We start from the raw sequence: 72,089 nt of genomic DNA, 5'->3' as shown, positions 1-72,089 counted from the left end.
CCAACATTTTTTATTTGAATTAGAAACAGGATTGTTTTAAATGGCAATCCCAGTTCCCTTCTCCCACCTGTCCTCCCCTACCTACCCCCAACTAAAACCTTATCTGTCACATATCTTTTCTGCTCCCCCTGGATGGTGAGGCCTTCCATAGGGTGTCATCAGAGTCTATCATATCCTTTGGAATAGGGCTTAGGCCCACCTCTGTGTGTCTTGGCTCAGGGAGTATTCCTCTATATGGAATGGGCTCCCAAAGTCCACACCTATGCTAGGGATAAATACTGGGCTTCTACAGGAGGTCCCAGATTTCTACAGATTTCTGAGGTTTCCTCACAGAAATCCATGTTCCTGTGGTCTGAATCAGTCCCATGCTGGTATTCCAGCTATCAGACTGGGGAGCAAGAGTTCCCGGATGTTCAGGTCAGCTGTTTCTGTGTGTTTCACCAGCCTGGTCTGGACCTCTGTGCTCTTCACTGGTCTTCTCCGCATCTGGGTTCCAGTTCAGATTGGTGATTAGTTATGGGTGTCTGCCTCTACTTCCACCGGCTGCTGGATGAAGGCATATAATCAGTCATCAATCTCATAATCAGGGGAGGGCATTTAAGGTAGCCTCTCCTCCATTGCTGAGATAGTTAGCCGGTGTCATCTTTGTAGATCTCCTAGTGCCTGATTTCTCTGTAAAACAAAAATGTCTCCCTCTATTATGATATCTCCATTTTTGTTATCGTGTATTCTTCCCCTGACTCAAACTTTCTGCTCCCTCATGTCCTCAGCATCCCTCTTCTTCTCCCCTTTTCATTCTCCTAGCTCCCTCCCCCCTCTTCCCATGTTCCCAATTTGCTCAGCAGATCTTGAACCTCTCCCCTTCTCCAGGGGACCATGTATGTCTCTCTTAGGGACCTCGTTGTTTATTAGCTTCTTTGGCAGTGTGGATTGTAGGCTGGTAATCCTTACTCTATGTCTAAAATCGGCATATGAGTGAATACATACCATGTTTGTCTTTTTGCGATTGGGTTACCACACTCAGAATGGTTTCTTCTAGATCCATCCATTTTCCTGCAAATTTCAAGATTCCATTGTTTTTTTCTGCTGAGTAGTACTGCATTGTGTAAATGTACCACATTTTCTCTATCCTTTCTTCGGTTGAGGGGCATCTAGGCAGCTTCCAGTTTCTGGCTATTACAAATAGTGCTACTATGAACATCATTGAACATATGTCCTTGTTGTATGAATGTGCTTCTTTTGGGTATATGCCTAAGAGTGAAATTGCTGGATCTTGTGGTAGACTGATTCCCATTTTCTTGAGGAATCACCATACTGATTTCCAAAGTGACTGTACAAGTTGGCACTCCCACCAGCAGTGGAGAAGTGTTTCCCTTTCTCCACATCCTCTCCAACATGAACTGTCATTGGTGTTTTTGATTTTGGCCGTTCTGACAAGAGTAAGATGGTATCTCAGAGTTGTTTTGATTTGTATTTCCCTGATGGCTAAGGATGTTGAACACTTTCTTATGTGTCTTTCAGCCATTTTAGATTCCTCTATTGAGAATTGTCTATTTAGTTCTGTACCCCACTTTTTAATTAGGTTGTTTGTTGTTTGGGGGACTAGCTTCTTGAGTTCTTTGTATATTTTGGAGATCAGCCCTCTGTCAGATATGGGGTTGGTGAATATCTTTTCCCAGTCTGCCGGCTGCTGTTTTGTCTTGCTGACTGTCTCCTTTGCTTTACAGAAGCTTCTCAGTTTCAGGAGGTTCCATTTATCAATTGTTGACCTCAGTGTCTGTGCCACTGGTGTAATCTTCAGGAAGCGGTCTCCTGTACCAATTAATTCAAGGGTATTTCCCAGTTAGTCTTCTAATAGGTTCAGTGTTGAGATCTTTGATCCATTTTAACTTAAGTTTTGTGCAAGGCGATAGGCTTGGGTCTAACTGCAGTCTTCTACATGTCTACAGCCAGTTATGTCAGCACCATTTGTTGAATATGTTCTCTTTGTTTCATCGTATAAATTTGGATTGTTTGTCAAAAATCAGGTGTTCATAGGTGTGTGGGTTAATATCAGGGTTATCAATTATATTCAATTGGTCTACCAGTCTATTTTTTGCCAATACCAAGCTGTTTTCAGGACTATAGCTCTGTAATAGAGCCTAAAGTCAGGGATGGTGATGCCTCCAGAAGTTCCTCTATTGTACAGGGTTGTTTTGGCTATCCTGGGTCTTTTGTTTTTCCATATGAAGTTGAGAATTGTTCTTTTAAGGTCAGTGAAGAAATGTGTTGGGATTTTGATGGGGATTGCATTGAATCTGTAGATTGCTTTTGGCAAGCTTGCCATTTTTACTATGTTGATCCTACCTATCCAAGAGCATGGAAGATCTTTCCATTTTCTGATATCTTCTTTAATTTCTTTCTTTAGAGACTCAAAATTCTTATGGTACAGGTCTTTCACATTTTTGGTGTTACCCGAAGGTATTTTATGTTGTTTGTGCAATTGTAAAGGGTGATGTTTCTCTGATTTCTTTCTCCACCAATATGTCATCAGTATATAGTAGGGCTATAGATTTTTTTAGTTAATCTTGTATCCTGCCACTTTGCTGAAGGTGTTTATCAGCTATAGGAGTTCCCTGGTAGAATTTTTCTGGTTACTAATGTAAACTATCATATCATCTGCAAATAGTGAGAGTTTGACTTCTTCCTTTTTGATTTGTATTCCCTTGGTCTCCTTTCGTTGTCTTATTGCTCTAGCTAGGACTTCAAGGACAATATTGAAGAGGTATGGAGAGAGTGGACAGCCTTGTCTTGTCCCCGATTTTAGAGGAATTGGATTGAGTTTCTCTCCATTTAATTTGATGTTGGCTGTTGGCTTGCTGTATATTGCTTTTATTATGTTGAGGTATGTTCATGTTATCCCTGATTTCTCCAAGACCTTTATCATGAAGGGGTGTTGAATTTTGTCAAAGTCTTTTTCGGCATCTAGTGAGATGATCATGTGGGTTTTTTTTTTTCCTCAGTCTGTTTATATGGTAGACTACATTGATGGATTTTCGTATGTCGAACCATCCTTGCATCCCTGGGATGAAGCCTACTTGATCATGGTGGATGATGTCTCTGATATGATCTTGTATTCGATTTGCCAGGATTTTATTGAGAATTTTTGCATCAATGTTCATGAGGGATATTGGTCTGTAGTTCTCTTTCTTAGTTGTGTCTTTGTGTGGCTTGGGTATCAAGGTTATTGTAGCCTCATAAAAAGAGTTTGGCAATGTCCCTTCTGCTTCTATTTTGTGGAACAATTTGAGGAGTATTGGTATTAGCACTTCTTTATATTCCTGGTATAATTCTGCAGTGAATCCATCTGCCCTGGGCTTTTTTTGGTTGGGAGACTTTTGATGACTGCTTCTATTTCCTTAGAGGTTATAGGTCTGTTTAAGTTGCTTATCTGTTCTTGATTCAATTTTGGTAAGTGATAACTGTCCAGAAAATTGTTCATTTCCTTTAAATTTTCAAATTTTGTGGAGTACAGGTTTTCAAAGTATGACCTGAAGATTCTCTGGATTTTCTCTTTGTCCATTGTTATGTGACCCTTTTCATTTCTGATTTTGTTAATTTTCATGACCTCTTTCTGCCTTTTGGTGAGTTTGGATAATGTTTTTTCTATCTTGTTGATTTTCTTAAAGAACCAACTCTTTGTTATATTGATTCTTTGAATTGTTTTCTTTGTTTCAACTTTATTGATTTCTGCCCTCAGTTTGATTATTTCCTGGCTCCTCCAGGGTGAATTTGCTTCCATTTTTTTCTAGAGCTTTCAGCTGTGATGTCAAATCTCTGGTGTGGCTATTCTCTAGTTTCTTCATGTGAGCACTTAGAGCTATGAACTTTCCTTTTAGTACTGCTTTCAAAGTATCCCATAAGTTTGGGTATGTTGTGTCAACATTTTCATTGAATTCTACAAAGTCTTTAATTTCTTTCTTTATTTCTTCCTTGCCCCAGGAATGTTGCAATTTCGTGTTGTTCAATTTCCATGAGTTGGTAGGTTTTTTGCACTTTTATTTGTTTTTTGATTTCTAACTTTAAAGCATGGGAATCTGAAAAGACACAGGGGATTTTTTTGTACCTGTTGAGGTTTGCTATATTGCCGAGAATGTGGTTGATTTTTGAGAATGTTCCATGTGATGCTGAAAAGAAGGTATATTTTTTTGTGTTTGGATAGAAAGTTCTATAAATTTCTGTTAATCAAATTGGGTCATAACTTCTGTTAGTTCCTTTGTCTCTTCGTTAAGTTTCTGTCTGGTGGTCTTGTCCAGTGGTGAGAGTGGGGTGTTGAAGTCTCCCACTATAACTGTGTGAGGCCTTATTTGTGATTTGAGTTTTAATAATGTTTCTTTTACGAATGTTGGTGCCTTTTTATTTGTTGCATAGATGTTTAGAATTGAGACTTCTTCCTGATGGACTTTTCCTGTGATGAATATGAAATGACCTTCTTCATCTCTTTTGATTGATTTAGTTTGAAGTCTATCTTGTTAGATACTAGGATAGCTACCCCAGCTCGTTTCTTGGGTCCATTTGATTGGAGTATCTTATCCCAACCCTTTACTCTGAGGTAATGTCTGTCTTTGAATTCTTCGAGGTATGTTTCCTGTATGTAGCAGAAGGATGGATTCTGTCTTCCTATCCAATCTGTTAGCCTGTGTCTTTTTATAGGTGATCTTTTTAGATGTAAAAATAGAAAGGATTTCATACCAGTGGTCTTCCATTCTAAGAAATGTTTGAAGAAATACTTTCAGGGACTATGAGTTAGTCCTAAGGGAGCAATCTTCTTTGTTAGCTCCAGTTTGCACCTGAAATGTGTGGTTATCTTCAGCAATAGGGTGTTTCATTTAAGTTCTGAGAGATGACTAAAGGCCTGCATGGCTTGGGGAGTCTCTTGGCTCCTCCCCAAGGAATGCCTTGAAAACTTGGAAGAAATCATCTGTATGCCTCTTTGTCTGTCAAATGAGATCCTGACCAAATATTGAGTAGTGGTCTCTAATATGTTTACTGATGAATTTTGTCAATTGTTTGCAGTTAAGAAAAAATTACATATAGTATGGATATATCAGACAAAGTTAACAGACAAACATTAATGGCTTTCCTTAATTTATCAATAGACATGTGTAATTTGAGAAAGTATAATTTACATTTAGTACCACCTGAAAATGAAGCAGTCAGATATGTATCTAAGAAATCATGGGTATGCCTTAAAGTATGTAGCTACTCACCTTGTTCCATATACTAATTCATGTAATGTCAATGCTTATTACAATTTCTTTCCCCGAAATTGAGTTCCATTGCACCCAAAAATAAACTTTATATTGTTACATTGCCCAGTTTCCCATTTCAACTAGGCTCCTAGTTATCAGTAATCAGTATTATATATATATGGAGTTTTATATATTTGTTTCATATAAATAAAATAAACAAGAAATCAGAAAAAAGAAATCATGGGCATCATCTATTCTATTCTTTTTTAAAAAAAAATTCTTTTGGTTTTTCGAGACAGCATTTTTCTGTGTAACCATGCTGGCTGTCCTGGAACTCCTTCTGTACTCCAGGCTGGCTTTGAACTCACAGAGATCTGCCTGCCTCCGAAAGGCATTTGCTACCACTACCTGGCCATGTGCATGATCTTTATGAAGGGAATTAGAAAACTTGGATAAAGAAACAGGAGAAGAATTAAGTAAACTGAGGTTATATAGTCTATATTCTTGAATAGGAATATATTCAGTATTGTCAAGATGTAAATCCTTCTCACACTGTTCTGGAAACTCAATGAGATTCCAGTCAAAGTCCCTGAAAGTTAGTTTGTGGGTATCAACAAATTGCCTTACAACTTGGATGAAACAACAAAAGGTTCAAAATAATAAATATAATATGTTGGGGGATAATATTGACTTTAAAAATATTATAAAGTTACAGTAATCAATAGAATGGGGTGGTGTTGGAAAGAACATGCAAATACATCAATAGACTAGAAATTCCTGAGATTGATCATATAAATTCAGTAAACTGATAAAATGATCTTTGACAGAGAAGTAAAGGCAACACAAATCATTCTTTTTTTTTTTAACCAGGGGATGGTGGAATAATTGTGTATCAACTATTCAATGTGAGTCTGGATACAGACTTCACACTCCTGAAATTAATTTTAATGCTTTTTTCAGACCTAACTCTGAAATTTAAAACTATAAAACTTCTAAACCATAACATAGAAATGTTCAATAGATTTGGATTTGGTCATAACTTTAGGTATATCACTGGAAGCTGTCCCTCTTTTATACACCAGACTTAATTCAAATTAAACTTTTGTTTTGCTCTAGTCAAGATAGTGTCTACAGTGAAAATGAAATGACCAGTCACAGGCAATATTTGCAAAAGAGATCTCTGAGATGGGATTGGTGTTCCAAATATATAGAGAACTAACATTCAACAATAAAAAACTGGACTGCCCATTTAAAAGTGGGCCAAAGACCTGACTATATCCTTCCCTGAGACATGAACAGAACGCAAATAAGAAAAGATGCTCAATCTCAGATTCCATCAATGAAATACTAATGTAATTGTGAATGAGTCACTGCTACATGCCTAAAGTGCAGAATGCTGACAATATCAAACACCAGGGAGGACACAGAACAGCAATAACTCTTACTCACTGCTGGTGGGAGTGCAGAGTGGCACCACCACTTTGGAAGACAGTCGGACAATTTCTGACAAAACTAAACATAGTCTTACCATATGGTTCAGTGATGACAATTCTTGGTACTTACCCAAAGGAGTTGGAAGCTATGTTCACTCAAAAGTCTGCATGTGGGTGTTTACAGTAGCTCCATTCATTGTTGGCAGACAGTCCAACATCCTGGAAGCAATCCAGATGTCCTTTAGCAGATGAATGGATTAGTACACTGTAGTGCATCCAGACGTGTGATAATATTTAGTGCAGCAAAAATGACCTATTAAGCAATAGAGGTATGGAGGAAACCCCACTGCTGATCACTATGCAAAGGAGGCCAGTCCAAGAAGGCCACCATAGAGCATCTTGGGAAAGACAAAATTGTGAAGGCAATGAACGTCAGTGGTTGCCAGAATTAAGGGATGAGACAGACATACCCCTACAGAACACAGAGTTTTATGGCAGTGGATCTATTCTATATGGTATTATAGTGGTAGGTATATGTCATTACATATTTGTTAAAACTGTAGAATTTTCAGGACCAAGAATGTCAGTGAGCTTTCATGTAAAGTTTTTGGATAAGTATGTCTCCACATAGCAGAGTCCTCAGTTGTAACCAGTGTGTTACGTTTTGCTGATAGCCACTGAGGCCACGAGTGTCCTGGAATAGGGGTAAGATGGAAAAACTGTTTCTTTCTCACATTTTATTTTGGAAGTTAAAAGTTTTCTGAAATACTGAAAAATTGACTCCGAGGTCTTCCCTGCATTGATGTGAGAAGTCTTCATTGTTATTGAGCAAGAAAAACAGGCAAGCTCAGTGCAGGTGGGTTCAGCTTAATGAGTCTGCACAAAACTTGGGCAAGAGGAAAACAATATACATCCTAAACTCTGCAGTCTCTTCAGAAAAGGCAAACCTCTCCTTGGGGTGGTGTTACAGTGCAGTGGAATCCTCTGAAGTTTCTGATTTGATAAACATTCTTCCATCTGTATTCTTAATGATTTATGAATGTCTGTGAATAAACACATTTCCTCTGGTGACCAATAACAGGAAAGCACATTATTTAACATTTATTTAAAGTTTTGTTTGGCTGTGACGTATTTTGTGAAGTGGATTTTGACCCTTCCATGACAACATCATTATCCGGTATTTTGTGTCTAGCTGGTCCCTGCAGTGATGATGTGTGTTCTTAAGGATAGGGAAGCAGACTTATATAATAGTGTGGGACATTGAGAAACCAGGGATATCACTTGAGAAAGCTGCAGATATTGCCGGTAACTCATGATGAGATGCTGCCAGGTGCAGGGATTCTGGGAACTCTAATCAATCTTAATCAGGTTCATAACTTTGAGAATTTACATAAATATTCCCCTCTGGGTGTAAAGCAATGGGAATTAATGCCACACTTTCTGAGCTCATATTTACACAGACTTAAGGAATCTACTTTGTGGATGCTTGGTGGGCTTTATATTATGAAAATGAAATCAGATCACTTCCAGGGTCTACTAGAGCTGTGCCTATGTCCATGGCTGTGGCTGGTAAGCCCCTTTGCAAATACACTTCACCTGACAGTTAAAAGGGCCCCTAACTCTTGAGCAGGGCCTCCTGCTGGGCTGTATGGAAATGCCTCAGTGTTAAGACTTGCTCCCCATTTTGTGATGCTTGGCAGAAGTCATTGACACCTCTAAGAGGTGGAAGACAGAGACCTGAAACCTGACTATTTTTCCCCCATTTTTGCTTCTTGGATACCCAGTGAGCAGATTTTCTTTGCCCTACTCCCACCATGGCATGTGACCTCACCACAGGATCCCAAGCAATGTGCCAGTCACAGCCAGAAACCCCCCAAACTGTCCTCTAAGATGCCTGACTTTCTCTTTTTGAGTTGATTATCTCAGAAGTTTCTCATAATGACATCAAACTGACTAACACACGTGCTAAATTACTCTTGTGAAAAGACCCAGGAATCTATACTTTAAAATTGTTCCAGGTGACTTTGATGTGACAAGTCCTGAGTTTGAAATTTTGTGCTTTCGTTGACCTCCAGGGCCCCTGAGATGTTTCATCATCTCCAGCTCTCAGCGGTACTCTATCAACTGCCCAGTCTGTGTGCAGAGATGTGTGCAAACAGCCCTGTGCAAAAATGAAGATGACATTTGCTTCCGCATCACAATTAAAGACAGAAACTACTAGTTATGAAACTCCTTGTAGACATAATTAAAAACCGGACATTTGTTACAAGAGAGGAAAAGAATTCTAGTAGGCTAGAAGAGAAGTGAAGTTCATATCAGAAACCTTGTACAGAAAGACACAGAAAAAGGGTCAAGGGTACTATCCCACCTGATGTAACTTCGGGATACTGAAGAGGAAGTAATTCAGAAGCAAAAGGATGTACGTTAGGTTCTGGAGTATTCACTTAAGTTGGCTGGTCATCAGGAAAATGATTTTGATGGAGCTTTTTCTAATTGAGAAGCATTCAATGGGGCAGCAGTGGGCTTCTGCTGGTTTGTTACCCTAAAGTAAGCATCATTTAAGTAAAATTCGAGGGAAAACAAAAATAATAAGAAAAAACCCAAAAAGCATAAGCTCCCCAAATTAAAAAAAAATAAAACAAAAAACTGATACCCAACAAGAACAACAACAAAAAGTCACAATTAAAGATCAAGTCAAGGGAAAAATATTTATGAATTAGTCAATTACCCATCATCTTTGATCCCATTGTCATGATTGCTGAGCAAGCACTCAACAGGGCATTTCATTTTATTTGCAGAAGTCCAAATGACTCATCACCGGGCTACTTCTGGTGTTAAAGCTAAGGTTATTTTTCCAGGCTCAACATCTGTGGCTGTTCAGAGTATCTAATTGGGCAATAAAATGTTTCAGGCTTATGGAAATCGGTATTAAAAAGACAACTGATAAATACTAGTTGTGTAAATATAACAGCAGGGCCTGGTAACTGATCTCTCCCGGTTGTACCTTGAAGAGACTTCAAAATGCCGGAAGTGACAGGGCTGCGGCTAAGTGTCAGAGGAGCCCGGTTTTTGCCTTTGCGGAGCATGGGGCTGCTTTGATGTGGTTTAAGATGTGCTTGAGTATTTCAAAAGCCTGCAGAAGGGAAACCAGCGAGGCATCGAATTATTTACCCTTCCCAGAAAAATATTTTAAAAGCTCTGCGAGACCCTATTTCCTAAAGCCACCTGCCACCTAAAGCACCCCTAATCAGCCCCAGATGCGGATCCCAACCTGCTGGCTAACCTCGTGACTCCAAGAGAAAATATTTCACCCACTCCTCGGCACATCCTTAATTCATTCGAAGCTAAACTTTCAGGCCATAATTTCTACTTAAACTTAATAACTCAGCCCTGACATTCCTTCCCAGTGACCCTAAAGTTCCAATTGGCTGCCCTACACCTGCTCCCAAATGCATTAGAACCACTCAATTTCCCCCGCTAAGTATCAGTTTTGTTTTCTTTGCTCAGCCTTGAGGCCATCCTCTGCATGGGAGGAAGACAGGATGCTCACCTCTATCCCGCCTTGAATTTAGAGAGGCTTAAGTTTCTTTTCTCAAGATTTTTTCTTTTCATGTTGTTTTGGCCACAAAGACAGTTCCTAGGTTTAAAAAAAAAATGTTTTTTGGAACTCTTAATTGTAAATATTGATTTTAAAAGACAATGTGGGAAACAATGTCTAAATCCCTTAAAATGATCTATGTGTATATAAGATTTTATAAAAAAATTTACAGCTTATGGGATTTTCTAGGATGACAGGGAAGCACTGAACTTGGTCATTTAGCAGTGCCGGCAGGCACGTTGACTAAACTCCAGCATGAGCTATTCAAAATTTGTCTTAATAATTTCACAAATGTGTCAAGTTTGATGTGTTAAGAGTTGAGAGTTGAGGCTTTTATTTCTTTTACATTAAAAACTGAGAACATATGAAAATGCAAATCTACCCATTTTCAGTGGAGCACAGACAGAACTCTAGTCCAGCTTACTAGGGTTTGAGGAAGCAGTAGACATAATCCTGCTACTTGCATGAACCCACTCACCCAATATCTTTCCATTTTTAATACCACATGAATGAAATTACCCCCAAAACATACTCCTCAGGAAAATATGCTGATGCGTGCGTGCATGCGTGCGTATAATCCCTGGAAAGAAATGACTTTTTAGGGAAAAAGGAGAGAGTGTGAAAAAATGTTGGGCTCACAAATCCTAAGGTAACTTTGTAGAAATACACAACCCTGGATGAGAGCATGCTGCTGAACTATATTATCAGGCAGTGACATTTCTTTGTTATTGACACCCATCTGTGAAGAGATTTAGATAGTACTCTCCTCCCTGACAGCCATATGTTAGCAATCACAGATAGGGGGCATTTATTTATTTATTTTAGTGGAGTTGGGTCAACAGGTTAAAATAATAATCTCTTCATACAACCTGTTTGGGGCTGCTTTAGTCCATAAAACTGGGGCAGGCATGTGAAGAGGCCTAGACATTGGGCCACCCCCTATTATATTTCCTCTAACTCCAGATAACACCAAATAAACCAGTAACCACACAAGAAATCACTCAATTTTTACCGTCCCCCCTGCTCTTTGACCTGCTGCTAGCCCATTTCATTTCCCATGTTCTGGCCTCTTGGCCTCTGTCTTTATAAGCTGTATCACCTGGCTATCAGACATCCCCAGCTCCTGCAGCCTGTCTGGTGTCTAGTTACTTCCAGGTTACCCAGAGTTTACGGAGAGGACTTGCTGCTTGTAGACATGATGTTCCAGCAGGCCTGAAAGTCTTCCTTTAGTGCTCGACCTAGAGGTCTTCATTGCTTCAAGAAGAATTTTTTCTTTCCTACTGGAGATGTGAACTATTTCTCCTTCCCCACAACTTAGTGGGCTTAAAGTGATGCCTCATTTGGTATTTTTATTTGTGGTTTTCTATCAATAATCAGATCAATCATAAGGCAAGAACACCTACACGTAATTCTAGAACCAATCAAACATCAATTATGAAGTGAAATGAACATGCAATTTCTTACCTGAATATAAATATATCTGAGTCTTAAATTTTTCTCATTCTGACAATTTCAGCATGTCCAAAATTACCCCCTGACACGTGTATACACGCACATGTGCACACACACACACACACACACACACACACACACACACACACACACACACACGCCCTTTCCCAATCCATCAATTACACACCTGACCCCTTTCTTGCTATGCCTGTATTTCTGCTCATGGCACCAAGATTCTTTGGTCACTAGGTGCTAATCTTCAGTGAGACAGTGCCTTTCCCCCATCTCTTTCTTGTGGACAGCCATTCTATAAGGTTACTCACTTTGTTTTCAGAGCTCATGCTGGGGATCCAGCCTATAAGGTCAGAGTTGAAAGGTGGATGTCAGGTGCAGGTTAGCAAGAGAAAATGGCACAATAACTATACACAGCTAATGTTGCTTGTGAATATGATGGTATGGGTGCCCGAGGAAAATGAGCCACCTCAATATGGGGTAAAATGAGTCGCTGTGGTCCTGAAGCTGGAGAAGCTGGAGAAGTTGGAGGAGCTGAGGTAAGATGGAGGGGAAGGCAGAGGGGTTGCAGACACAGCTGACAATCAACAGGTGAGCAGCAATGCATGAGATATGACAGCAAAATGTTTCCTTATAGTATGCCCTCCGCAGCCACTGAAATGATGCCTTCTTATACATCCAATCAAGGAATGTGAGAGCTGGAAATATGAGAAGCATGAATCTGAATAGCTACCAAACCCACGGCAATGCCACCAAACCAAAGCTGGCCATCCACATTTCTCCTTCTTCATGTTCCTTCAGAGGAAAGACATAAATGCTTCACTCCTTTCCAACGGACACACATTTGTAATTCCAGCACTGGGGAGGATAAGACTGGAGGATCCCTGTAGCTTCCTAGGCAACCAGACTAATTTATCTGGTAAGTTCCTGGGCAGGGCAAGAGCCTATATCTCTCCCCAAGTACCTGAAGTATGACACCTCGGTTGTCCTCTGGCCTTCAGGGGCCTGTGCTTGCATGTCCACACACATGAATACACACACACACACACACACACACACACACACACACACACACACACACAAAATTTTAAAAATGGCAAATGAGTGGTAACCACAGTTTAATATGTTAAATCTCCATGCCTGTAGACTTTTGAGTCATCTCCTTCAACTTTACTTCCTTCTACAACCTGGCAGGTGTAGTTTCTTGGGGTGAGGACCAAGGTAAATAGTATTTGTCAAATACAATCATTGTGTCTGCTTTGCTGTGAGTGGGCTAATTATGATCAGAATATATCCCAAGGAACCTCTTGGATGGGTGAGGGATATGCAAGCAGATAGGTCCATGCCTCGGTTCAGCAGTAACCACAGCTACAGTAGCCTTGGAAAGTTTCTAGGTGGTTCCTAAAATGCATGGGAGACTGAATTGATGCCAACTAAGACCATATTGGAGATGTTCTAGGGTACATCATGGTGCCTTAACTGATGGGCTTGTAAGAGTCACAGAAATAAATTTGACTCAAATAGGATGAATTACCAGGCATTTGGTACCATGTCAAATTGCAGCTGCATTATTGAGGCTAAATTTCTAATTGCTTTTTGGTTAATAGGTTTATTTTCTCTAATAAACTACTACATGTTCAGTAGGTAGCACTGGTTGGTATTTGAAAACCATAGCATAACTTGGGATAATCATATATGCATGAACGTAGTTTAAGAGTAAGAAAAGACTTCAATGTCTCATGAGGACTTTGGGATTATTCTGTGAGGGAGAGAAGACATTGGTTGGGTGGATGCCAGGCTCACTGCAGCCTCTTTGCTCTTGGCTCTACACACATATATATGCTTGCTCAGAGCTTGATGTAGAGGGTAAGTGGTCCCCAAAGACAGGCCTCTGTTGTCAATGGAAGCAGCTAGCCAGGAAGGTTTGGTTTCAGATCTAATTTTACTACTGGCCTATGAGATTCTACAAAGAAATTTCTTAAATATCTTAGGGTATAGATTCTTTATATTTCTAAACAAGCCTTTCTGCCAGGGCCCTTGGTGGGTTCACAGACTTGAGTTGCAGGATTTCACAGACTGTGGAACTGACAAAGCCCCAGAGTCTGCATGCTAAAGACAGGAGTGGAGTGGCTTTGGCCTCCCTACAGGATGCTAGGCCAGAAAGCATCTCTAAAGGCCTTATACTTTGCTATTCTGGCAGTGAGTTCAGTTATGCTGGCCATCCTTGTTGCCCTCCCATGGGCCAAACACACAGACTCTCCTCTCTTACCTTTGTCTCCCTTAATTCTTTTTCTGAATGGAATTTCCCAATCTGTCATTTGTATAGGTGTTATAGTCGAGATAAGAGGCTTAGATTTAAATTCAGGTGATTTGTTCATCTCCTCTTAGATCTTCAATCATTTCATTTTCTTTCCCCTCAAGTGTTTTTTATAAGGATGATAGAAAGAGTAAAATTTGCCTTGACTCATGTACAGGAAAAGATGATTTTTTTTTTTTTTTGGTTTTTTGAGACAGGGTTTCTCTGTGTAGCTTTGGAGTCTATCCTGGCACTCACTCTGGAGACCAGGCTGGCCTAGAACTCACAGAGACCCACCTGCCTCTGCCTCTGCCTCTGCCTCCCAAGTTCTGGGATTAAAGGTATGTGCCACCAACGCCCGGCTAAAGATATTTTTAAATGATGCAGGACTTGGGAAAGTCTTTGTGACCATGAGGGTACTCTCTGAGGGTGAACCGTCATTTGTTATTCCTGACTGGTCATGAGTTCTCAGAGACTAGGATCAACTGGTATGTTCTAAAAGGGGACAGAGGGAAGGTAGACAGATTCTTTTAGACAGAAGATGAAAGAATTCTAGGCAAGTGAAGGGATCAAAAAAAGATGATTTGTAGCCTCACTCATAGATGAGGATGCTGAGGGCCTCTAGAGATTTAAGGCCCACTTCCCATTCCTGTGGCTAGAACCACTTTCCTGCCCTCCTAATTTTAACATTGTCAGCTGCAGAACCCTCATGTATAGATTTTCTTGTCACCTGCTCTCTTATCCATTTCCCCTTTCTAGACTCTCAGCCTCTAGAGAGCCAAAATAATCTGGGTTGTCAGTGTGCCCAGATCCATGGGCAATCTTGGTGATGATGTATTCAACTGACAAGGCTCTGGATCACTTTAGTAATGTCAGTCCAGTGGTCAAGATGTCTCTGCTACATCTTTCCATTTCATGGATGGTGTGCATCTTGCACAGTTGTCCTTTCTTTAATTTTTTCACAAAAAATTAATTGTTGTTTATTTCAAGACATCTCTATAATAGAAATTCCCAGCAGAGACATGCTTGTCATTTCCTAGTCCACCTCTAGGATATTAGAAAAACAAAAGATTGCTAATAGGTCAAGGAGCTAGTCCCCAGGAAGGTGTGAGAAAAGCAAGCTCCAGAAGACCAGACGTTGGGCTGGCATGTTTATGGTTGTGTGTCAGTGACTGGCCCAAAGGAGACCTTTGGAAAATATCTATTAAATGAGAGATGAATGAATGAGTGGCCCCTTTAGAATATTGACAAATGTGTAGCACAACAGCAAGATGATTATTTGAGTGACACATGGATGGCCCTGCAATGTTCTGGAAGAGGGACACAGGCCATGGGGTAACACAAGAATGTGGCATGCTTTCTTCTGTCAGTGGGACTCAGAATATCTTGTTGGTTTTCCATGCGGATGGAAAGCGAGGTGAGGGCACCAGTGCAGCTGTTATGGGAATGAACAAGCCATCACTGAAACCGTAAATATGCCAGGGACCCACACTGTGATGCTGACAGATGCCCTCCCGTCAAGCTCAGATGGGAGGGCTCATGGAATCCAGATTTTAAATTAGAGTCACCTGAGCCCAGTGAGGGAACTGCCATCCTTCTGATGGAATGGAAAAGAGAAGGGAGGAGGGACGAGTGCAAGAAAATCTTTGTAGCTAAGCCTACCTGACTTTCCTCAGTGGGGGACCCATGAATAGTGTTTCATGTCAAGGAGCTGTAGTTAAAATGCAGACTGCTGATCCATGGTCTCAGAATTCCAGAGGCGTGGTCCGTGCCCGTGGACCACTCATCTTTCCTCCCTTTCATCTATCACTTATGGAGAGAAAGGCTTTTATGTGTGGTTCCCATACAATGGGTAATTTAGTTCATTCCATTATGAAGAAGCAGGAAGTCTAGTACATTTGCTTCAGTTTTTCTTCAAAGTACTTAGGAATGTATTATCCTCATATACTTTAGGTAGCCTGAATAGGTTTTCCCTGGTTGCTTATAATAGAATGTTTTAACTCCTTTTAGCCAGCTCAAAGTAAGTTGCAACTTACTCAAGTAAGTGAGGATGAAAGCATGGGCTCTGTCAGTATGCACAGTTGCTAGAGACAGGTGATGCTGAAGGAATGTACTGGTATTATATTATGGTGACTCAAAGTGCCTTAGTTTATTTATAATTGAAACTGCATATTTTTGTGTCTGTTAAATTTCAAGTCCACTTGTGGTCCTTTTACACAAACAATGTAACTTACACATAAGCCCCATACCCCTAAGTTCAGCCCAAAGTGTGTACCTATGTTCCTGAATTCAGTTTGCTTTCTTGACTAATTTCCAAGCATTGTAGGAGTTAACCTCAATGTCTTTATCTGCGGCTTGGATTTGTCTGTGTAAAGGGGCTTCTCTTTGGAAAGTGCAGGTTCATCACATCCAGGTGGACCACTGGAACCAGTGCTGTAACATCTGAGTCAGAAAACACATGTCTCACTCTTATTTTAAAAATGATCCCAAAAGTTTTGATAGTAGTGGAAAAATAAAACCTCTTTGCATTTCATTTACAAGGAGAAATTCTGTACAGATTGGTTATTTATACAAGAGAGAATATGCCTTTCAGTTACTGCCCTTAACCTTTGGAACAGGCAGTGTGTATGTATTTCTTTATTGTAGGAAAGCTTAAAGAAGTACAGAAATATAAACAGAAATAATAAAGTCTTGTGGGTTTTGGTTTGGTTGTGGAAGATTGAGGCGAAAGAAAGATGGTGTGGTTAGTATTTTCTCTTGCTCCATCTAAATACCCCAAACCGTATTTTTAAAGAACAGAAATTCATTTTGCTCATGGTTCTTTGGCCAAGTGTGTAGTGCTGGCATTTGGTTGCATTGCTAGGGGCCTTTCTGCTGCATCATAACCTTGTAGAGAACATTACAGAACAAGGCAGAGCAGATGCAGCAGGCTGGGTTTCTCTTCCTTTTATTACAAATGCCATCCTGTTGACTTCACTCTCATGACCTCATCTAATCCCAATTACCTCTCAAATACCTCACCTCTAAATATCATTAACATATAAATTTGGGGATTAAATTTCCAACACAAAAACTTTCCAATAGAACACATTGCAAGACCCAATAAAATGGATGTTGCTGGGGTTTTTCACCTCTCTGAGTGGTGTGTGATTGTTGTGCCTAAGTAACTTTTCGTGTGTCTCATCTCACTCTGTGTCTTATAGGCTTTTTACCTCAAAGCAAAATCATTCAAAAGGCTGCTTGATAGACCAACTTGCAGTAGAGCCGAGGTAATAATGCTTTTGAATAGGGAGAACTAGAAATGAAGTAAGAACACACTCACAAGCTATAAAATCTTCATGAAACAATATAGAAGAAGACCTAATTCTTAAAGGGAGATATGGCAATATTTGAGCATAAAACTTCTTGCACTTCAATTCTGAAAGGCTCTAATGCTAAGTATGTATATCTCTTCTACAGCTCCCTCAGCATTAAAGGAAAGTAAAAAAAAAAAACCAAAAAACTTTTAAAACATCTTCACACTTCCCCCATATAATTGGTCTTCTTGGTATTCTAAAATTTTACTGACATAGTAACACAGCAGAAAACTTGAGACACACACCAGTGTTTCTTTTCCTCCCCTCCCATTTTATAGAAATAGAACATACGGAAGCTGATAGAGCAATGATCAGTAGTAAAGCCAAGTCCTCTGTTCTCTTTCAAATCACAAGCTTTGCAGATCACATGAGAGTCTCTTAAACCTGCAGCAGACCTAGAGTTAAGGCTCTTCATATTTACTCCCCAGTCAGCACAGTGTGTGTGTAAGAGAGACAGAGAGACAGACAGACACACACACAGATCTAGGAGGGTGGGGAGGCGAGAGTTTGATTGAGATACTAGGGTTCTGTGGTAACCAGCCCTTAAAAACAACAAAAGAACAAAAGGATTTGATAGCTACAGTGTGGAGCCAGGGTTAGTTTTCTTCCTGCGGGGCCTGCCATCCACATTGTGCTATCTATCTGCTGGCAGCACCTTGCCACATAATTGATTACTCTATGTTGGACTCTGTCCTATTGCTTTCATCCCTATGACTGAGTGGGATTCTCCAAGGGCTTCCACTTTCAAGCCCATCCTCTGCAAGCACTATTTGTGCTCCTAGACTTCATGTCTGCCCAACATTGCATCTCTTTTTTCTTCTGGATAGGAAGAAGTGTGCTGCCTGGTGTTGGGAGCAGGCCTGCTACATTGTATAATAGGTACCTCTCAGTGTGTAGCTGATCAAGGACTGAGCATGTGCAGCAGGTTTGTGATGGTCTACAGAGCTGCAGTTCTACCAGGCCTTTCATTGGGTAGCATTTAGCCCAGTTGCCATGGCAAGGATACTCCTTCCAGATTTGCACCATTGCCTGAGTCCACAGACATGAAGCTCCTTGAGGACAGGTGACATGTCATGTTGATATAAAATTTATGTAAGTTCTCTGACCCATGGACTCTCAAAACATGGGTGCAGAAGGATTTACCATTTCAGTGAAGGAATAGAAATTACAAATACACATATCTGTGACCAAAAGCACTTTAGCAGTGTGTCAGTGTTTTATTATGGTGCTGACATGCGGTAGAGAGTATGTTATTTAGCCTGGAATGGCCTAGGATATAAGCCTTCCTCTTCATACCAGCTGAGTAAATAGGGACATGCTAATTGAATTCCCTTCTACCCAATGCAAGTGATACTGGCTATAGTGATCCCAAAGATTCTGTAGGGTATAAAAGTACAAACACAGGAAAGTCGCCAGGCAGCCGTCGGCATTTTGTAAATGCTCAACAAATGTTTGCCTCGCAGGCAGTGTAGACACGTGAAGGCTGGGACTTCTTTTGGACATATAGTTTACACTTTACTGATTTTCTCCTTTTACAGGTATGGTCCTTGTTCTCAGACTGGATGTGTACTTTAAAGAAGAGTTACTCAGGTCACAAATAACTAACTAAGTAGCTACATGATCAGATGAAAGGTGGTTCAGATTCTGGTCTGAATTCCTCTGTGTACACGACTTCAATTCCTTTCTTTCTCACTTGTAGAGGGACACTTAAAAGACCTTCCTGGTTAATAGCAGATGAATACATTGAAGTGCTTAGTATGGTTCCTGACACATAATACATCCATTATAAATTTATTTTCCTTTCTCATTATACTTAGCAAGGCAATCTCTTAGTAGTGTTTTCATCCCGAATGACTCTCATGACATCTTTTGTTCACAAAGTCCTAAGTCCCAAGGAACAAGGGACTAGAGAGAGTTGATGCAAGGCATGTGTGTACAGAGAAGCCAACATTGTCAGAATCCATCTCTCTTGATGTTCCCACTTCCCTGTCATTCTTTCCACATTTCTAGTCTCAAAGACATCTACCTCGTTAGTTCTATTAGGAAGCAGACTAGCAGCTGTAGCAAAGTTCATAAGAAAAGGACTAAGTAGGAGGGTGGGAAACAACTCAGTTTGTAAAGTACTTGCCTTCACAGCATGATGACTGGAATTCAATGCCCAGAACCCATATAAAAATCAAATCAGAATAAAACAAAACAAGTACCACAACAAAAATCACATGTAATCCTGAACATTTATAATGTTGAGAGATGGAGACTGGTTGATCTCTGGGCTCACTGGTCAGCCAGGCTATCCTACTAGGTAAGTTTCAAGCCAATGGGAGATGCTTTCTTAAAATAAATAAACAGATAAAAGGGTGCACAGCTCCTAAGGAACCACACCTGAGTCCTCTAAACGCCTGTATAAATGTGCACACACGAAGACACATAACCAAATGTGCATGACTAAGTGACAATAATGGGGACATAGACAGTCATCTGAATGTTGCTCTAATTCCCCTTTTTGTAAAAATGATTGATTAATTTGTTTTGTGTGTAAGAGACAGACAGACAGATGGAGAGAAAGAAAGAGAGAGAGAGAATGTGCAGACACATACATGTGACATGACCTGTGCAAGGAAGTCAGAGGACAACTTGTAATAGTCAAGTTTCTTCTTTTTCCATATAGATCCTCCTTGAGATCAAGAACTTAAGTTGTCAGGCTTGGCAACAAGTGCCTCTACCCATTGAACCATCTTGTCCACCCCCTTATTTATTCCAAACTGAAGAAATCTGATGCCTCAAAGGATATGTGTCTTTGTGTACAGACATAGATGCACATAGAGCTCAAGCTATTGAAGTGGTTGGTGGACTGAGGACATTGTGTGTGAATCTCAGCCTACCAGGATGGCACAGTTTTTCAGAACTTCCTAAACTTAATGGATGCCCTGCTCCCTTGATAGATGGTTCTGTCCTCTACATTGAAGTCTCTCCTCTTTCCCATGAGGGTCTCCTTTGGCCTATCTGCCAGCATCATCACTTATGTACAACAATAAACCGTGACGTTCCTGGGCATTGTTTTCTGCTCAGATAGACAGATTTCCTGGCACATCTTGGCACATAGCTCTCCTAGTGCAGAAATGCCTGCATGCTCTCAATCAATTTTATGCCTACCCTGAACCTCACATGCCTTACTGTTTGATCCACAGAGGCCTCCTTGAAGCTCTAGTACGGTTACATTTGGGAGCTCATGTAGAAGGTTTCATGAAAGCAAAGAGTACTTACTGGAGGGTAGTGATGCTTTCAGGTCTCTCTTCCTTTTAACTTGTCCTGAGAACCAGGAGGATATGACTCGAGTCTGTTTACTTTCTATTTCCAGTTATTTAGTACTGAGTCAGTTCTGAAGAATGAGCAAAACGATGGAACGGTCAAAACTAATGATGAGCACTAAAAATATAACAGAACAAAACATATTAGTGCCTCAGTAGCTATCATAGAAAAGAACATGAGAGTGGAGCTGGGCCCAGTTATGGCAGGCCTATAACACTGCACTGGGGATGCTGAGGCAGGGGGATCATAAGTTTGAGGCCAGCCAGCTTAGGCTACCAAGCAAGAACTTATCTCAGAAAAAATATCAAAGTAGAGTTTCTGGTGATCATTCTCTTTGTTTATGTTGGTGGATCTTTTTGCTTTAAGTCTTTGGAGTCACATATTATGTCAATGCACTATTTTTGTTTCTTCTAGCCATATTAATATAATACTTCATAGACTGGTCATCATAATTGGTATGTCTGCCATACAGAACATTTCAGTAAGGGGAGTGGTCCTGGCTGGGAAGTAAATGATTGTGGACACTGTGGCCGATAACTCAGGCTTGACTTCCTGTCCTCTGTTCAGAGAATTGACATATTTTTGTTTTCTGATGTTAGACAGGCTTCCCCCTAATCTGGATAACTGGGTTGACTGAGGAAACCAAGGGAAGTTATTGAAGACCTCTGAGAAATTCTTGATCAGTTGAGAAGATCTTTGTGGAATAAGATACCATTTAGTCACAAGCCTATGATTTTTTTTTTATTCTCTGCTTCTTTTTCTCCACCATTTTTTTTCAGAAATCTGAATGTTATGGTCACTCTATTACATGATCAAAAGAAGTAAAAGTAGTTTCCTGACTTTGGTTTTATAAATCTGGAACATATTAGCCACAAGTAGTACACACCCCTGTTATACTCACGAAGCAGGAGGATCACAAATTCAAGGCAAACCTGAGCTCCACGGCGACCTACAGGACAGCCTAGGATGCACAGTGGTTCTTTGTCTCAAAAATTCAAAAATAAATAAAGGAGATTCTACTTTTTTCTAAGTAATTCCTAATTACCTCATTAAGAATACTGTGTTTCTGTTACAGTCGTAAGAATTGGCCAATAAGAAACATTTCTTCTTACATGGAGACCAATTGCTTTGGATGCAGCCCTCATCTTGGAGATATGTATATTTGACATACAATCTTGGTGAAGTTAAGAAAGAAAGAATCACTGGAGAAAGAAAGTTTGGCTGTAGTTTTAGTAGATCAGATCACTCACAGGAGAGCAAAGGAGCCACCTGGAGCTTGTTGGACTGGCAGAGGAGCCAGGACCCTGGAAAAGAAAGCCTCAGGAAACATATGTCTTGATGTAAGTAAGACTCAGTGGCATCTGGAGGAGGTGAAATCATCTTAATGATAGAGGAAAAAAAAATCCAAGATTGAATGATAAACTAACGAAGAATTAACTACAGCTTAGGATGTGTACCTACTTCACCTGCCTCTGTTTTCTCAGTGTTGCACTCATGTGCACTTGGGTTCTGGATTAGTCAGGTTCAAATACATATATTGTTGTTTTTCAGTCCATGAGCCTGAATGTCTCAGCTGGTCTTCCGTACATGCTGGAATCCCAAGTAATTAGGCTCTATACCAGTTAGGGAATGGAACTTGTAGTGAGAGCAAGAAGGCAAAGAGCAAATGCTTTCTTTTCCCATGTCCTTTATACAGGCTGCCACAAGAAGGTATGACCCAGATCAAAGTTAGATCTTCCCACCTCTAATGATCCATATGAAAGCTGAGTCTTCCCGTTTCAAATGATTCGATTAAGAAAAGTCTCTCACAGATATAGCCAGCCTCTTGGATTTTAGTTAATTCCAGGTGTTGTCAAGTTGACAGCCAAGAAGTTTAAAGTTTATACTCTGGTCGTGAGCAATGAACTATACCCTCAGTGTTCTCTGCCACCGACTTAGCTCCACTGTCTCTATCTGTGAGATTCTCACTTACTCGTCTAGCTTTCCCCTATTTTTCCCCACACTGGGAAGGCTACACATCTGCAGGGCTTTACTTTCCTTAACAGGCAGACAAAGCTAGATAGGTACAGATGCACGAATATAGGAAATTCCAAGTCATCTGGTGCACTGAGGGTGATGCTCAGCAGGGCTCTTATTGCTAATCACAGCCAATTCCATTCAATTCTGCTTGGACCCTTAGGTAATTTCCTGGGTGACACTCAGAGAGTTCAGGGAAATTCTAACCTAGTAGAATCAGGGGCAGATTGTTCAGGGTTTGGTTTCTTTCTTCAGATTTTCTTGGCTTCACCCCAAAGCATCAGCTGCTTTTTCTGTGGCCCCACTAAGTGAGGGTTAGCACAGGATGCTCCTCACTTTCCAAAAGAAAGCTCTTCTCACTGGTGAGACATGATTAAGGTGTCAAAGTGTCTTCTTATTGGTCCTCACATGTTCCCAAAGATTCCCCTAAACTGAGACCTGTGCCCAGGGGATTGGATGTCACACACCAATCAGTTCTGCAGCCTGAGAGACATGGTTTGGTCTGGTCTTAACAAAGCCTGTATTCATAAACACTGAGAAAAGAGGTATGTGTGTGTGTGTGTGTGTGTGTGTGTGTGTGTGTGTGTGTGTGTGTGTGGTGTGCGTGCGCATGCATGCACCTATAGTAACAGTGAAAAAACAGGAAAATTTTTATTTGGAACAGAGAAATGGATGAAAATATTGGAGATATGATCTTTTTCTTTTTGGTATCCATGAGGGATTTGGTTCTGGCACTTCTCTATGCAAATCCAAATCCAAGATTTTTTTCTATAAACTGGCACAGCATTTGCATGTCTTCCTATAAGCTTCATCAGATTATGAGATCTAAGTGCCTAATAGAATGTAGATACTGTGTAAATCACACTATATTGTTGCTGCGCAGTTTTGGAAAAAATAACGAGGAAAGCAGTTTGGGTCTCTTAAGTATAGGTGCAGTTATATTTGCCCTAATACTGTTGACCAGAGGTCAGTTGATGGAGCAGATGTATGCCTGTTCTTATGATGGTCCAATTGCATCGTCTTCAAGAGAAGAAACAGGAGAAAATGTCAGTCATGGCTAGAATGGGTTTTGGAAAGGCTGTTTGAGGGATTTTGATGTTATTGTATACTAGGGTGCAATGGTTTATGGGTGGGCTGATTGTGTTGTATTGGTGAGAGAGGATTCCAGGAAATAAGAAACAGAGGCACTGAGCACTCATCAAAGCAAAGGTGCTGTGGCATTTATGTTTGAAGTTTTCATCTTTCAAGGAGCTTTGTTGCTGAAGGTCATGAAATTATTGGCCTATGATTAGTATTCATCCTTTGATATGGAAGCTCAAATTCGGACACTAAAATGCTTAGGAATGTCTTCATGTGTCTTCTTTGTAATTATTTTTATTTCACTTGTATGGGAGTTTTACCTACATGTGTGGCTGTGCCCCAAGGGTATGCTTGCTGCCTGTGGAGACCACAAAGAAGGCATCTGATCCCCTGTAACTGGAGTTAACAGAGGTCTGTGAGCTGCCATGTATGTGCTACAAATGGAACCCAGGTCTCATGGAAGAGCAGCAAAGCTCTGAACCACTGAGCCATGTCTCCAGGAGCCCAACCCCTTCACACACACACACACACCCCTACACATACAAAATTGTCTTCTTTGTTAAGTGTGGCTGGTGCACAGCACCACATAGACTATTTAACAGATTTGTGAAAAGAAACAGGATGCATGTGCTCGTAATCTCCAAAGTTTCAAATATTATAATGATTTAAAGTATCACCCTGGGAACATGTATGCATTCGTAATTTATCCTAATGTTCTTGACTCTACAATGTCAAACAGGTAACCCAAACCTCAAATGCCTCTAATATTAGCGTTTATTCTACCTCAAATCTACAAGAGTCTTTGAGAAAAGCAAATATCAAAGGCAGACCCACATTCAAAATGCACTTACTATTTGAAATCACTTGTAATCTGACCACTAGGATTTTTGGAAGCAAGCTTCTTTATTCGAAGTAACCGTTCTTAATCTACATAAAAAGAAGAAAGGTTTTAATGGTTACCACATGGAAAGAGATTGAAAATAGTGACTTTCTTCCGGCAATGCTCCCTAGAGGTTTAAGCATTTTTTTTTTCTTTTAGGACTTGGCACGAGAGCCCCTCAAAAAATTTTTTTGCAGAGTTCACAGCTGTTTGGGCTTAAGATGTAATTACATTTCATTATCAGTGTCAGATAAAACACACACAGCCATGCTGGCCCAAGTAGAGCCACAGTGATGGGGAAACCAAAGTTGGCCACGAAAAGTTCCACTTGAAGATGCAGCCTCAATCCTTTTCAAGGGAAGCTCCTCCATGTGAGATTTCCCTGAACACTTATCAGAGGGAGGAGTTACAGTAGAGACACTGGATGTGAGAATCTGGGAAGATTTATGTGACAGTTCTCAGTGAGATTTATTTTGATAAAGTGTACTGTATCAATATGTAAAAATCTAATAAATATCTGTCTTTAAAATGGGGACTGCTCGAATTTTACTGTTTCGGAGAAGAGGTTTGGCAAAAAGTCAGAATGTGCATTAAAAACACACTTTCAAGAAGTCTAATAAATAAAGCCTTTGAAATATGGCTTCCCAGTGAAAGGCATTTTAAATCATTTTGATAAAGAATCTAAATTAGATCTTTAAATAAGAAAGGCGAGTCCCCTTAACTTATTATTTATAGATCGTTTGGAAATAAAATCTATGCAAACTGATTTCGTCTCCCATTCTTTATAAGGAAACTATTTTGTCAAGTTTTAACAGCCCACATGGTTAGCTGAAGAGTGTTTTCATTTAGAAGGGAGGCAGTGGCCATGGGGATGGTATTCACACAGTGCTCGTGATGTGCTGGACACTGTGTACAACTGCATGGAGCATCCTTACCTTATTTTGCTTTGGGTCAAGAAATTACACTGACAGGCCCTGGCCTGTGAATGCCTGCTGTAGGCTAGTTGTGTATACCTTTCTGTGGCTGTTTCCTTAATTATATATTAGACCAATCTTAGTACCTGACTAATAGGTTATTGGAAGGGTAATTGATTTGGGGTATTGAGAGCTCTTGGCAAGTGTGCTGAGTCTACAGGAGGAAGATGACACCAAATGGTAACTCAGAACAGAGTGATTCTCTTCATATGGAGTCTCAGGTGACCAAGATTGCCTCAAGTATGTAGTTGGTTGTTGATGAAGTCTGGATTCAAACTGTCAGGAATATTTGGGAATAGCCCCATATCCCTGCTCAATTACAGCTGTGTTTCTTATCACTTCCATCTCATTTATTCTATCCTACTGTATGTGTGTGTGTGGCATCTCTATAGCGTATAACATACAATGTAGTATATTGGATGGTCAAGTAGGTTTTCTAGTAGCCATTATGCATTATATTACATACAACACAGGATATATACTATAGACATGTCTTAACATGTGATAGTGGTACTTCTAATTAGGATTTTTCAGCTTTATGATGGTATAAAAGCAAGAACTGTACTTAGGTTTGGGGAAATTTATCTTTTCCTGGGGTAGCCGTATTTGGTGTGATCTTTTCTCTGGATGCTGGAGAGCAGAAGCTCCCATCAACCAAGCCATCCCAACAGGAAACAGCTGACACTCTACAGTAGAGAGTGCTGCCAAGGCCTTTTGGATTCCAGCAATCATTAAACTACATGAGCTATTCAACAGTTTCATTATAAAATAAGATTTGTATTAGATGATTTTGCCAATTTTTTTGGTTAGAATAAATATGCTTTGGTCACATTTAAGAAAGAGTAAGCTGAGTTATGGTGTTTGGTAGGCTAGATGAGTTAAATACATTTTGATTGTTATCTTCAATTTATCACTTGGAGCACAGCTCCATTGTAACTCAAGGAGGAATTCTTCATACATAATATATTGACCATATAATTTTATTATACTATATATATGATTGGTACATATATACTATATATGATACAATATGTCTGTATATAGGCATACATATAGACTTACTTTATGCCATACATTGGGGATTAACAAGGAAAGCCCTGTCATCTAACTCTACTTATAGTAGAGAGGAAAGACAAGATGTGTCAATAGTAACAATAGACTCTTTACTGACTGTTATCAATAGGGATACATGCTACACGTAAGCCACCAAATGATGTAAGAGTCATTGTGTAACAGATTTTTCCTGAGTAGATGCAACCCATAAAATATCTTACCCCAAATATAGAACTCAGAACACACTGAAGTAGAGACATTATCCAAGTCCCTCTTGGTGAACCAGTGAATTTTATTGGGGTTACTTACAGGAAGAGGGCTACTTATAGCAGAAATTACTTAAAGAGAGCTGCATAATCAAAGTCCATCCCCCCTAATTGCTGACAGCTCACAAAATATGGGTACAGTGAGGACACTGCAAATTATTCACTCAACTCAACTGGTGGACACTGTCTTTTTTCACGAGGCTCAGTTGGTCTCAGCCTCTTTCAGGCAGCTTGGCTGGTCTCAGCCACTTCCAGGCAGCTCCACTGGTCTGCTTAGGAGTCTTGTCTTGTCTCAAGGTCTTCTTTGCAAATTGGCTCTCTCTGCCTCTTGATGGCAGCTGGGCTTTTCTGAGAATGACTCTTAGCAGTCTTCACTGTTTATTTTTGAGGAGGTAGGGTAGTGAATCTGGTCATTCTCAGTGACTTCCTGAGGCTCTATCAGGTTGTGCCCTTTTTGTTTTCAGGTGCTTTCCTACTGCATGAAATGTTTTAATCTGGGAGAAAACTGCTTCACAACAAGAATTAAGACTGTTACTTGGTATAGACTGAATCAATGTAGGAAACCTAGTTTTGCCATTGTACTGCATTAGCTAAGGCAGGGGCTATCTCTGTAACAGAGGGAAAATGATTTCATGTAATTAGCATCGTCACATGTCACATGCCCCAAGCTTTGTGCAGGACACAGTCTCCATGTGTGTGCAGGTAAAGAGCCCCAGTGCCAGGGAGTCATAGAGAGGGGTCAAACTCTTGGGGTTTTGATACTGTCATGCAGAGTAAAAAGTTAATACAGGAGCTACCTGTGACTGTCTGTAGACCCTTGGAAAGGGCTAAACTTTGGAATGGTAGAAAAGAGAGTGTAAAGGGCTCTCGGTATGGCTGGTTAGAACTTGTCCAGGTTACATAACAGAGATGTTAAGACCTTTTCTCTAATTGGTGCAGGATCAGCTATCCTTTTCCTGGTGTGTCCCTAGTGAGCTCAAAACTCCCTGTCCAGCCTCCGAGCTCTGCTTTGTCCTTTAGATGATATACACTTCCCCCAAAGAAGAGTATGTTTTGGTGGAGACCAGTGGATGATGTGTGGAAAGGAACTGGAATTCAGTCTTATACTTAAGCCACCCTACCAGGCATTGATTAAAAGACACTAGACTAAATATTTCACTGGGGTCAGGGTGGCACATAGATTATCACATTCCTTCATGGACTTTATAAAAGCCTCCCTGGAAGCTGTTTGCTGTGATGTCACCCATTTGTTATTGCCAAAATGGTGGTGATAAACCTTCAACCAAGATTCTGTGTTTCTAATATAAAACTTGACTTCTTCTGTGTGTACACAGGGACACAGACTGAGTGGGACATTTCTTTGCAAAAGACAGTTTCCACTATTTTAAAGTGAGTTTTAATTTTTAAAAAATGCTGGCTAGCATCACTGGGGCTTCATTCTGGAGCCTTTGCCTTTTAGACTTGATAAAGAATTGCACTAAAGAAGGCAATTTCTCCATTTCCTTGGATCAGTGTACCCAGGCAGGTGTCAAGGACCAGTGTTTCTTCTATTAAGGTAATCCGTATCTGTTCATATCCTCTGCACCCAGTGAAAATGAGCCTGCATCCTTTTAGAGTATGTTGTATTTTCCTGTAAGAGGAAAGACATTTGGCATGACAGTGAAATGTCAGGAAAAAAATCACGTTCAGAAACTCATCCGGAATTAAAGGAATGGCATGAGATGTGACATTCTTAACTTCTTCACTACTCAGTAATTGTTAATTAGATTAATTACTGTCTGGTAAGCTCAGATGCAAACTTCATTTCCCCACACTTAGGTGCCAGGTCAGCTCCTCTGTCTGCTAGGGAGTGGTCTTGGGGGTCTCAGACACAGCTGCAGGAGGAGTAAGATTACTGCAGCCACTGGCAAAAAGGAAAAGTAAAGTCTCTAAAGCATCTGAGGTCCCGTACTCCTGCCACCAGCCCACTTGTCCATTAAATGAAAGCATTCCTCCCAGCCCCAGTGCCCATTCTTCAAAAGTATCTCAGGAAACGGCTGCAGATCTTAGCCCTTCTAAGAAATGAATCATAGTTTCTCTGTCACACTTGATGGCTGTTGACTAGTAATTCACTCTGTATTGATCTCAAGTCCATATTTCTTACGGTGTGGATGGGAAATTATCTCATGCTATTAAAATGCCACTAAGTTTCAGGGGCCCTTACCATCCCTGGTCCAGAGGCCAAGTTCATCCTTGTGGAGCATAACTGAATTCGGTATTTAAACCTGACTTTTACCCTTTAATTTCTTGTTCCTTTTTTCAGTTTGAGTATGTGGAGACTGTTTTATTATCTGGGGCAGGGGAAGGAGACACGATACTTAAATAGAACTGAAAGACAGAGCATCTCTGTGGAGAAGCTCGACAAATTACCTTATTCTGATATTTTTCTCTGGACCTGGGAAACTTACGAAAAAGAACCTTCTTTAAAAGGCTGCTTTATAATGAGATTTCTTTCTTCCATTTTGTCCAAAATGTAGACAACGTGAAAAAGGGAGACTTACAAATTACATCACGTTTCCCCCAATTATCCATGTAATGTGTATTCATTATAGAGAATGTGGACAAGTCTGAGGAGTGTAAATAAGAAAATAATATTGGTCCACTTATGTGTTGTGGTCATTAACCTCTGTATTTTAGCAGAAACAACATGCAGTGCACAGGGCATAGGATCTGACCCTTTATGTTTGGAGTGTCACTTTAGGTAATGCTGTCTAGGGGCTGAATGACCCTGTGCTGTATGCTCACCTATTTCTTGGGTCATTATTGTTAACTTTAAAGATGATCTACTTTGAGAATCCATCCTGGGGTCTAGCACACTGGAAGCCTTTGATTAGGGCAGTTGCTAGCACCACTTAATAGTTCTTCCTTCCCTTAGCAAGCACACAACTGCATGTGTGTGACAATGGCTTTCAAGCACTGGCCCAACATGTCAAAAAAGGTTGATCATATATTTTATATATTTTGTATATTGAGCACCTGAATTTAAGGCACTTGTCACACCACTGTACTTTGTTGAGTTGTGGTAATTTATAATGCTGCATAAATTGTAAGTCAATAGGAAGTGGAGGTCTATTGTTTCCAGGCAGCTGAGAGAGTGATTCCACCGCATTTCAGAAGCAGCATGAGGTACCTTACAGGATGCATAGGCTCAACTCCTCATCAGACACAAAGATCTTATTAGAATGGGAAGTAAAAGCAAACTTTACCCAAAGCCTCGGCCAGTGGGGCAGTGGTAGCAAACAGACAGGATGAGAAAAGAGCTCCCCAATCCACACCCACATTCTGAATACTAACAGAGGTCTTGCCTAAGGAGATTTGGCCCATTGACCACGGCAACTTGAAGCGGCAACCCTGCCCAAGTTTCTGGAAAAGATTTTGTCCTGGTGAGTGGAATCAGGCTAGCCAAAATGTGCAGCTAGCTAAGGCCCTAGGGAGGCTGGTTCTTTTTCTTTTCCTTCAAGGTGAGAGGAAATCCATGAGAGGAAGTACCCAAGTTGTAATGACTATCTCTTAATACCAACTTGGGGAAGCAGAGAGCAATTATCTGGGTTGAAACAAAGCCAAGACCTTGGGTTAATGTCTTTGCTTTTGTAAGATGTGCCAATGGGGCTGTTAACGATGACCCTCTGGGTTAGGACCTTGTTTTGCAAGGACTAAGAGACTGAAAGAGGAGAGGGTGTTCAGCTAGAAAGAAAGCAGGCTCAGGGGTTCCAAGTTTTCATCAGAACTGACTTTGATGTTCGCCCAGAAGGACAAGCACCAGCACCGAGGATGCCTTGAAAGCCTTTCTGATCTACTCCAAACAGTGACCTCTCTGAAGCTGGTCTTCAGTGTTGCCGTTGAGGTTTCTGTTTAACAGTACTGGCAGATAATACTATCACATTGGGTGGCTTGGCATGAGATATCCTATGAGGTCTGGCATGATTTCCAAGAGTAATGGCCTTGGGAGCTAATGACTGTAGTGAGCCTGTGTCAGAAGCAGCTCATTGTATTATCCATCTCTACTATCCAGACCCAAGAGCTCCCTCTCCCATCATTCAGTGGTACTCTTATGTAATATGTCTCTCAATTTTTTTTCTTGTTCATGCATTTAGCTAAGTGCTAGTGCCATATCACTTGGAGATTATGTTTTAATCAAATTATAAACATACATTTGTCTTTTCAACACATCCTCAACAACACATCCATGCTTAGGTCCCAGGTTAGAAAAATGTAATTACACTGTGCAGGGAACCTGAGAGGTGGGCAGGCTGTGTCATTTTATGGATGAGAAGACTGAGGCTAGCATTACTGAACAGTTTGCCTAAGATACACAGCTAGTATATGGTGGACCTGGAGCAAGAGCCAGCCATGACCTTTCAACTGATATTAGAAAGGATAATGCTGAATGATCTTAGTTGTTATTTCTCCCCTATCATGTGGAGTGAGAAATCAGAAGCTCAAATCTCTGTACCAAGGTTCTTATGGTAGATTAAGCCTTACTTATTCGAGACTTGCATACTTATGACATGTCTTTACAATAGTACCCTGGGGTCACTCTTCCCCTTGTCCTTTCCAATGCTCACAAGTTCCTTGTTTCCTGACCCCTGTAACTGCTGTGTCTGTCTGTCTCCCATGAGCACTCCATCTCCCTTAGTCTGGATGCATCCTCCACCCCACCCCCCCTGTAGCCTTCTCCCATCTGCTGACCTCACCCTCTCTCCTGTGGATGTCTTTTTGATTTAGGGCCAAGCCTTTGCTCCCAGGTCAGAAGAGGCCCCCCTCTGGGAGGGGCTGAGTTTCTCATTCTCTTTGGCAGTCTCTGGGGTTGCATCTCAGGAATGACATGCCTCTCTTCACACCACACCTCGTTTGGTGCCTTTGTTTTCTCATTTCACTTCTAAGTCTTGGCAACCGAATAGAATCTCAGCACAGTTGTAAACCTCCACCACAAGTCATCATTGATGCTTTCCAGGGTTGGAACTACTATACTTTCTCACACTTTTTTCCCCTCTGAGGCTAAATGTCATCCCGGGAACAGCCCTAGAGGGCCTGGCAGAGGACTGACTATACAGAGGAGACTCCATTCTGGAAGCAAGCTTCCTGAACCATAAAATTGCAGGAGAAACAAAGAGGAGCCCATCTTCCATGGTTTGCATTCACAACCATGTACTCCTTTATTCAACAGGCACTTAGGATTTGTCAGCTTTTTAATGGGGCATACATGGTGGAGGCTTCAAGGGGTGTGATGTACAATAAGATTTGATGGAGAGATGACTGTCACTATGTGACTACTTCAACAAGAGTAAGAATTAGGACGAGGTGGCAGCACATTTCAAGATCCAGCTAGCGGCAGAGACTAGAAAACAATTTTGGGAAAAGAGGCATCCAGCAAATGGATCTTAGGAAGGGATATGAGACCCCAGGGGGGACACATCCCCCCTACACACACACACACACACACACACACACACACACACACACACACACACACACACACGGGGTGGAGAGAGAATGCATTTGGAAATTGAAAGAAGAGAGTCACAGAGATAAAAAGGTTGAACATGAAAGCAAGAGGGTTTTCTAAAGCAGTGGTTCTCAACCTTCCTATGCTTAGAACCTTTAATACAGTGCCTCATATGGTGACCCTCTGCCATGAAATTATTTTCTTTGCTATTTCATAATGGTAATTTTACTACTTTTATGAATTGCAATGTAAATATCTGTGTGTTTTTATGGTCTTAGGCAACCTCTTGAAAGGGTCATGACCCCCAGATTAAAAACCACTGTTCTAAAGGCTTTGAGCAGATTTCTGTTGGAGCTGGGGGATAGAATAGGTCCCATCCTGTTGCTGTGGCAGTAGGGCTGGGGAAGGGTGGAAGTTTTCAAGAGGCTGATGGGTATGTATAGATCCTTAAAATACACTATTCCCATCTGAGGCAATTTAAAATCATGAATGGGGCCATTTGGTGAGACAGGATAAGTGAGCATGGGTCTGCTGTAGAAAAATCATCACTTTAGACTTGAATAGTCATTTGTCTACTTAAGGAGTTTGTGGACATGTTGGCTCAATCTTAGTGGATAAGTCTAGATGTTTGATAGTCTGTAGTGAACATCCCTTGGAGAACAAGTGTATGAAGGTTCAACAATCAAGAAAAACTCAGATATTCCCAGTCTCTGGACAAGGCAAGAGGGTGCTGCTAACATAGGCCCTTCCTGTCTTCTCCTTTTAGAGTACTGTGAGGAAATAGAGTTCTTGCTTAGTGTGGAACGTGCTTGACTGGCAATGTGCTGGACCCTGAAGTTGATACATTTGGCGATGCACCTCCCCAAACACTTCCATTGTTTCATGTGATACATACAATATCCATGGAAGACATTTTCCCCTTTCTATCTAAACAGGTCAGGGAAGACAGGCACTTACTGAAGACCATTGCCTTCAAACTGATAGGTCTGGAAAGGCCTTCTTACTTTTGGATGCTCACCATACCACATGGGGCTCTGCAGTCTCGAAGAGCTACATCTGCTCTCCAGAAATCCTTGAGGCTTTAGAGGCACAGGCACAGTAATTGTGAGCTTTTTAAAACTATGTTCAAGTCTTTCCATGTCCCCTAAGGAATGACTACTTCACAGTAGAGCCTACAGATCTCATTGGAGAGAAGGACAGCAAGGTTCAAGGATGAACGAGCCTGCCCAGAAGCAAGGTAGAAATTTGACTTTAAATGAATTTAACTCAAACTGTTCTATTATTTTTGGGATTGAAAGATAGAAGGAAAGAAATTTGGGGTCACAAAGAAAAGGAAAAGAATAATTATAACTGGGGAAGCTTTGCTGTTTTCTTAATTTAATACTTGGGGAAAATATTTTTATTGGTCATAAGACAAAGTGTTCGATTGCAGAAAATTTAGAAACATGGGCATGAAAATAAATCCATTGTAAAAGCTGCCTAGAGGCCAGAAATTTGTACCTTTATCTTTTTTCTGTCTCTCTAAACTTACAAGCCAGTCTTTAGCTCACTAAAGGAATGGGACCGAGATACACAGTTTGACTACTAAATACCGGCATTTTTGTGCTTGTGTGTCAAGAATTAGACAACTAGACAGTAGACACATAGACTAATGTAGACATTGTGTGTCTCTGTACATAATGAGAATGGCAGAGATCAATGGGTACAGGATCCAGTGATCAAGGTTATTCCTAATCTCCTTTCCTGTCCCAGGAGACTACGAATGTTTCCTGCTGAGTTGCATTTGTTTTGGATTTGGATGCCTTTCTTCTTCATTGTCTTGATGACCCCACTTTCCCAGCTTGGGAAGCCTAAGTTCATGCAGTGTGTGTATGTGCCAAGTTCAGTCCATGCTGTAAGTGTATTCCCAGCATAAGTGGGAATTGAGTGAGCTTGGTTGAGGATAGTGGCCCCTCCCTAATAGAAGAAATGTTGTAGTATTGTAATTTGCCCCAGTGTGAGGTCTGTGTAGAGCCAAAAATCAAAATGTCCCCTGGTGAGCTGGCTGTCACCTGTGGCCTATGTCTTATTATGTGACCTTAGACATCTAGTTTTCATTTTTGGAGGCCCCCTTCGGAGACTGCTGCAGGTACAAAGTTGGTGGGTACAGTTGTGCAAGCATTGTGACTGGTCTTCTTGTTTGTACTGAAATTTCCCTGGCTCATCACACTTTTTTTCCCTAGATTTCCAAATAACTTCTTTATTTTTAATGGCAGTGAGCTACCAACTCTGACACACATGAAGAATCCAATTTTCTTTGAATTGAAAAGAAGGAAAATACCGATAGTGAGTTTTCATCATTAATTTGCTTTTTACAAAATATAAAATCACCTGGTTATTGCAGTCCAAACAGACATCGCCTTTCAGTGAAGGCTTAGGCTTGTGGAATACAAATCACTCTGGCCAAATATAAGGAATATAATGGCTGTATGTTCCCCTTTACTAATACACAATCCAGGTAATGTGGGAGCTATGAACAGCCTAGGAATATGGGAGCTGTGAGAAACAGTGATGCTTTGTCCTTTTATTTTGGTTTTTAATCTAATTTATTTTTTTTGCTTTGTTTTTCTTTTAATTGTGCAGGTGCTTTGCCCCAAGATGGGCTATATCACTAGGGTTTTAGTCCTCAGAATTCTAGCCTAGTGTTTTGCTCCCAACATAGCAGGAAAGCGCTTTGGGGAGTTTCAAGTGTGCTGAGTTTTAGAGCCAGCATGACTTCTGTCCTACACAGGCCTCAGGGTAGAGCTATTCTTGGGACATCATGATGCTAATGCCTTTCCCTACAACTCACACTGAGACCCAAAGTAAGATTCTTGCTGCACACCATAAGAATTCCCTCTGCTAGGCAGCCAGTTATATCTGAAGAAGCCAGAATAATACAACATCCAAAGAGCCCCCAAGAGGTAGAGAACAAGAATATTTTACAGATGAAGATACTGATTCGCTAAGATGCAGCTACAACTACCACTGATCAGGTGGTAGGAGGGAGAGGGGACCTGCATTAGTTTTATGTTCTAATCAATAATTTGTTTCTTTACATGAATGTTCCACAGTTTCTGCAAATGTTCACTGTCATTTATAGTTGTATGCCAGGGTCTGCACTAAAATCTAGTTTAATCCCCACAATACTTGCACAAATGGATTCTAGTCCTGGCTAGTTGCTCATACTTCAATAATTAAGTAAATAGATAAAACCAGATTGATTTAGATATTTATGCTGCAATATTTTAGCTCTATCAGAGCGAAAAGGAGTTCTCTTCTTTTGTCCATCTTCTTTGATGTATAACCTTAACTATTTCTTCACTATGGCCATTCTCCAAGGTCAGGTGCTAGAGATGTTCATGTTGATGAACTGTTCATCCTAATGTCTTCTACAAAATCACCATTTTGTTCACCGGCTTTTGCAGAACAACTTACATTGGGTTTCTATATATGCATTTAAGATTAAACTATGAAGTAAAACATCAGTTTTATGGGCTGCTTAGTCACCAGTGTAGTTCAAATGTCTGGATGCATAGTATTTACTGTTCCCATTCATAATATTTACCATCATCAAGGCAGAACACAGAACTCAACTGGATGAGATGGCATCCTTTGCCTACTCAGTGTCATCTTTGTAGGGTTGTATGTCTGCTCTGACATCTTTAAGCAATTACTATCCTGAGCAGAACAGCTTTTTGTTTTGATTTTGCACATTGCCCCAAACATAGCCCATTGTGGGGTTGAATATGTATGCTCTGTCTTCAGCAAGAGGAAGGACCAAGAGCCACATCAAAAGAGCATGTGCATTAGGAGCTTCCAAATGCTGACTCTTAAATCATCCTGGCCAATTGTTTTTCTGCTTGTTTTCCTTGTGGTCCCCAAAGCTCAATGATGGTTGCTATTTGCTGAAGAGAGGGGAGCTTATGATATCAACCTAGTTGCTCAGACAATTGAGGGCATCTGCTTTTCACAGGGTCTTGTTGTAAAGGTGTTGACAATAGCAAAGCATTTCAAGTTTTGATGAAGAACCCCTTGACTTAGATCTCGAAGCTGGCTCATTACTACAAGGAAATGTTTGTGAAGAGTAGAGAAACTTACCCAGAATTCCATTTTTTACTTTTTGGGCAGGTATACTCATCAGGAACAACACAGAACCACCCTTAATATTTTTACTTCACACAAATTTGTTAATAATGAGGCTGGTGATGACACTTACCCCATGGCACTATCCCTGAGGATGGCTTCATTGCCTTTTTATAGTGGCTAAAAGAAAATTATTTCCTCATTTTCACAAATCCATCTACTCCTAGGTGACAGTGTAAGAGCCACAATCATGTGTGGTGGCTGAGCTTCATTGTCAACTTGATGATGTTTATAATACCTGAGGAATACAGTGTGAGCTTATATGGGTAGGAGATTTTGGAGAGTTTTCAATGAAGGATAAAGAGTCTCCCTGAATGTGAGTGGCGCTGTCACACGGGGCTGGAGATCCAGACTGAATAAAAAGAGAAAAGAAGAAGCGAGCTGAGTACCAGCCATTATCTGTCTGTTTCCTTATGGTGACCAATGCTTGATGCCCTGACTGCCATGGATTTTCTCCATGATGAACTGGACTCTTAAACCATAAGCCAGAACAAACGTTTCCTTTCTCAAGTTGCATTTAGCAGGTATACTGTCAACACAATAAGAAAAGTAACTACTGCTCCATCCTCATTAGTCTTGTCTTTGACACATTCCAGGTGCCAATGTCCTGATTCTTTTGGCTGCACTCATATTAATAAAAACATGGTATTTTGTTCTACATTTTAAAACATATCATTCATTTTTCATTTTACCTGTTTCCAATCATCACAGATTTGACACAATCTTCCTAATGAAAATAATAAAACATCCTTGAATTCTAGGACTTTGAAAATCCCAATAACATCCTCTATTGTGGTATTACCTGAACCAAATGCATATGCTTTCTCCTTTATTAACCTAGCAGTCTCACATATTTTTAAAATGCAGAAAATGTCCCCTTCATTATAAAACCCAAGATTTCCCTTTTCATCCAGGATATCTAACTAACTTTTGGGGTGTGTGTGTATGTAAACCCACTTGATTTCTAACTATGATAAAGAATAGCTTTTAAAACTGGAATTCTGATTAAAGGAGTTGGGTCAGCAGAGGTGTGCAGTTGAAGGGGATATTAGAACATAGCAACTTCCTGTCTCTCTCCTTCCTGGCTACCATATACTGACCAGACATTCTTTGTCACATACTTTCACCATGAGGTCTGTACTGCCCCAGGCCCAAAGTTAAAAGCCCAAGGGACCATGAGTGGTGATCCCTGAGTTTTGCTCTTTTGAATTATATTTTGTCACAAATAACAGAAAGATTACTTATACTAGTTGAGGCAAAATGAATTGTAATGGAAAAGGCTTATGGGCAATGTTCTTGAATTCAACAGAAACGCCAGGATTTTAACTTTTTCCCCAAGATTTTGCACTAGAGAGTCCTTTAGTCCTTTTTAGGTGAAAGTCCCACCTCTCTGAAGCAGAAATACTATGTTTTCATAGTATTTCATAGTGGAGAAAGCATAGTATGATGAATGATGCCCATAAAACATTGTCTGACTTGGCAATATTTCTGCAATGTACTATATGCTATCCCAAATATTGTCTTTTAAACTACTTATATTTTCCATTTTTGCTGTTGTGAAATCATCTCACAGAATGAAAAGGACAGTGCCTCATCCACTGTCCATTTATGTAAGGATCACAGTGCAGTGAGTAGTTCATTTTCTAGTCTCTTTGGCTTCTCTTGTGGAGGGAATCAAGATTTTCCTGTTCTTACGTCTCACAAACACCTGTATAGACACTGAACATGGTGGTGCTTCAAAGATACTGATTCAAAACTGGGAAAACTAACATGAAAATCTGGGGAGTCTAGAGAGCTGTTTTTCTGGGATATTACCTTATGTGTTCAGAATCACTGCTATGGTCTTAATGTTTGTGCCTCTTCAAAATTCCTATGTTAAAATCTAATCAATGGTTTCTTGTAAGGAGGAGGTGAGGATTCAAGCGATGATTAAGCCATGGGAGTTGAATGCTCATAAAATGAAATCCTAGGCAGTTCCATGACTCCATTAGCTGTGTGAAGGAAGAAGGGACCATGCAAGAAGGTCTCAGCAGACACCAAATTCCAAATCTGCCATACCTTCATCTTGTACTTTTAACTCTACAGATGTAGGAGTATAAATTTTTGTTTTTTATGTGCCACTCAACTTACAGTATCTTGTTATAGTAGCCTAAATGGACAAAAACCAGTGTAAACTAAGACAGAAGACCAAAAATAGTGACAGGACTGAGTTGAAAAGGGCTTGTTTCCTGCAGATCCCTGCATTTTCTAGCAACAAATCATTGTTCTTGTCTCCTCTCAGATGTTTCAAAGTAGAATGAATAGAACAGGGCTGTTTATTTCAGAATATGATGACCTAGGATAAATAAATGTCCTTTAGGAATTTATAGAAATGGCAAGTTGTAACCAGTGTTTGCTTTGGTGGATTTTTAGGGACAAAGATGCACTTCTTCTCAATACAATTGTGGTTCATAGGACTATAGTGTAGAGCTATACTTTGTTTGGCTTTGAATTGTCTCAGTTTCTAAGTAGTAAATTCAAAATGACATAATTTCATTCCAAAGTCTTACTATTGAGAGGCAATTAATACCTTCTCCTAAGGGGTGACTTAATTTATGAAGGAGGACCATGGCCTTTTCTATATTTCCTAAGTGTCAGTCTATGCATCAAGAAAGTTGACTACAGCAGGGTCCCAGAATGCCATAAGTTTCCTCTGAGCCAAGTCTCTCTGGAAGATGCCAATTAAAACTGCATTGATTTATTTTAGATCTGCAAAATCAGAGATCCTTTCTCTCTCTTTTTTGCCTCATAAAATTTCATTCATAGAAATGATGATGACAAACCATGAGCCTTGGGGCTTCTGAGGAGCCTTGATATGCAGTTTTCATACTTGGACCCATGGACACAAGGTGGCATAGGCCTAGGTAATTGCATGCTGAGGTGGATGCTTTCCTCTAGCTGGTAGTCTTAAGAGTAGGGTCCATTCTTGCTCTTTCTACAAATTTCACTTGGAAACATCACCAGAAGCCCATAAGGAAACATGAAAAATTTAGAGCATAGTTTCTATGTACAGCATATGCTCAAAATACATTATCAGTTTTTAGGGCTACATGGGGGCAGTTTTTATGTTCATGAAAGAAAAAAAGCACATGTGTGAAAGTCTGATGTTATTATTTTTGGTTTGTCTTCATATTTAGAAATTGTTGTGATGTTTATAAATACCTCCAAACAAATAGCTCAATAGGAATTTTCTGTGAATAGTGATTGAGAAAGAGCAAAAGGGAATGTTCTGAGCAGGGGCAGCTTTGCTTCCTTGGTAGACTTGATCTGAGTAAATGTGGTGTATCAGAAATTGTAAAAATAAGCCCACTCCTATAGGGGAAATCCTAACCATGCCTGCTTGGGGCTGGTTACAGGTAATGCTAGCCATGCCCATTTGGGGCTGGAGACAGGTGTGATGTGAGAAAGGCTTCAGAGTGAGGGGCACTCTTAAAGGGTCCCTTCTACTTACCCTGCTCCCTGCTGCTTGGCTAGGCGGATCTGGGTGAGTGGTATTTTCCTAAATAAACTACTTTTATAACCTAGACATGACTCCATATTGCCATCCACTTTACACTCCCTCTCCATTTCCATCCCACATGAAGGGCCACTCTCTGCTGCATATTAAGCTTTAAGGATAAGTTACAGGCTTAGGGAAAAAGAGGCACAGGGATTTGGTGATGGAGAAGTGGTGGCTCTCCCTCTGGAAGAACAAGGAAATTTGTTTCTGAATACAGCAGTTGATTTTATGTTCAGCTCCATGGCTTTCATCACCAACAAAAAGAGGACCTAAATTAACAAAGCTTTCTCTGTGCTGAGTTGATTAAATCTCTTTGAGAACTTCTGATGGTGTCAGAAAACCACAATCCACTTATCATTGGTAAAAGGATTTGTAGGGTACAGGTAGGTCACTTATTCAGTTCCATAAAACATAGGGAGGAATTTTTCTCTCCTGGAAGGGCACTCACCACCATAACATTGTTCTTAATATTAATATCCTCCTATTTACTCCTAGAGGGAGGTTGATGGAAGTCAGTCCTTCTGGTGTCAATAGAAACACAGAGCTGAAGTTCTGTTCTAGACTGCACAACACCAAAAAAATAGAGCAGAATTTGGGCATGAGAGACTTGGGTATTTATGAGTGGACAGAAAGGAAATACTTCAGGGATACTGAGGCATGGGGTCATGAAAGCAAAGTACAATGTTGGGCTTGAGCTCTTGGTTCTATCTGTGCCCTACTTTAAGGAGGAAAGGTCAGCCTTTGCTTGTGGGGCTCAGTGACAATGTAGTGAAGTAAATTTGAACCTGACCTTCCCATGGCACCTCTGAGGATCTTACTCTGCTTGGTCTTCCCAGCAAAGTAGATGGTGCCTCAGTCTTTTAGGCGCAGCTCTGATGTGTGACACAATGTCCCCAGGGTCCTGGGACCAGCCAGTCACAATTCCCACAGAAACTAGATTTTCTCCCCAAATATGTGTTCTAAGATACCACAGTTCTGTAAATCATAGGGTCAGAGGGGAAGAGAGCTGGCCTTTGTACCTGTCTACATCAATTTGTCAACATCTGGCTCACATACTACCATCATGTATAATTTGGGGGAAATTAGGATTTAGAAATAGCTCCAGATGACTCATTGAGTCAAGTTAAGTTTCTTCTCTGTCTAGATATGCAAATCATCTAGGTTTGGTAAGGTCAAGATTGAGGTCAATGCTTAAAGTTCAAAGAACTGGTCACAGTCTACCAAAATATGCCTTAATTATGGATTAAACAGATCATACATAGTTTTAAACTAACCTTCAATTTGGGGGTGTCTCTTGAGTACTGAAGACTGAATCATTACAAGCAAAATTCTTGGGATTGGATGTAGCTGAGTAGTGGAGTGCTAGCCTAGTTTGCCTAACGTGTACAAGGCCCTGGGTTCCATCTTCAGTACTGTAAAAACAGAGCACCACAAAATAATGGTATACACCTGAGTGTATGCCCATAATGTGAATAGCATAGCATTTGTTGCAGTAATTGATATTATGCTAAAGAGTGAAAACAATGGAATTATTCATCCCTCATCAAAATTGTTATTTTGAATCTATATCATAATATTTTCATAGTTGGTCACATTATAAAATAGCAACAATTTTTAAAGGAGGAATATTTTTGCACATTAATTTCTAATTCTTGAGACATTTATGCAGTTTCATGGATGAATTATTTATGTACAATAGATAAAACCATTAGGACAATGAAGACAGTGAGCATATCCAGTGCTCATGTCTTTCAGATTTCTACCTTCTGCTTCTTTCCACACCTCTATCCCTTATGAAACTCATTTTCTGTTATTACATATTGTGTTATATTTACTAGAATATTATGTGAATGAAATCCCACATTTGGGACTCCCTTTTCTTGTTTCATTTACTCAGCATAGTTATTTTTACTCAATCAGTATCACATATATTATTATTCCTTTTTACTATTGTGTAGTTTCTTTTAATGATATGCCATAAATGCTTTTTTTTTTTTTTTACAATTATGTGAAGTCATTTGAGTTGTTTCCAGCTTTATACTTTACGTAAGTCTTTAACTGGACATATATACCTAAACTATCTCAAGGTATCACCAAAGAGTAGAATTGCTAGATTTTCATTTTCAACATATTGTCAATTTTTTTTTCTTCAAGGTGCTTGTATCCTCTCACCTTCCCAACGGAAGTGGATGTGGATAGCCTGCCAAAGTCAGGTCAGTATTTGGATTAGTCAGGCCTTAACCTTATCCAGTTGTTTAGATTCATGAATATCTTCTAGGTATGATCTAAATGTGCACATCCTTGATGACTACTGATGTCAGGCAAATTTTCTCGTCTTAGTTGTCATTTATTATACTTTTTGGTGAAGTTTTTTTTTCTTTTCAAATACCTGCCTGTGTGGAGTTATCTCAGTGGTAGAGCTTGTCTACAATGATCCATAAGGTTGTGACTTTGATTCCCAACACCACAAATATGCATTCACCATGCATGCACACACACACACACACACACACACACACACACACACACACACACACACACACACACACACACACACACCAAATATCACATACATTGAAAATAGTGTTCGTTATTATTATATTCTGGAAGTTGATTATTTTCCATGTGCTAGTTGATAATCAGATGTGATTTGAAAATACTTCTCCAGGAGCTCCAGGATGGGCTATTAGTTAATGAGTGGGGTTTATAAGGACATAATGTCTTCCCATTTGTTGCTGTATTTTCATTGTGTTACTTGTGTCTCCCCTTTCAAACGTTATAAACACATATTTAAACAATTCATATAGTAAAAGTCCTAAAGAATGGTGCATGTGGGTTTGTGTATTAAAAAACCCCAGTGTTTGAGAGTAAGAGATGAGTGAGTTGGAGTATAGTCTGATTTACACAAATTCTAGGTCATTCAGGGATACATTGTATATTAAAAACAACAGCAATATAGTAAGTGAGGGAAACATCACAACTTTAGATCCAGGATTTTAGGACACAGGAATCTTTGGCTGAGACAGTAGAGGGTGAGTCAGTGTTCCACAGTCATTTCTCAGACTTTGGCTTGGACCAGAAGAATAGCTTTCTTACTCATTGTCACCATTAGAAATACAACACACCCTTCAATTCTCAGTACTCACAGCCCTCAGGCACAGCTAAATCAATTGACGATCAGGTGGCACTGCAGGGCCTATTACCGGTTTGTTCCAGACTTTCCCCATTTAGAGGTAGAATGGCCCCACCTCACTGTGTTATAAAGGGGAACACTTGGAGGGGACACCACATGGAAACTTGGAATTTGGATCTCTTTCTAGGCCCATGAGATGTAGTAGGATTATCTCTTGCTACTAGGCAGCTGTAGCAGGGATCTACAGATTCCCATTATCTAAGATCACAAGGGGAGCCACTGATAATTTGCAAGGGGCCAGATCTCTAAGTTGCTGTGTTTCGTAGGCTGGATGCATAAATCCAGTGTCAAATTAATGGTATTTTCAACGTATAATGAATTTTTTTCAGTGGTAACCTCATTGTGAGTCAGGGAACATTTTCTCTTCCTTCCATAATTTTTGAGAAATTACATGGAACAATTATTTCCAAGACATAAGGCTGTATTAAGAGGAAGTGTAGACCCTGGTAAACTTCAGGACCTCATCTTCTCGCTCTTCCTCTCACACAGCCATAGGAGGAGATAAATGATCTCTTCATGCTGTCATTTATGCACTTGGAGAATGGGGTAGAAGACAGTTTCCACATCATCAGAGTGCCTGATGACATAAGCTGAAACAGCTAACATACTCATGGTAATGCCAACTCCCAATAAATACTGGTTATTGTGGCTAACAGCTCATTACCAGAAATACTAGTTAACAGTGGGTTTGGTTTCCCCATGCCTGGGATGTTAGTTGCTTTTTAATATTTTTGGAACAATCTGCTTGTTTATTTGCTTGCTTGCTTATTGTTTATGTAATAGCATCTCAATCCCAAGTGGTTTTTATTAATATCATTTTGCTTCAGGCTACAAAGGAATGGGAGAAAAAAAAGCCAGATGATTACTAACAAAAGACACAATTTGGTTCTGATTGGGTCTTGGGAATAAACTGGCTCTTCCCTCAGTGAGGCTGTTCGTCCACTCAAACTTCTAGAGGAAAAGTGGGGAATGCATTATGAGATTCAGGCACAGACTAGTGGCACTCTTATCCCAAGGTAGTGAAGTTCATTTTTGCAGAGGGTAACAGGTAATGCTAAGATTTGTTTCTGATCAAAGTACTAAGAATACATGACTGTTGAGCCCTCAGCCATAAATGAGGCATTTCTGTCACTCCTCCAAGACTCTGGGAACATGATGGAGGAGAGGGGAGGAAGACTGTAAAAGCTAGAGACTATGGGGCAGTGGTGGAAGCTGGGTGCTTTCTTTTCAATTGGTTACATTTTTAGTTAGCATAAACACAATTTGTTTCATTGTGATATTTTATTGTATTATATATTTTATTTTGTTATTATATGTTAATGCACATAATAACTTGTTTCATTATGACATTTTCACACATTTACATAATGTATTTTCTTCATGTGAACGCCCCAATACCTCTTCTTGTTACCCTCTTATTCCAACTGGTTGCCACACTCTTCCCAGTTAGTCAGTTATTTCACATTTTCCATTCTTTTGTGATAACTGATTACATTTTATTAGGGTTTCTTATAGGACTCTGGGAGAAGGACTACTTAGACGAGTATGGGCTCCCTATCAGTGGCTGTATCACTTCAGAAAATGGTTACTTTCTTCAGTAACCATTAGCTGTCTATAGATATCCAGGGAGCATTACGGTCTTGTGACCTTCCTCTACTAGCTACCCTTAACTGTCTGAAGCTTTTTATGGGCCCAAGACCCAGGGAGGATAGTGACAGGACCAGTTTTATGCCCATAAATACAAATGTAGTGAGATCAATAATGCCAGACATCATTCTAATCCTTCTGATTCTTATATTCTTTCTCATTAATCTAACATGATGCTCTCTGAGCCTTGCATGGAATGGTATACATATTATATTATTTTCATTAATATTTGTTATATATAACTGAATTTTTACCTGTCTATTGCCAGCTCCATACCCTCTCCCCATCTCTTGCTGGTTCCCTATAGCCTCCTACACAGTCTTTTCTTTTGCTTTTATGCCACATGCATCCCATTACACTCCTTCTCATCTTCCCTCTACTCTTTGACCTCATCCTTCATTTGCATAGTCTCCTTTGTACTCTCTTACATACACATGTCTATAAATTTTAACCCTAGATTCTGCAAGTGAGATGCAACATGGCATTTGCATTTCTGAATCAGTCTAGTTTCTCTTAACATAATGTATCCAGTTCCATCATTTCCTTGAAAATATCATGATTTAAATTCTTCTTTATAGCTGTATAAAATTCTGTTGTGTGTATATACATTTTCTGTTGATGGACATCCAGATTGGTTCCATACCTTGCCTACTGTGAATAGTGTAGCAGTCAACATGAATGTGCAAGTATTTCTGTGATATTCTGATTTGGAATCTTGGGGTATTCTTGGATCCTATGGCTATTATGATTTTAAGGAAACTTCACACTGATTTCTACAGTGACCAAACCAGTTTCCATTTCCAATGATGGTATGATAGGGCTCTTCTTTCCCTACATGCTTGCCAGCATTTAGTGTCACTGATGTTCTTGGTATCTACCATTTGGACTATGGTGTTTAAGGAGTCTCAAAGAGTTTTAATATGCATTTCCCTGACGGCTGGGGAAGCCGAATACTTTTTCAAATATTTACTGCCCATTTGTATTTCTTCCTTCAGATCTGTTTGTTGCTAAGTCCTTTATTTGATTGGGTGTTTTATTTTTTACTTTTTTATTATTTTTGTTTTGTTTTTTAAAGACAGGGTGTAGCTTTGGAGCCTATCCTGGCACTCGCTCTGGAAACCAGGCTGGCCTCGAACTCACAGAGATCCTCCTGCTTCTGCCTCCTGAGTGCTGGGATTAAAGGCATGCGCCACCAATGCCCAGTGGGTGTTTTTATTTTTATTTGTGTTCATTTTCCGTAGTTCTTTATAGATTCTAGATATTAACCTTGTGTCTCACTTGTAGCTGTCAGATATTTTAACTTGTTCTGTAAGTTGTCTTTCCATTGTGCTGATTGTTTCCTTTGCTTTTATGTTTATGTGATATTATTTGTCAATTTTGGGAAATATTTCTTATGCAATACTAGTCTTTATTTTGAATTGTTTTCTAAAACTCTAGTGGTGCCAGAGTTTAAGATCTTAAATAGGGTCTGTGATTAATTTTGAATCTTAAAAGAAAATGAACTAGTTTTATTCTTTTATTTGTTGAGAGATATCTAGGGTTTCCAGACCCATTTGTTGAATATGTCTATTTTCCAGTGTAAGTTTTTAATGATTTTGATAAAGATTAGTTGTCTGTGGTAGTGTGGGGTATTTGATTCCTCTTCTATTTTATTGATCTGTATATCCATTTTGTATAGTATTATGCTGAATCATGATGTATTTGTTACTATGGCTCTGTAGTATAGTTTGAGACTGGATATGGTGACTCTAGCCTTGTTTTCTTCCTTGACTTTCAGGAAATTTTGTACTTCAATAATTTACAAGGGTATTTTTCTGGTCCTGTCAGGGATGTCTTTGGAGTTTTGCTGGGATTCTGTTAAGTATATAGATTGCTTTTGATAATATAACTGCTTTTCTAATATTAGTTATAGAAACCCATGAACATGAATTATCTTTTAAAATCTAGGATTTTGTTCAGTTTCAGTGTCTTTCTTTGTAGAGGGTTTTCAGCTCATTGAAGTAATTGTGAATGAGAAATGTTTCTAATTTGGACAGCATGTTATTGATATACAGGAAACCTAATAATTTTGGGGAGAAGTATTTTCAAGACAGGGTTTCCTGGCTGTCTTGAATATCACTCTGTAGACCAGGATGGCCTTGAACTCACAGAGACATGCCTGCCTCTGTCTCCCAAGTGCTGGGATTAATAGCATGCACCACCACTACCTAGGGCTAATGATTCTGACTTTTGTATGTTGATTTTGCATCCTCCTACTTCTATCAGATTAAAGAGTTTTCTGTTTTCTTGTAGAACCTGTAAGGGCTTTCAAGTGGAAGACCAGTACTCTTCAGATAGGGATAATTTGACTTCTTCCTTTCCTTTTTATCCCTCTCCCTGTTCCCTTGATCCATAACTGTACTTAAGGATTTCAACACTGTGTTGAATGAAAGGCCATGGAATGGGCAAGTTTATCTTATTACCTATTGCTGATTAGTCATCCATAATGTTTACTGTGCTATAATCCTCGCTTCATTGGGAATTTTATGATGAGGAGACTTTGAATTTTTTAAAAGACTGTTTATGCAAATATGGAAACAAGTCATGATTTTTGTCTTCAAGACCATGTATATAGCGAAATCATATTCATTGATTTGTGTGTGTTGAACTGTCTTTACCTTCTTGCAATGAAACCAACATGGTATAATTTTCCTACTGTTTTCTCAAATCCAGTTGCAGAAATTTCACTGAGAATTTTTCCATCTGAAATCATCAGGGAGATTTGCTAAGAGTTTTTGGTTTTTTGTGTTTTTTTTTTGTTTTGTTTTTTATTCTGTTTTTTTTTTTTGTATTCTTACCTAGTTTGGTATCTGGGTGGTGCTGGCTTTACAGAATATGTTAGCTATCTCTCTCTCCCTTCATCCCTCCCTTCATCCCTCCCTTCATTCCTCTCTCTCCCTCTTTCCCTTCCTCCCTCCCTCTCTCCTTCCCTATCCCCCTTCCTCCCTCCTTAGTTTATAGAAAAGATTGAGGAACAGTTGGGTTAGTCTTATTACAAAGTTTGGTGGAACTTGGCAGTGAATCCATCTAATCCTGGGCTTTATTTTATTAAGAGACATTTTATTACCAATTCAAACTTATTACCTATTATAGATCTGTTTAAGTTGTTTATATCCTGTTGATTTCAATTTTGTAGGTCATATGTGTATAGGAATTTAGTTATTTCTTTTGATTTTCTAACTTATGGAGTGAAAGTTTTCAAAGTACTACTTAATGATTGTCTAGATTTATTAGGTTCTCTTGTAATATCCAGCTATTTATCTCTAATTTTATTCTTCTTACTAAAATTCTACCAAGACTAAAACTACCCTAAAATAGAAACCCTTTCTTTCTGTAGCAGGAACTGTTTCCTGGGTAACATAGTGCTATCTTTTGGATGGACAAGTGAAAGTTGCTCTTTGTGTATCTACTAGTCTGACTGAGACTCCTCTCCTCCTAAATTCACTCATTATTTTTTGGATCTAGAATTGAGTGGATCCCAAGATAGAGAATCCCTATGCTGGGTCATATCGACTTTTATAATGGCTTGTGCTTAAACCTGTTTGTGGGCTTCTTCCTATTTAGCTAATCAATAATGACTATAAAATGCAGAGCTACATAGAGCTACAAAGCCTACATAGACAATGATCCCTGGCCATAGACTTATCTCTGGGATTCTCTAGTTGATCAAATAATTCATTTGTACTACATAAAGAAAGGAAGAGGTGGAATGAAGGTCTTGGCACACGTCTGATGATCCTGGACAGGGCTAGGTCCTGCCTAAAGAACATCCGGGTGTTTTGCATATTTGGAAAGCAGGCTCAGGCAGGCAAACAGCAGAGGTGCAGAATGACAGCATCCCTCTTCCTTTGACACTCCCTCCAATGTGGAAGGTAAAGAAAGATGTTGCAATCAGAAGAAAAGGAAAATCTCAGTGTAACGCAGCAATATTGATGACTGCAATTGGGATCCACCCAGCCTCCAGGTTCAGCTTGCCCAGGTGGCTGCAGAAATCATATCAACTGGGTTGGTTAAGAATGCTGAATGATGCCATGAGCAAATACTTCCAGAACTCATCTTAGATGTATGTTAGCTCTAGATACTGCAGCACTTAGTGCTCTGAGAGATGGTTCCCTAACCCCTATCCTGGGCACTGGCTCCAAAGTGCCTCTATGTACTTGCTGAGGTACATTCTGAAAATCAGATCATTCAAAGAGAATTGGCTATTAAGGACGTTAAAATTAACAGAAGTTTGGATCAGCCTTTTACTGTCAAATCTTAGCTTAACCTAAAGACACATATTTTCTTTACCCTTAAAGATTACACAGGCATATTTATTTTTCTAATCCATGAGTGTAATTCTATGTGGTACAAGGTATAGAACAAAGTCAATTAATTTTTTCTGAGTAGACATACAACTGGGGATATAGCTTAGAGGTAGAGCACTTACCTAGAATGGGAAAGGTCCTAAGACCCGGCCCCAGCACAGAAAATAAAAAAAGCAAATAAATGTCCAATTATTCCAATAATGTTCTTTAAAAACTCAGGTACCTCTGGAGAATTAGCTTTGTATGGATGTCAAAAAATGAGAAGTCTACTGATGTATCTATTATTTCTGTACTGTGTAACTGGTCCTCTGACCTACTCACCAGGCTTACTTCACTGTCCTCATTCCTGTAGCTTCATAGTCAAGCAGTGTTGCACTCTAAAGTTTGTTCCTATTTAGAGTAATTTTGGTGATTCTTTCTATTGCATTTCCATATGGATTTTAGAACCAGCTTATCAACTTGTAAAATAGGCTTCTAAGGCTTGTGCTGGTGTTTCTTTATGCATTAAACAGTTGTTTTCAGCATGTAAATGTCAGCTAGTTAAAATGGCACAGCATACCTAAATGCTTACATTATTAATACAGGATCTTCAAAATACACAGAAAAGGCTAATATAAGACCAAACAGAAATGTACAAATTTACAGTTGTCAGACAATTCAGCACCCTGTTCAAGAACTTACAGGGCATACAGGGAAAACATCACCAATAAAATAAAACACTTACTTGATCAACCATGTAAAATACACTGATTTTTTTAAAGAACACTCTACAACCAAAACAGAATACTAAATCTTTTTCTTGAGCACACACAAGGCAATTTCCAAGGTAAGCCCCAGTCTACGTCTCTATCTCTTTGTAATCTAGGCTGAGCTTGCTCCCAACTTGTTGAAAACTTGAGTCCATATTCATAAGATACACTGGTGTTGTGATGACATAAAAAATAACACCCTTTCCTCTCTCTGCTTCTGTTTCTTGGAAGAGTTTGTAAATAATGGGTGTTAGTTACTTTTTAAATGTTTTTCTTTTTCCTTTGCCATTGAATTTTGAGGGTTTTCTGGCAACTTTGAAAGTTATTCTGTTTCAGGATTTGCTGCTATGGAGTCATTTTGATCTGTGTCTTTCCAGAAGGTTTTTTTTTTTTGTTCCGTTAGGCCATTTATTTGTAGGGCACAGGTTTTTCACTTCTACCTGGTGTTCTTCTTGTCTCCGTGGAACTGGTAGTTACCTTAGTGAGGAAGGAGTTGGTGAAAAGATGATACCAGAAATTCTCAATTTGGCAACTGACAAAGAAGTTTAAGTAAACTGTTCTATAGAATCTGAGCACTAGTTCTGTAGAATGAGAGATAGAGATATAGAATTGATAGGTAAATAGATAACAGGCAATAAATAGATAAGTAAATAGAGATCAAGAGATGATAGATAGAGATTGATAGATAAATGATATACAGATGGATGAGAGGTAGATATATATGGATAAATAATAGATACAGATAAATAATATATATAATTATAGATATAGATAAATGATTGGTAGGTATATTGATAGCTGATAGATATAGATAAATGATATATATATATATATGATAGATAATGGTATATAGATAAATGATAGGTAGATTGATAGCAGATAGATATAGATAAGTGATATATATATATGTATATATATATATAATGATAAAGATAGATGGTATATAGATAAATGATAGCAGATAGATTGATAAATGATAGATACATAGATAGATAGATAGATAGATAGTCAGGGAGGAAGTGAGAGAACAATAAAAAATCCCTTTCCCATGTGATAGCACTGAAGAAAGTCCAAGAGAATATGGGGTCAGGAGAGAAGTCCTTTGAGGAGACATGAAGGAGATGGACATTCCATTCAAAAAAACCATGAAAACCTTAAGAGCTTGATTCAACTGTTGCCCCACACGTCGATCATGGCTATGATGGTTCTTGAGGAAAACAAAACAAAGATTAGATTCATTGTAAATCTTTTGGTTGGAGATCCTGTTTGCATTGGTTTTCTATGTTGATCATTACAAACTCAGTAACATTTACAGTGGAAATGGATCTCAAAGTTTTAGGGGGCTGAAATCTAGACCCATGAGGAGTTGGTTCCCTGTGAAGTGGTAAGGGGAGGATAGCTGTGCCTCTCCCCTTGGCTTGGGCACTGCCATCTTTGCTCAAATTCTTCTCCCTTATTTGTGTGCTTCTGTGTCAAAACCTTAACCTTGCCAGTGGGAGAGAGTAATTTCTGTGACGTTCAGGATCCCTGTCACAGCTGAGAGCTGCATAGGAAGAGTTGTTCCTGCTGGTGAACCCACACCACTTGGGCCCACAGAATCCTATTTTGCAGAAGATGATGACTGGCAAGAAGGAATGACAGACTCCTCAACGTCGCAGCTGGCCTTGAGTCTAGCTATATAAGCTACTACTCTAAGCCTCAGATTCTGCATCTACAAAATGGGAATAACTACAAGCTGAATGGTTTGTGGTAGGTTAAATTGAGATAAAGTATATATAAGGCAGAGCCAAAGCACAGTTGGTTCTTTCTCCCTCTTCTCCCTGGAAGTAGATTTAAGTATTTGCCTTTGTTAAAATAAAGTAAATTTTATCCTGGAAAACAGATGTCTGCTCCTATAGCAAAAATTTCATCCTTGCTGATAGAATGTATGCAAAGCACCCCATGTATGTTAGCTGTGCCGTCTAAATCCATGACATTTACAGAAAATGGCTGGCAACCATAGAACTTTAAACTAAAACTGACTTAGATAGCCTTTAATTTCAGCACTCAGCAAACAGAGGTAGATGGACCTCACTGAGTTGGGGATCAACTTCATCTTTGTAGAAACTACCAGGCCAGCTAGGGCTATATAGAAAGACCCTGTGCCAAAAATTAAGACAACAATGAAAACAAAACACTCATGCAGCCATGAGATGGGATGTAGGTTAATGATGGAGAGCATGCTCACCATACATGAGTCTGTGGGTTTGGTCTTCAACATAACACACATGTACATAAAGGTAAAAGATATTAAATAATTAAACTTTTGATCCAGGGACCCCAAACAAAGGTCTTTGCATCCAGCAAGGACTCACTGATACTGTTCAATGCAGCTTTGCTCTATGTCTTCTCCTTACCTTTGAGATCACATTAGGCTCAGGGTTGCATAGCAAATCAACTGAAGTAAAAAATGCCCCCCCCCCCCCGCAGGCTTCCACACTTCATCAAGGACTGAAACTCAGCAAGAGCTGCTGGTAAAACAGGCACCTCTGGAGCCAGATGATGGTGGCACACACCTTTAATTCCAGCACTGGAGAGGAAGAGGCAGGTGGATCTCTGTGAGTCTGATGCCAGCCTGGTCTATAAGAGTGAGTTCTAGACAGACACAATGAAACCCTGTCTCAAAAGGGGCCTCTGTACGGGACTGCTGGCCAGCATGGCTGACTCCAAACTCTCTGACTTTGGCTTGTACTTAAACTCACTATTGTGTTTAATGGCTTCCTGTGTCTTCTCCCTTCACCCTCTCGAATTTTCAGCATCTCTTACTTGGGGGGCAAGATCTCCCTGTCCTTATCCCGCATCCCCTCCCCTTTACAGTAATCCCCCCTCTGCAGTTTACCCATGTAATCTCATCTATTTCATCTTCCAAGGGAGATCCACATCCAAGCCGGAGTCTGGTCCTGTCGAAGAGAGGGGAGAGGGGTTATATAAGCAGGGGTGGGGGCGGGGGCTAGATCATGACAGGGAAACCCACAGAGACTATTGACCTCAACTTACAAATTTTGGGAGCTCACAGACTCAATGCCAACAGCTGGGGATCCTTCACCATGGGACTGAACCAGGCCCTCTGCCTGTGGGTGACCATTTTGTAGCCTGGTATGTTTGTAGGACCCCTGGTAGTGGGACCAGGATCTGTTGCTAGTGCATGAACTGGTTGTTTGAAGCCCATTCCTTATGGTGGAATTCCTTGCTCAGGGGCTTGGTCCTGCCTTAATTTAATGTGTCAGGCTTTGTGGACCACCCATGGAAGACCTTAATGGGGATGGGTTGGAGGAGGTGGGGGGGGAAGGAGGCGGAACTGTGGTTGGTATGTAAAATGAATTAAAAACAAATCTCCCTGTCTAAGATGGTCAAGTGTGTATCTTTTACAACCACAGCCATTGTTTTTTGTTGTTGTTGCTGTTGGGTTTTTTTTTTTTTTGTATTTTATTCACCTGGAAACCTCTATTCACACAAACTTGTGGCCAGTGTAGCATAAACTATCAGCCATAAGCTGTACATTTAAACGTTCTAGACTCCTATTTAAGCTGTGTGAGTTTTACTGTTGAAGTCCCTTCCTCACACACAATAATAAAAGATGGATTTGGAGCTGGGGAGGGTGATGCCAATTAATTTTGAGTTTTAGAAAAACAAGAGACAAGTTGGTGCTAATATGTCCCATGTGATATTTGGGGCACACTAAAGCTAGGAGGTAATAATATTTACTCCAAATTCAAAGTAAATCAAACATCCTATGTTTTACCTGCCAACCCTATGATGGTCAGAGATAGAAACATTCCAAATCCTTTCATCCCCATAGGAGAGGTATAACAGTCTTGCTGCCAGGTTTTTGACTTCTTTGATACTAAAGGATTCTATTACTCTTTTATTTAAAAGATGAATTTAGACAGTCTTATAAGGTAGACTTGGTTGTACTGAAGCTTGACACCATCTTGTCTCAGGCTTCTGAGTGGTGAGTAATACTAGCCAATGCAAGATACACCCATCCTAGTTCAGAACATTTAGAGAAGCATGGATCTATTTTTCTTTAGTGATAATTTCTAGACTAAATTTTACCTAAGTTCATCACAAAAAGTTCCAAAACCTATGCAAATTCAAGAAGAGGAATTTCCTTTGACTTTACCATCTAGACTTTTTTTTTGGTTTTTTGAGACAGGGTTTCTCTGTGGCTTTGGAGGCTGACCTGGAACTAGCTCTTGTAGACCTGGCTGGTCTCTAACTCACAGAGATCCACCTGCCTCTGCCTCCCAAGTGCTGGGATTAAAGGCGTGTGCCACCACCACCTGGCTAGGCATTTTCTTATGCATCAATACAATACAGCATCATGTGGGATACACTATAGTGTAACTTTCCTTTCTCTCTTAATGGCATACCACTCCCACAAATGGCTTGATGATGCCATTTCAAGGTATTACTATTCTAGTTGAACATTTACATGCATGTATGGGATAATTCAACACATGTCTGCAATGTATACTGATCAAATGTCACTTTAACTGTGATAAATTTCATCAAAAGAATGCCACACCTCTGTTACTGGGTGTGTGTATGTTGTATTCATATTTTTAGTCTTTGCAAGTAACTCCATAGTAACCACCACTGGGTTCAAATCTGATTATTTTGTTAGTAAACCTTCATGACAATGATCTTATATGGGCGAGAGTGAAGAGCACTTTATAACTCTCAGTCTTCACCAGAGAAGCTTCCCTTTTAATGGGGAGTGGTTAATAAGGAGACTTAAAACTGAGACTCCTAAGTGCCTGCTGATTGCTAAGCTCTAAATGGGACTTCCATATCATGACACTTCCCTTCAAGGCTCCAGTATCATCTTGGAAGAGGGAGTGGAAAGATTGTAAAAGCCAGATTTGGGGGCAGAAACTGTTTTATGGATATCACATGGCCATCACACATGTTCACACAGCAGCTGTGGTTGCTTGTACAAGACCTGCATAAGACAGAGCCAGTCAAAATACCAGCAGGGATCAAGCAGAGACCCCTCCCTACCTGAGGAGCTATGTTGGCAGTTGTTGATATCTGGGGGAGGGAAAGTCAGTTTTCTTCGGGGTTGTGGTCCTTGGTAGGGTGGCCATGCTTCAGTGGAAGTCCTAACACCTATGCACATAGGGGTAGCACTAACTAGAGTCAGTGGCGCTTTGGTGACCTGGGTGTCAATTTCATGATTGACTTTGACTTTACTGTAGTAGGTACCTATTTACATTCTTATCATATTATCATTTTGTAACACATGTTGGTTCCTTTGCTTCTCTCTTTTTTGGGGGAAATAAAGATTTATTGGTACATGAAAAAGAGGAAATGAAGTTGTGAGAGATGTGATGGAGAAATTGGGGGAAGAGTTGACTTGAGGGTGAGGAATGGGTAACATAAAAATATATTTTATACAAATATGAAATTTGTGAAGAAGAAATAAACATATTTTTTAAAGAAACAAGTGCTGTATAAGTCACAGCATAGTGTTGTGCACCTACAAGTGAACACAAGTCTCACAAACTCAGCCTGAGCTCACAGTACCCACTTCTTCACACAGAACCCTACCCATACCTCACGGCAAGCAGTTAGTCCTCTATGTTTTTATTGTGCTGGGGGGGGGGATTGAACCTAGGGCTTCATGCATGCTAGGCAGCATTCTCTCACTGAATGCTACTCCTAAGCCATGAGTGTGTGTGTGTGTGTGTGTGTGTGAGAGAGAGAGAGAGAGAGAGAGAGTGAGTGAGAGAGAGAGAGAGAGAGGGAGAGAGAGAGAGAGAGAGAGGGACTCAGTCAATTAGGTAGAGTAGCCTCCAGCTCACTCTGTAGCCCACTTTGACCTTGAATTTGTCTTCCTGCCTTAGCCTCCCTTCTAGCTGGGGTTATAAATCCGTATTACAAGGTCCAGCTGAGGGTTTCCTCTTTATCAAGGAACCAAAAAATACCTCATCCATGTAGTAAGAGCTGTCCCTGATGAGGGGACAAAACACATCCCATCAGCCTAGGTGAGAGGGAGATGAGAGCGATGCGGGAGGTTGTGTCAGGGGACAGAGTGAGTCCATGAGACTCATTCCCATTGGGGAAATTGGATAAGGAGGGAGGATGTAGGGTGGCAATGGAATGATTGAGGAGCCTTTCGATTTAACTACAGAACAAGACAGTTGGACACAAGAGGAAGTGTGGCCTCCCTTACAGGCATCTCGCAGAGTCCCACTGATCACTTTCCTGTGTGTCTGTAGGCTTCTGCTCGGGTGCTATCTGGCTTGTTTAGTCATCAGTTGAGTGCAGACCCTCTAGTGTAAAGGGTAAAGCCCTGAATGAGTTTGGGGAGGACTTGAAACTCAACCAGCATGCTGGCCAGAGGCCCCTGTGCCCTGCTCACATGATCAGAGCTCATCTTTGCCTAGCCTATATGGAGCCTTTTGACTTGCTTCTATTCTTCCATAGATTATGACCTTGTCATAAAAAATATTACAAACCCAGAATGCAACATGTAGCAAGAGGTGGCACTTATCAGAAAAGTCTATTTTTATTTATGATATCATCTTCCAAGTCTTCTTAAATAAATGAACTTTTAGAAAAAAATGACGTTTTGCATTTTAAAACTATCTGGGAATGTAGCTCACTAGGAGGCACTTGCTTAGTGTGCTGACAGTTCTGGGTTCGATTTCAGCACCGTACTGATATAAACTAAAACCTGAGTTTATTTATTTTTTAATGGACAGGACTGAATGTTTGCTGAATGTTTTTGCTTTAGCTTTGCTCCTGATAGGAGAGGTGTTAACCCTTTTGTCAACAGATCCTTTAGGAAATTCTGTGTATTAAGTGAGTGTTACACATTTTGATTCAATGTTCAACGTCGGCTATCAGACTCTACTACATACAGGCTTCCATTAAAATCAAATAAGCTTGGATCTCAGTGGTAGAGCACTGTTAAGCATGTATGAAATAGCATCTTCCATCCCCAACATCAAATAGACACAAATCAAATAACCCCAGCCTAGACATTCATTTTGGGTCATTCTAAAGAGCAGAGAGTACTAAGAGCATTTGAAATTGCAGAGAGGCCTCTGTCCTGGAGTGTCTGTCTGTGCCTGTCCTGGGTGGACAGATATCCTCCCTCTGCAAGGCTGGGCTAGGTGTCAGAGTTGATTGGTCTAGGAGGTAGAGCCCCTGTATGGTCTAGGTAGCTACACAGAAGAAAGTGAGAAGTAAGAGGTTTTCTGTACCTCAATAGTAGATTTCTCCCCGAAGCAGTAAGTCAGTCAAGCCAGACTGAAAAAGTAAAAGAACAAGTTTGAGCAAAGCAACTGGGTGAGTTCTCCAGTTCCCAGAGATGGAGGTGGGAAAAGAGGCAGGAGAAGTCACAGGCCCAAACTAAAGCACAGGTGCGGGGGGGCTTAAATACCCTGCAGGTGAGGAGATGATGTGTCCTCCCTAAGCTGGGTTTGTGCCCAAGTATGGTAGCTTTACTCAGGGAATGGGCTGCTGACAACTTTGGGAAGCAACCATCATAGGTGCCAAGAATGTGGAACGGGGCTTCCCATTCCTCCCGTTTCCTCCACGTTTGTCTTCCTTTTGGTTCATGCAGCTGTTCTTGCTTCAGCTAGAGAAATGTGTCTGAAGAGGCTCTGCAGAAAGCTTCAAACCCAAAGTGCCTGGGCTCCTGGTTAATACACAAAGTAGCTTGTTCCCTTAGTAGCTGAGACATCAGCTGCAGAAGGCAAGCAGCTTCTGTGCCTATGTGTGAGCAATGGTGAAGTGTAGACATGGCAGAAGATGGGCTAAAGGCTGTCTTTAGAATCCGCACTAGTATTGCAGCAGCTTGTGTCAGAGATTCTATTGAATGCTGTATTAGACAGAGAGAGAACTGTACTCAGGATGAGCTGTTCACCTCCTGGGCCTGCCTGATTGACCTTCAGCAACACAACCAAAACTCAGGAGTTTGTGATAGCAAGAGAATTGCAGCCATTGTTTGAGGTTTAATGATGTGCTAGGCAGTATGGGAAGCCCTTAAATGGTATCCTTCAATCTACCCGTGATATCTGCCCACAATGCACCCAGTCTAACTAGAGAACGTTATGATGAATAAATAATAATATTGATACAGGACAAATGCATAATCATTAAAGAACTGGAGAAGAAAGTAGAATTCTGAAACAATCCAACAAAAATACTTCTGCAGGCTGGAACCACAGGCTAAAAAGAAATTAATGTTAAAGCTTTTCCCCTTCATAAAATCAACTGCAGGAGTCACAGACCAGAATGGTGGGGACAGTGCTTCAGGGCAAACGAGTATGTGGTGCTTCTGGCTGCCAAATTACTAAACTGTGAGTTTCGGTTGTGTTGCTGAAGGTCAATCAGGCAGGCCCAGGAGGTGAACAGCTCATCCTGAGTACAGTTCTCTGTCTAATGCAGCATTCAATGCGACAGGAAGCAGGTTTAGTGGACAGCCGCCGGGAAACCAAGTCAACATGAGCAAGCACAGAATCAAGGCTGGTAGTATTGCTTGGAGAAGTGACCGTGTGTGTGTGTGTGTGTGTGTGTGTGTGTGTGTGTGTGTGTGTGTGTGTGTGTGTGTGTGTGTTGGATTGGCATGTGTGTAGAAGAGAGGGATTATGGCCATTGCTTTCAGAGTTCCGTAGCTTTAAAGAGTGAAGTGACATTATCTTTAGAGCCACCCGGGGCAAAGCAAGACCCAGAAATTCATGTAGCATTTTTTTGCTTTGTCCAGACAGGGTTTCTCTGTGACTTTGGAGGCTGTCCTGGAACTAGCTCTTGTAGACCAGGCTGGTCTCAAAATCAGAGATCCATTTGCCTCTGCCTCCCGAGGGCTGGGATTAAAGACGTGTGCCATCACTGCCCAGCTTCATGTAGCATTTAAAAATGTTTTGTAACATTTGGGACCACACACAAAACAGCTATGTCCTTGAGCAGAGCCTTGAGAATGTGTTTGGTTCTAAATGTTTTAATTCTGGTAATGTAAGCCTGTACCTTTAAACAATAACGTTACAATAATGGCCAGTAGATGGCGGTAAGATACCGCAGATTTTGCCAGTAGCATCTGGGCATTCACTGCTAAAAATGCTAGATTTTTTTTTTTGTAATTATTATTTGAAGGTGTGTCCTAATCTATTGTTCATAGAGAAATTGCTGAATTGAAAAACAGGAAATAATACTTCCTAATTAAATAGACAAAGTGATTATCAAAGACTTATTTTGTCCCAATTCTATCATGTTTCTAAAAATTTGCAGTAGGGTGTGTGTGTGTGTGTGTGTGTGTGTGTGTGTGTGTGTGTGTGTGTGTGTAAATGAAGATGCAGGGTCTGGTGTGTTTTTAAATAATTCCAAACTTGAATGAGTGCTAATTTGTGTAAAACTTATAAAAAGCATATTATTGAATTGAGCAGGAAACACGTCTATGAAACCATTTGTTGAAAAATGCTTTCTTCCTTGTGCAAGCTGGGTTTTTGGCGTAGATTTTGTGAATTAAAACAAAAGTATGCACTCTGTAAATGTACTAAGTTGAAGCTGCCTCTTTTCTTCCTTTTCTCTCTTTTTTTCCCCCAAGTCAATTTCGCTCAGGAGTGCTTAGCCTGGGAGATGTCAACCCTTTTGCTCCTCCTTGGAGCCCTTTGGAGAGATTTGCCATATATATAGAGAGAGACAGTTGTATTTTTAGCCATGCTAACCTAAATAAGTGTTCTTCAGAGATGCATAGATGTCACAACAGGTGGGAAATACAGCCTGTTAATGTTTAATTTGGAAACCGGAAGATAATGTGGCCCGTTGTCCTCCCTTTCTGCTGTTCAGAAGTGTCATAAGACAGTCCTGCCACTGGGGCTCACAAGCATGGGCAAGGACACCTCACCTCACCTCACCTGGCTGCCCTGTACCTCTGGCAGGGGTTTGGCACCAGGTGTTAGCCTGCATGTTCTGGGCCCTGGCCCCTCTCCAGCTAAAAAGTTGCCTGCTGAGAGCTGAAAAGCAGTTAAGTCAAAGGAGCACACATGGGCTCTCCCGCGCCTCTTCATTCTGAGCTGTAAAATGTACCTAGGCTTCCAGGGAGACAAACTGTTTAATTTGCTAACATTTTGGGACTCTCCGTGATTGTGAAGGAGCCAATTTCAAAGTATAGGGAGACCGCTGACAGAGTCTTAGTCAGATAGACAAAAACCAAACTAAAACGTCTCTTCCTCTTCCTCCTTCTCTTCCTTTCTGTCTCTGTCTCTGTCTCTGTCTCTGCCTACCCCCCTCTCTCTGGTAAAGGGATGCTGGAATCTGGGAACCTGTATCTATCACAGAAAGCTGTGTGTGGCCTTGGACAATGCCCTATAGTTTCTGAGTTTCTTCTGCTGTATATATTTATCTTCTTCTGATAAAAATTTGAGAAAAAACTTAGGAAATGTCTGCCTGAAAATGCCTGTTATGACTCCAAACAAAGATTTGAAGCAAAGTGAAGAAACACAGTGATATTCAGAATCCCCAAAGCATTGGTTCTTTGGCTAGCAAAATCATCACAGTTAAGCGCCGTTCACGAGTTCTCCCTCTAAAGCCTTTTGATCGCCCTGCTCTGTTAGCAAATGATGATGTCTTACACAAATATATGCATTTTAACCACACAAGGACATAAGGAGGATCCTGAATGTTTTTCTTCACCCATTATGCAGATGCTGAAAATTTAAGCAAAACCAAAATTAATAAAGAGAAGTTTAAGCTCCTTTAAAAAAAAAAAACAAAAAACAAACTTTGGGTTTTTTAGAATGTAAATTTCTACCAGTAAGAATGTTGCTTTGAGTTAATTCTTTTACCTGCTTTCTATTTTTAATTAGATATTACCCAATGGGAAGAGCCTACAATAATATATAAAATATATTAAAATAAACCATTATAAAAATATACAAAAACAGGCGATTAAAAAAAATGGAAGCTTCCTTCCAGCAAATACTCTCAGTAAGACTTTGTCCAAATGCACTCAGACTGCTAGACTATTGAGTTAAAATCCTTAAAATAAGTCACATTTTTTTGACACATGTTGATCTGAAAGAATATATCAGTATACATTTTTGTTTGTTTGTTTTTGCTAACAAAATAAAGTCTGAGGAGTGTCACGTAGAGGCATTTTATACTGTGCAACCTGATCAGTTTGAACTCTGGAAGATCAAATTATTTATTTATTTGTTTGTCTTTCCTTCTCAAAGACAGTTAATTACTGAAGCACCGAGAACATTTTGTATTCCTGCTTCGCGACTGTGCCTTGCAAAGCTGAGCCTAATGAGAACAAGTTCTCACCCCAGTTCTGAACTTGCTGACTTCTCTGCTTGGAAACCCGAGCAAAGCGTCTGAACATTGGTGAGTTATTTAAAATAATGATTGCTTTTTATTATTGTTTCTGTTCTATGAAGAGTCAGGTTTTTTTTTTTTTTTTTTTTTTTTTTTTTTTTTTTTTTTTTTTTTTTTTATCTTTCTAATGCAACAAAGACAATGCCTGGGATCTGGTATAGGGACAAAGGCGTGATGGGTCTGGTGGCCATCTATGGCATGTATATTTATTTAAGGGCTTGCTGTAATGCATATTATTAAAGATGACAATCATGAACTTGCATGCATTGTTTATTTTGTAAATACACATAATGGAGCTTTCAGAAACGGAGATCAGCTGCCCCTTTGCCATGATGGCCGTCTGCTGGGAAGTGACTGCTCAGGGGCCCTTTCTGGCTTGGGTTCCTGACCCAGGCATTTCACAATTTATGCTCTTAGAATAGTTTTAAGCCCATTTATAAAATTCCCTGAGCAAACATCTGAAATGAACTATAGGCCTATGTAAAAGTCCTATGGTAGATTACATTTGGATGTCTGTAATGGACTAGAACAGCAGCTGTACTAGAGAGACATCAAATATGGTGTTTGTGGCCATCACATGCAGAAAGGATCCCGGGAGTTTGGAGCTGCGGACAATCAGCTTCAGACTGGAGGCTGGTAATTTAATTAATGTGTGCCCCCGACCAACGCTCAGGCCAAGGAATGGAATGGGCAAACCTGCCTCTCTCCTAGAGACCCGAAGCAGCTTTCCCACTCTATTTGAATACTTTGAATTTGAATTTCCCGTTTTTACACTACCTCTTAGGAACTTCACCTGGACCTTCTGGCATGCATGATTTTGACCTTTTTTAGCTTCGTCTCAGTATTGAAATCATTTGGGCTTTGGATTATGAAGGCAGGGCACAGACTGCAAAGAGACTCTGGGGAGCATGTCTATCTGGATCCGCCCGGGGTAGCTGAGCCGCCTTCCACGTATTTCTCTACAGCTTGAGAGGCTGGGGCTGAAAATCCTGGGAATTGGGATTCTAAAAAGACACCACACCAAAAATAATAGTAATGTTTGTTTTTGTAAATTTTATACACCCATGCTTTACTAGATCTTAAAAGACACTTCACGTAGTTCGGAGGCTCTGACTATCACATCTGCTTTTAATATTGTTCCGTGCCTTGGGCTTTTGTAGAGAGGGCTTGATGCTGTCTTTTGTTGTAGGACAACTGGTGTATTCTGTGATGCAGGGAGTTGCCAGTTCAGAGGATACAGCCTTACTTAGGCAATTTCATTTTGACTCCCCTCTCCCACTTAACAGTTTCTTTTTCTTTTGAGAGTTTGAAAGGCTTTAAAACGGTCACACGGGTCTTCTCAGCATTTCTTCTTTAAGGAAAAAATCAGCCCTTTATAACAATGATTTCAAAATCTGTAGTCAGGTTTGAAGTTGAATGTGCAGGAAAAAAACAAACAAACAAACAAAAAAAACTACTGTTAATACCATTGTCCATTCCTGAGCAAGGAAAAAAACCTCAGACATGGTACTGGAGTCGTGGGCACTAATTACATGAAGCTAATTTCAAGTGTCTTTTGTTAATTTTCATTTGGACTTCCAATTTTCAGGAGTGATTCCACACACCTACAAGTACTTCCCTACCATTGCTGATTATGTTAGATATCTACCCTCCTAAACTCCATGTGGGCAGTGTTTTAAAAGTAGTGTATATTCATTAAGTTTGGAAGTCTTTTATTCATTCAAATTAAATGTTAGACTATAAAGAGTGGGATGTACGAATGCTGGCCTTCTGTGTTTTTCTCAGACAACGATTTCGGCTAGGTGACTGTGTTTTGTGGAGAAAGGATTCAATGGGATATTGACAGTCTCCTATCAATAGCTGAGCCCTAGAGGCCTGGCTGTTTGGGCCCACACTGATTGACTGTGCCTTAATAGACATGTAATTGTTGACAAATACCTTCTGATAGACTGTAGCAGTGCCCAGGCAGACAAAGGAGATTTCAGGGTGATAGGGACCAGTGCAGAGCCATTAGTTAGAGGCGGAGCCTTGCCGAAGAAATGACTTATATTTAGAGAGATGCATTGGAGAGAAGCAAGCTCCAGACCCCCATCGCAGCCAAACCTGGACCATGCTGGTGAAGCTGTGACATCAGCAAGAAATTCTTGTTGTATTTATGGATTTTCTGTTTTATCTACCCTAGTTTCAAAGTCATAGCTTTGCCCATGTTAAGCAATTACATATATATATATATATATATATATATATATATATATATCATAACACACATGCATATAGAGAGAATTATATATAAGATTTGGCATCTAGAATATTTTTTAGCTTGTGTATGGCATTCTAAAATCTATCAACTTGGTGTTTCTAGGAGTACAATAGGCTATTCAGGCAATTTCAAAGAGCCTTGGGCATTAATAAGAATACTGGAAGAAAAAACCCTGAATTTGAATATAAGCCCCAATTACTATTAAAATATTATAGGAGCCTGGAGCTGTCCTTACAAAACCTGCATCCAAGAGTATTTCGGGAATGCCGAACTGATCCTCTTCATGCTGTCTAGCTGAGGCTGGTCTCTGAGCTGCTCATGCCTGGCTCAGAAACGGCTGCTGAAAGTTGACTTCACAGGATGCCTTCCCTGGATTCCCTCCACTTTAGCAGTCTCCCTCTGTGTGGCCTTACTCTTAGCCACAGGAGGCCAGGGATTGCTTTCAGCTCCCAACAGGAGCTTGCCCACAGTGGGACACCATGATATTATTTAGATTGGCAAGCTAGTGTAAGTTAATAAAGTCACCTGAGAACGGAGTTCAAATGCAACCTCAGTCTCACTGTAGGTGTAGGCTACAGAGCCAGCCAGAGGAGCAGACCCAGCTAGGCCTAATGTGATTCTTGACAGCTCTCCTCCCAGGGTCCTGTGAGTGCATCAAGGTTCCACCGCAGGCCGCCTCCTGACATCCCTTGTGAAAGTGAACCAGCTCATGCCCCAAAGACCTTGAGTCCTGCCTTTGATTCTTATCGATCAAAAATGAAGATTAAATCCCATATCATAGAGCGAGGAGGCAAAACCTAAGCTTTCCATGTCAATGTCTAGGAATCCCAGCGAAGCCCTTTAAGTCATCTTTTTATGCATGAAGGAGAGCCCAAATACACATGTATTTCAGAGAGAAGGACAAAGTGGACAAGCAGATACAGGGGTCTGATAGCTCCCAGGCTTCTTGGCAGGAGGATGAGCCAGATAAGAATGCTCAGCCTACCTTTATCAAATTCAAGTCCATAGTTAAGATTAAGATTCAGTTTTGGGGGGTGGAGATTATGTTTGAAGTTGCTTCTCTCTTTTGCAGGATATAAGCATTCCTAAATAGGCAGGCTTCTGCAAACAGCTGCCTCAAAATGTTTCGTGTGTGTGTGTGTGTGTGTGTGTGTGTGTGTGTGTGTGTGTGTGTTTGTGTGTGTGCGCGCGCGCGAGCGAATGTGCGCGTGTGTGTGTCCATTAATTCAGAATTACTCCAATTACAAGCTTCTGATGCTCTGAAACCCTCTCTCTAACCCAAAAGAGATGGAGAGCCCTCGGACTGTCCAATCAGATCATTTTCCCTGCTGCCTGCAGCAGATGTAAGCAATTTACTTTTTTATTTCTGCATATTCAGTGTGAGCCGAGCTGTTGGGGACCTTTGACCCCAGAGCCTGCAGGATTCTAACCCTATCAAATTAAAGCATTTTGCTCACTTATTCCCAAACGCTTTGCTGGTGCTAAGCAGACATCCCGCTGCATAGCAATGGCGGGTGTTCGTGTCCACTCATAGCCCCAGCCTAATCAGAGAATATTAAGGAAAATATACAGTGCTTTAATTTGATGAGATTGGTTATAGGTAGTGCAGTTAAAGGTCACACTCCTGCGTGTATCTCCCTCTGTCTCTGTAATATTTTCTTCTCGCTTGACAATCCTGAGCTGCAAACAATAGGCCAAGGCGACACATTTATTTTTTGACATGCTGTGATGGGCTCAATAGGGATAAAGATGAATTATTTAAAGATGGCATAAACAAACATCTTGGGCCAGGTTTTGGTTGCATCTTTCCTTTTGTGCCCTGTGGTTGCTGTTGCCTTAAAAGGACCTCTTCAAGAAATGTACACCTTTGGTCAGAAACACATTTGGATGGAGGATTCAGAGAGCCGGCTTCCAGATGGCCGGCCTGCCCCCACCAACCCCTGTTGTTGGCTGCACAGGGGGCACTGGCTGCCCCAGCACCCAGGGAAAGGCGCCTCTGAGAACTGACATGCTCTTCTAAGCTATGAAACTCCCTCACCTGCTGCGAGCTAACTGAGCCAGCCAGCTTACACCAGTGGGAGCGGTGGGGCCATTGGAGACCCTGGTGGCTGTTTATTGGCATCCCACATATCACCAGGGTAATGGGAAGTGGCTGCGTTGTTTCCTGGCAGGGCTAGCGAATTACCTGGCTCTCTCTGCTCATTTAAGGGCTGATTTTTCTAGGCAAGGTTTCTCCCTGTCTTACAGCAGCCCTTTTGGATGTCAGAGCATCCAGGCACTGAGAGTGGATAGTCTACCATGAGACGGACCAGCTGCATGAGATGCTCAGACCTGTCCCGCATTCTCCGTTTTCTGATTTGGACACTGTGCACGGCACAGGGAACAGCGCCTGAGAAGAAAAAAAAAGAGCATCTTCTAATCTGTCAAACATAATGGTTTCTGTGTATGTGTGTGTGTAATAGACCAACTGCAGGCTGATTTACCTAGGAATTTACATGAAAATTGCTTTATGCAGCTGTATGTAAAAATTCAAGCTGCACAGAGTCACTGTACCACACGGGTCAAGACTGAGCCTAGGGGGTATTGTAGCTAAAAACAATTTGTTTCCATTCATGGGACCAGAGGGAGGGAGGCCCCAGAGTGGGAAATTGCATGAGGACATGGTGAGGGCTCTTTAGGACAGTTCTTGTGTGCAGGGAGAAGCCAGAGCAGAGACAGACCAGCTATGTCCTGCTTCTAGCTCCAGGCAGTGGTGCAGACTCCCCGTGGCTTTATCTCTTCTTTTCTTGAACTGTTAGTATTTTAAAGGAAAGTTATACTCTGCTTATCATCTTTGTCTCAGACTGCATCCCCTGCTTCTCATCTTAAACTGTTTGAAAGGCTTCGCTCTTTGGGAAATAGAAAGTACGAAAACACTTTCATCGATTGTTGTTGTGTAGTTAAGATGCGCAGAAATTCCTACCAAACTCAGTCTCCCGATGTCTTGTTTTCAGTTTTCATCCTCTTGAAATGTGGTAATTCGAAGTTAGATGAGAATTGATAATAAAGTTATTATTAATAATTTCATTAAAGAGGAGAGTCTTGCGGGTCGCTGGGGGTGGAGGTGGGGGCTGTGGTTGGCCTCTGGTGTGGGATCAGGTCTTAGGGATTGCCCTGGTCTGACTTGCCCGTGAGTAGTCAAGGCAGGCCTCAGGAGCTGCGGGCTCATTTCTGAAGAACCATCCACCACATTTGAAGTAGGAGATGCAGCTTGGCCCTTCGAGGGTGGCTTTAGAGTTCACAGATCAGAGACCTTGTCACAGTCCCCATTAGGAAGCTAGGAATGAACTCATGAACCCCACCCCTGGATTCTAAAGAGAAATATCATCAGCTAAAAGTGCCCACGGGAACTTCTTAATTTTAGTTCATGCTTTATAAATTTATATGTGCATACATCTGCATTGATCAAGAGTCTTTAACACTGCTTTTTGCTATCAGCTACTCCTATGGAGGAAATGGGGTTACTGCTTATAGTTACATGGCTAAGTGACTTTCTTTTTGAATTTTCTTTGTTTTTGTATTGTTCAGGTTGACCTTGAATGTAACACTTGAGAATCCCCTACTCCCACCTACAGAGTGACAGGATTATAGTGTGTTCTGTCCTGCCCAGATTAAGTGGATATCTTTATTCATTTAGCAATATGTTGCACTGCCATCTGGATAGTATTGGGGATGGCTTTGACTTGGGTGGGGAGTGTCCTAGGTGAAAATGACAGCAGCCTCCTCCAAAGTCCCAATGTGGCCCTTTGATATCACTTTTTGAGATTTTCCTTTATGTCTGTTACTTCTTATTTTCAGATACATTACGCATTTGTATGTCCCATGTTCCCCTTCATTTGGTTCCAAACTAAATTGTCCCAACTGGAAAGCAAACTTAAAAACAATCAAATAAAAAATATGCCTAGTGTTACCTTTCCCTAAATAGTGCAAATGTATTAAAATTATGCTAGTGTCTGTTAAAATCAGGACTCTGCCATGTGAGGAACTTCAGTTTGTTGTCATGGTTTCATATTTTAGTTACCATTGGAAGAGATGTTGACCTCTTTTGGAGGACAGTACTGAAGACAAGTCACAAAGCAGCTGGAGAACACAGCTTTGGTGAACAATCCGACCATTCATTCGGCCAAACTTTTTCTCACGAGTCTAGAGCCTTTTGATACAAACCTGGTTGTTTGGGGATCCTTGAGGCAGTTTAAAATTTGAAATGTGGAGTGATTGGATCCCTATAAACATTATAACCCAATAGGAATGTTTCTAGTGGAAAGGTTATCAGTTACTGGTAGACAGTTGCTATGAAGTTTAGGGAAAGTGTGAATCTGAATCTGGATTTGTCAGTTGTGAGCTGAGTGTGCAAATTAAGTGGGAATAAAGACATAAATGACTTCTGTTAGATACTGACTCCAGTAATGTTCCAAAGCAATGTTGGGAAATTGGACTTGAGTTTTCATAGCTTTTCCAGACTGATGCTATTACATCAGGCCTTACAGGCTCTTGAAGGAGATTGATTGTCATTAATGTTGTACTGGACCCGTTTTTCTCTGTGAGTCTTGACATAGCTGAACCCTGCACTCCACTAGCTGTGCCAGGTTGTGATTCATGACCTGGTAATCAGCAAAGGATGAACACAAGACTTCTGAAATTTGTGTAAGTAATAATAGCCCCCCAAAAGTTAATAAAAGGGTTTCTAGCACAGATATTTGAATTAGTCCAGAATGTTTGCTTATGTGGACTGTATGGTGCACAGGCAGATGATTAAATCTGCCTTAATGAACAAGGGAAAGCAAGTTCCATGAAGTGTTTGGAATTTTAATGTTAGAATATTGAAACAAGATTATATACCTACTATCCTTATGCTGTTGAAAATATTTTCCTAATATCATTATGATTATTTCCTTTCATATGTCAGGGTACTTTGAAAGATTTGGAATCTGAAGATGCACATTCTCATAAAAGCTTCTGGGTGTAATTCTAAGAAAGGCCAATAGGGGCAGTGGTAGTAGAGTGTTTAGTTTTGGTCTGAGAGTACATTACGTCTATCAAAGAATACAGCTCTCTACAAAATAGAGCTACTTATTCAAGTAACTAAATGATGCATATATCAAAAGTTTCCAATGTTTGTGTTTGCTACTAAAGAGAGCTACATTGTTGGAAGGAGAAATGGAGAAAGCCATAACTGGAAATATAATCCCCATCCAAAGTGCTTGAGCAGTTTAGTTGTAATTATCTGGCCCCAGCAGCTTTATAGCATCAAGACCCCCACTGATAAAGCTACTCAAACACGTTTTATTTTATTTTGCAATTAACTACTCTCTTTTGTAGGCATCTATTGGGGAAAAATGAAATCACATTGCAAACTATGCCCCTAACTGGGTAAAGAGAAGTACATTTGAAATCAATCGACTTAGAAATTTTAATGTAAAGGATTAATTTTCCATCAGACCAAGAAAATATAAATGCAATTAATTCAAAAGCAAAGATGAAATGGTATCTCAAAAGATAATGGATGCTTCCAAAGCTGTAATAACAAGCAAATTCGTAGCATCATTACATTAGGTCAAGTAACAAAAAGTGATTAGTCATTCAAGTCAGGTGAGCAGCCTGACATACTTATGTAATTTTTCCAAGAGTAAAACTAAAATACATGCACAGAAATGCTATGAATGACAAATATGACAAATTGACACATGCATCATTGAATTTATTTCAGGAATAGAAAATGAATATTTAATTTAGCTCTACTTGTTTTAGAACAACTGGGAATATGTATCTTCAGTGGGTAATATTCACGTGCTGTCCACAACACATCCAAAGTCCCACACAAGAAACATGACTAATGTTAATGATGTCTGATGTGTTATAAAGAATGTGCTAACAATGAAACAATGTAGGCTACGGACACAAGTCACAGAAGAGAATGTAAGTTTTTCTAATTCTAACTCCATCTGGAGTTTTCACTTTTGGTGCTAGATAAGGACATGAAAATATATTTGATAGTGAATGTGTAAAATTCAGATTCCTTCCATTCCTAAATTGTCACTGTGACTCTGTTAAAGTTTATTGAATTTTATAGTTTTGGGGTCTGGTTAATTTTGGTGTGTGATGTTTTCATTTGCATCTTTTTTTCAAAATAAATTTTAATTTTTTAAAGAAGAAACAATCAAAAGATAAAATTTCAGGGGGAACATTTAGAAAATTCTAACATTATAATATTTAATATTTTATTTCTTCTTAAAAGTTATTTAAAGATTATTTTCATTTGCTCTCTATCTCTCTATATTTCTCTCTCAGAAAGAGATTTCATGTTAAAGTTGCTGAGTGCCTAAGAAATTCACAATTCTCATATGTTTCCTATCTGTAAACAATATAAGCATCATTCTGGAAAGAGAAGTCATTGAGCAACTTGAGATCGTATTAATGACATGCTGTTTTCAAGAATGAAAAGTTATTGCTGCTCTAGGTTGGTTTGTTAATGGTTGTAACAAAACCACCTGATTCTAATGGTGGCATCTCTTCACCTCTTCATGTAATCAGAAAATTCATTGGCAGAATGAAATTGGAATGATGCAATATAACAAGAAAAGCACAAATAAGAAGAATTTGCCAGTAAATGTTACTGGTCTTTAAAAATGAGTAGCTAAGACAGCCCAGTGAGGATCAATAGAACCATGGAAGTAACAATCCAGACAGCAAACCAAATGCAGGTGTTTCCCTTTAGAAAATGTTTTAGGAGATATTAAATTCTCTTTAACTTTATTTTTATTTATTCTTTGTGTCTTTCACCTCATGCATTCTGTGTCTGCTTGTGGAAGCTGCAGTGTGACACAGAGAGCCACAGAGTAAACCCCTTTATCCATACATCTTTACATGTAGGTGTTCATCACAAAGAAGCATTGGTTTGGTTAGAGGCCCCGGGTCTCTGCTAGACTATTAACACTAGGCCCTCGCTGGGCCTCTTCCTGGACATTCTGTTGTTGTCCTGGGTCTGCAAAATTGCCTCCCCTCAAAACACCTGTGTTCCAGTAGATCACAGATGGGGTGGATGTTGGAGTGGGCCAACACTTAACCCTGGTTCTAAGCCTGGAAAGTTGCAGGGTTAGTCAGCCCGCCAGCTCTCACCTATCCTCAGCACCAGGGTGAGCTCTCCATCATTGCCTGGGCTAGTTCACCCCTTGAAGCAATGAGCAAGGGGTGGGGCCAGTTCTTTCACTCCTACATCTTCAGGGCCAGCTCTACTGTGTTGCCCAGTTGAGGTGTAGGTGTTACTCTCCTGAGTAACTGATAAGGGGCAGAGATAGCTCTCCAGATCTTATGACCTCAGGGCCAGCTCTCCTACCTGAGACATGGATGGATTGGGGATTAGAGGGATCTTTCCCCTACCCATGCCTATACATGATGGATGAGTACTGAGGACAGCAATCTCACCTGCCTCAGGCATTGATGAGTGTGTGCATGTGGAGGGGTAATCTCTCTCCTGCCCACATCTCCAGAAGAGAAATGAATAATGGGACAGCTCTCACATGCTTTCCCGTGCCTTTCCACGCTCTCCCATGCTCACAACTTCAGGGCTGGCTCACCCACACCTCCACTGACACGGTGAGCTCTACTGTGCTGCCCAGATGAGGTGCAGGGTCCACTTTCCTGAGTGCTGTAGTGATGAACTTATGGGAACAGAGAGCAGAATTGTGGCTATTAGGCTTCAATGTGTGTCTTTTAACAATGGGGAAACGATTGGTTTAAGGATATAAAACTGCAGTTGGACAAGAGGCATGGACTCTCTGAAGTCTTGAGGTCTGCTGAGAGCATGAAAAATATGGTTGATAACAATATGCTATATTTTAAAAGTTGTGAGATAGTATACTTTAAGTGTTCTCAAAACAAAAATGATGAATATGTGTGATATAACATGTTAATTGGTTTAATTTAGCCATGCCATTGTGAACACACTGTATTTTGTATCACAATTGTGCATGACTTTATTTATGAACTAAATAAATGAATGAAAAAAAAAGAAACAAAAAAAGGGTCAAGCCCCTTACCTACCTCAGTGGCAGGGGCAAGGTGGGAGGGCATCCCTCCCTCTCACACCACTACATGGAGTACAAGGGGGTATGCGGCCTGCTCTCCTACTCTCTTACCCTTAGGGATATCTCACCCATGCCTTTTCCATCAGGGGCAGCTCTACTGTGCTGCCCAGGTGAGGAACATGGCCCACTTTCCTGAGTTCTCTAGCTGGTGAGGAGGGCCTGCTCCCTCATCTGTCATAGGCAGTGAGAGGTAAGGGGTAAGGGGAACATCTCTCCGAAACCTACACCTCCACATGATAGAAGTAGTGAAGACAGCTCTAC

This window comes from Cricetulus griseus, chromosome 3 (assembly GCF_003668045.3).
Source record: "Cricetulus griseus strain 17A/GY chromosome 3, alternate assembly CriGri-PICRH-1.0, whole genome shotgun sequence".
Taxonomy (NCBI): Eukaryota; Metazoa; Chordata; class Mammalia; order Rodentia; family Cricetidae; genus Cricetulus; species Cricetulus griseus.
The sequence above is the reverse complement of the archived record's forward strand: the minus strand, read 5'-3'. Positions refer to the sequence as shown.